The following is a 72,089-nucleotide window of genomic DNA, read 5'->3' as shown; positions in this document are numbered from 1 at the left end:
GCGGGAAAGAGAGCCTCCAGGAGGAGTTGCTTGGGGTCGTTGAGGGGACAGGACCCGGAGTCCCGGTAGCTGGTGAAGCTGGACCCGGGTCCAGAACCGGAAGGACAGGAGCAAGAGGTGCCAAGGACAGACCCCTGTGGCTAGCGCTGGGATCTGTGCCTCAGGAGCAGGCGTTGTTCGCTTGGGGATCCGCGGGATAGCATTCCCCCCAGACCCGGCCCTCTTCAGGGCCAAGCGTGTCCCCAAAAAGGGGTGAGCTGCCAGCGTTGGTCGTCAGGAGGCAGCCTCAGGCACCGGTGAGGCAGCAGTCGGCAGGTGGGTTCTGGGCCCGGGTGAGACAACGAGCAGGGGCGGAGCCGGAACCTCAGACTGGGGCAGATGGAGCCGGAGCCAGGATGACAGGCGCTGTCTCAGTCAACACCTGTAGGGGCAAGCTTGAGACAGGCGAAGGCACCGAAGCCTCGGGCGTAGCAGGATGCAGTGTCACTGCAGGAATCCCGGGCAACGATGCCACCGGGACCTCGGAGGGCGGTGGCGTGGTGGCCGGGACTTTGTCGAGCAACGGCGACTGCTGGGACGCTCCCGGAGGCGATGTATTCATGGCCGGGACTGGGGTCCCACTGAGTAACGGTGCCATAGCCGGGACAGAACCCACTGCGATCCAGACATCAGCCACCGGGTCCAGCACGTCGGGCCGAATGGGAAGATGTAGACGAGGCACCGGGTCATGACCGTGGGACGTCAGCGAGGGGTCGGGAACTTCAGACCGGCGGCGGGACAAGCACAGACAGGACAGGAGGAGGTGCATGTGAAGCCCTAGGTGGAGCCGGGACAGCGGGCGGAGCCGGGGCCTCGGGCGAAGCAGCAGGTGGAGCTGGGGCCTCAGGCAAAGAAGCGGGCGGAGGCCTAGGCAGAGGTGGCGCAGCTACTTCGGGCATGGCGGCAGCCTGGCGGGCATCAGGCACAGTGGCAGCAGGCTGGTGGGCGGAGCAAGCAGAGGCGCCAGGACCTTAGGCACAGGCGGAGCAGGAGCCAGGGCCTCGGGCAGAGCCATAGCAGGGGCCGCAGGCATAGCAGCAGGTGGTGCCGTAGCCGGGACCTCAGGCAGAGCGGCAGGTGGAGCCAGGAGTGGAGCGTCAGGCGCGGGCGGAGCCAGAGCAGGGGCCAGAGCAGCTGCAGGCGGAGCCGGAACCTCAGGCGCCGCAGCAGGAACCTTGGGCGCATGGCCAGCAGGGGGCGACGCAGCAGTCGGGGCCTCACTGGGCAGTACGACGGCTGCTGGAACAAGCAGGACGGGCAGGACAGGTGGCGCTGGCGAGTCAGGCAGGATGGGCAGGAGAGGTGGCGCCAGCGAGTCAGGCGGGACAGGCAGATCAGGCGCATCAATAACTGCCGCCAGGGTTGGTGCCGCAGGCGTTGCCCCTTTAAAAGTTATTTGGACCAGCGGGATGGCGTCCCAAACCGACCTGGCCCCTTTAAAATCCAGGCGTGCTTCCCAGAAGGGGTAGGCTGCTAGCGGTGGCAGCACAGTGGTTGTAATGTGGGCTTTGGGTAACTGGGGTGGCGATGCGGCGGTGACATCCTGGGCGAGCCCCGCTGGTATCCGGTTCGGGAGGTCATCTTCCCGAAATCCAGCAGAGAGAGCGGCGATGGAGAGAAAACATGCCCTCAGGAAGATCGCCGGTTCCTCTTCCTGTCTTCGCTCTCTTCTCTTTTTCTTTTTCCTCCGGCTTTGGCAGGTCGCTTGAGGTGGGGTGGCCTTGTAGTAAGCGAGTGGCTGGAGCCGCCTCTCGGTTACCCTCTCGACCAGCTTCCTTGCGGAAATGCGCGTCTGTGAGCGGTGCCATCTCTTGGAGGAGGGTTCCGCTCCGGCTGGCTAGGTCCAGTGTTCCGTGGTCCTCCTGAACCTCCGGCTGGTGAAGCCAGTAAACCACCTCCTGCAGCAGACTGAGACGCAGGTCCTCGGTCTGCTGCGGTGATTCATTGTCGAGGTCCGTCATTCTGTAATGACCGGCGGAAATTTTTGGATTCTATAGTGACACTATTGAGAAACAAGATATCATAACACAGATTTAATAACAAGATATATTTGGTATTGGTTATTTTGGGTAAATTTTCAACTCCTTTTTAATTCCATAGATATCGTAATATTTCTCACAAAAAAATCAAAAGTTTTTCCAGTTTCATTCAGCCCTACTTAATTCATTTATATTTGCCAAACATTTACCAAAAATTATACACAGCTGTGAGATTATATACACACCATAACATTAAATCCACTGATAAGTGAAGTGAATAACATTGATTGTCTCTTCACAATGGCACCTGTTAAGGGTGCCACTATATACTAGAAATGTGAACAGTCAGTTCTTGAAGCTGATGTGTTGGAAGCATGAAAAATGGGCAAGCGTAAGGATCTGAGCGACATTGATAAGGGTAAAATTGTGATGGCTACAACTCGGTCAGAGCATCTCCGAAACAGCAGGTCCTGTGAGGTGTTCCCCATATGCAGTGGTCAGTATACCTGCCAAAAGTGGTCCAAGGAAGGTTAACCGGTGAACTGGTGAGGGGGTCATGGGACCCCAAGGCTCATTGATGCATATAGGAAGCAAAGACTAGCCTGTTTGGTCCAGTCCCACAGTAGAGCTACTGTAGTGCAAACTGCTGAAAAAGTTAATGCTGGCTATGATAGAAAGGTGTCAGAACACACAGGGCATCACAGTTTGCAGGGTAATGGGCTGCGTAACCACAGACTGGTCAGAGTGCCCATGCCCACCACCGAAAGCAGCTACAATGGGGATGTAAGAGTCAGAACTAGACCATGGTACAAAGGAAGAAGGTGGCCTGGTTGAATGAGTCTTGTTTTCTGTTAAATTATGTGTATGGTCGGGTGCATTTGCATTGTTTACCTGGGGCAGAGATGGCACCAGGATGCACTATGGGAAGATGGCAAGCTGGCAGAGACATTATGATGCTCTGAGTAATGTTCTAATGGGAAAATTTGGGTCCTGGCATTCATATGGATGTTACTCTGACATCCACCTATCACCTACCTAGGCATTCTTGTAGACCAAGTACACCCCTTCATGGCGACGGTATTCCTCAATGGTAGTGGCCTCTTTCCACAGGAAAATGTGCCCTGCCACATTGAAAAAAATGTTCAAGAATGTTTTGAGGAACATGAAAAAAGTTCAAGGTCTTCACTTGGCCTCCAAATTCCCCAAATCTCAATCCAATCGGCATCTGTGGGATGTGCTGGACAAACAAGTCAGACCCATGGAGGCCCCACCTTGCAACTTACAGGACTTAAAAGATCTGCTGCTACCATCTTGGCGCCAGATACCACAGGACAGTAGCTGTACACAAGTGCACATTTTGAGTCCATCATCAAGCAGTGACACTACTTGATGTTGTCAGCAAATGTAACCACATTGTCTCATAAATACATTTTTTTCTTTTTTTGCTTTTCTTTAATTAACAGAACATTCCTGGAGCTACAACACTGAACATAAGAACTATACAAAACGAGAGGAGGCCATTCGGCCCATCGAGCTCGCTTGGAGAGAACTTAACTAATAGCTCAGAGTTGTTAAAATCTTATCTAGCTCTGATTTAAAGGAACCCAAGGATTCAGCTTGCAGTACGTTATCAGGAAGACTATTCCATACTCTGACTACACGCTGTGTAAAGAAGTGCTTCCTTAAATCCAGTTTGAAATGTTCTCCCGCTAATTTCCACCTATGGCCACGAGTTCTTGTATTTGAACTAATGCTGAAGTAACTATTCGGTTGAACAGCATCCAAACCTGTTAGAATCTTATAGACCTGGATCATGTCCCCCCTCAGTCTCCTTTGCTTGAGGCTGAACAGATTTAGCTCAAATAACCTTTCCTCGTATGACATTCCTCTAAGACCAGGAATCATTCTTGTGGCCCTACGCTGAACCTTTTCTAAGGCCGCTATGTCCTTTTTAAGATATGGTGACCAAACCTGCACACAATATTCTAGGTGAGGTCTCACCAAAACTCCTTGGTAGGATCACCTGACACAGTCCCAATGAAAAGTTCTAATTGCATCATGGCCTACATATGCATACATAAAAGTGGCCACCAATGTTTATCAATAAAAACAAATAACATCAATCAGTAGCTTGACTAGACAGATTTTTCTGTAACTACATGAAAATACATTCTGATACACAAGCCAAAAATGTGCCAAAAAAAATAAAAAATAAATTTCCTCTACATATTCATAACAGCCTTATTATGACAGGACATTTGGGAAACTTCGTTATTAAATTTGAAAAAAAATCACAAGTCATTTTTATATCTGTTTGTGGTTAATCCTAATTAACTCCCCCCCCCCCCCCCGTTCACAAATCCAGTGCAGTTTTGCAGAGCAAGATTTGTCATTCCAGTTCTTCACTGTGTCATGTTCTGTGTATACCTCAGCACAGTCCTCCTCTTTCCCAGTATCATTTGGTTCCCCTGGTGCCCAGTAACTGTAAAACAAGAGAGAGAGAGAGAGAGCATTTAAAATCCACCAACATACATGTGCACGTGAGTTACTGAACAGGCAGTATTCCCCAAAGGATTTTGACAAGTTTGTTTACATACATGGACGAACGGACTGAATAGAATGCAACATTTTATATTGAAGTTTTTATTCCTATGTCATCTTGTGTCATTGAAATGGTTTAGCACAGGAGTACTGAGTTTCATAAAGCCAAGGTTCATTGCACCCACTAAAATATTCTGGGGGGGGGGGGGGGAGATGACATGGATTAAACTGTGTTTTGGTCCGGACGCAATTGAGTACCTTGGGTTTAGCATAAGTTGGGTTAATTACATATTTCAGATACACAAGGGATCTTCAAGACAATTTTTTTAAATGCTCCAATTTTTGTGTGATTGGGTATTCAGATTACAAAAATGCTACTGTTGTTGGATTCAGCCTCCTGAGATCCAGACTAATTGACTTCAAAGTCCGCCTTTAGGTGAAGCCATCATAGTTCTTCATACCTACTTGCTTGGGCTTACATGGTACAATGAATCAGACATGTTCCTGTAAATGGGATCATCTGCTCATCAATGGACAGACATTCTGGTTGAAACTGAAGCAAACAGTTATTGTCACTGTGGAAATATACATTACAGTGCCTCCTTTTTGCACAACGTTGTTTTTTATGGGAATCCCATACCACTGTCCTCATTGAATTCATTGGATTCTGTACTACAGAATTAAAAATGCATTGCCACTAATACAACTTATGCATTTTAAATTGCAACAGCAGATTAAACCATCCCAGTTGCGGCGGCGGCGGCAGCAATAATCATCAAACTACAACGAACCACTGGGGAACTGACCAGAAGCAGGACCTAATATACTAAGGGGTAATGAGATTAACACAGGACAGGTGAGGCTAATTAACAAAGACCAGGAAAACAGGGCACAGGTGAAACTAATAAACGCAAAGGAACTAAAAATAATCTGAAATAATCTGAACATGTAATTTTTAAATACATTTTGCAATCGGCAATTCAATGTGCAAAGTGCTTATGCAATCCTTAATTCATTTCAAAATATTTTTAATAATAAATAGAATAACAATTCACTGAATTGCATGTCATATTGCCATGGGCTTTTTGCCTCTTTATTCAAATGGCAATTCATTTTGCAATTGGCAATACAATATTCAATCAGAGCATGCATTTGTCATTTCAATATTTAATCTGAACCGGGGCCGGTGTTCTGACAAAACGTCCTACTTTATCAAAACATCCTACCGTAGTGCTAATCGATAGCCCTAACCCTAACTCTTACCCTAACCCCCCAAAAACCCCTAAAACTCTTACCTTAACCCTAACCCTAACCCCTAAAACCTAACCCTAATCCCAAGACGGTGGAACTGCACATGCACAGAAAGGCTCGATAGCACGTCTCGATAGGTAGGATGTTTTGTCAGAACACCCGCTCTACGCTGGGGCAAGAGGGGGCAACGCCCCCTTAAACAAACGTCCTGCCCCCTTAAATCAAACTTTTACATGTTGAGGAAGAAAATAATAGATTACCCACAAACTGAATATAGACAAGATTTACTACAGTAGCTGAAAAAGGCACAAACGAGATGATAAGTTTCACTTCTTGTTCGCTCTTTCCCTCCGCGTTCTGTTTGTGCGCGGGCTCACACAGCACTCTGCAGAGATCCCCCACTCACCCTCCCCCCAGCTAAACATCCAATCACTGTTGAGCCAGTTTCTCAGTAGGCAGGCAAATGAGCTGCGCGATTGCGGGAGGTTTAGAGGAAGCAGCAATCTCTCTCGTCAAAATCATAACGACTCGTGAGATCATGGTTCGAATTACGTGGGGTACTGGGGGTACAGTACCTCCCGATCAAGACCAAGACCCCCCCAAATAGACAAAAATAGCAGTTGGGGGGGGGGGAGGGGCTCTTAAGATGTTTCTTTTGTTTTGTTTTTTTTTTTTTTAAAAGAAAGATAACCTCACCTTTTAGGAAAATTTTATGTAAAAGGATTTCAGACACCCCAAGTCTGGACCGTACCATTTTAACCACCTCGGCGCTAGAAGCAGCTTAGCCAGTCGGTTGCGTCATTCATTCTCATTGAGCGATTTGTTCGTTGTGATTTCAAGATTCTTTATTCGTCACATACATCGTTATAACAAGTACAATATGTAGTGAAATGAACCCTGACCAATCCTATTTTTCAGTTTTATATTTCAAGACTTGGTGAATTGATTTTTTGTTTTTCATAACTTAGCCTACCCTTTTTAGTTTTGTTAATATCGGCAATAGTGAAAAGTGTTTTCTTGGGTTCAAATATGTTTGATATAGGCCATCCAATTAAGGTAAATGTCATGTTTTTAGTTGTTTTAATCTGATGAGGAATATTTTATTTTATTTTTCAGTTTTCCCCCTGAGGGATTGCCACCTTACTGTAGTCAGGGGCTTTGCGTGCCTCAGTGACCCTAAGAGCTACACCAGCAGAAGCTTAGCCTTCAGGTGGGACCCCCAAGTTGGATAGGTCTTAGGGTAGAGGCCTGACAAAGTGCAATCCAATTACATGACAAAAACAGTTATCCAGACCTCCCTCTCCCCAGCTACCTCTACCAGCTCCTCGGGGAGGACACCGAGGCGTTCCCAGGCCAGCCGAGAGATATAATCCCTCCAGCAAGTCCTGGGCCTGCCCCGGGGCCTCCTCCCTGTAGGACATGCACGGAAAACCTCCATGTTTGGACCTCCATGTCCAAACCACCTCAACTGGCTCCTTTCGATGTGAAGAAGCAGCGGTTCTACTCTGGGGCCCTCCCGGATATCCGAACTTCTCACAATATCCCTAAGGGAGAGCCCAGACACCCTGCGGATAAACCTCATTTCGGCCGCCTGTATTCACGATCTCATTCTTTCGGTCATTACCCATAGCTCATGACCATAAGTGAGGGTAGGGACGAAGCACAAATATCAGCCCATAGAGGTAGCCCTCAATGGCGGGTCTCCCCACTCTGCGCCTCACTGACTGCTTAGATTAGTTTGCACCCTTCCCGTGTCAAGTCCGGTTAAGATGGAAAGTTCCTCTACCCTCTGTGAGAGCAAAAGCAACCTATCAAACACATCTATTGCTGATACCCGATTGTTTTCCATGTCATCTGCTAAGGCAGAAATATTTGCTACAGGCTCTTCTGTCGCCATTACTCTCTAAACGCCAGTGTGTGCAAGATGGCGCCAATGTGTGTGGCCTGCCGTCAGCTGTTCTCAGCTTTGTCTGTGTTAAGCGGGTTTCAGACCGAACGCGGCATGCGCTGCGCTTTGCTCTGAATCTTATTATTCTCTATGGCTTGTGCGCGCACCGCGGTCAAAGTTGAAATTTGTTGAACTTTGACCGTTGCGCGCCGTGACGCATTTTCGCGCGATCAATAGAATCAAAGCATCGAAGCGGGGTAGCGTTCGGTCTGCCCCCTCGAAACACACACTCACACAAAGCGGGTATGGAGGAAATGATCCTTTGCAGGTTGGGATGTCTTAAAACATATTTTATCTTTAAACGACATATTTTCTCCACTTTAATAGATGACGAATGTAAAAAGACCTGGAAAAATCTCAAGGACAGGTATATTAAGGGGGAAGGAAGTCAGAGAAAAGAGGAGTGGTGCAGGGGCAGAGCAGAAAATACTTTGGAAGTACTTAACAATCATGAGCTTCCTGGAGCCTTATGTCAGGGAGAGGGCCACCTCCTACAATATGTCCCCATCCTCACAGAATAGACCCTCCAGTCCCCAGGCTACCTCAGCTCCTTTACCAGCCTGAATTCCCCAAGCTGCTCTCTGGATATGAGGGTCTCATGCACCCATAGCCTATTCTTTCTTGGTGCTAACAGACCTAGTGCTTTTCTTTTATACATTGTCATGACTGACCGCGGGACGGGACTACAACAAAACAGGAGAGTTTAGAAAACCACGCCTACTTCTTGCGCTGAGCCCCTGCGGCAAGCGCGGCGCGTTAAGCGCACTCGCTGTTTTTTCGGAGGAAGCGCAAACCCCGCGGCGAGCGCTTAAGTCCTCTTTGTGTCACTCGTCCTGGGTTTTGCCGATTGTCTACTTACCTATGATCGCCAGACCTTTTTCTCTATTGGACTTACTACTGAGAGTTTGGTAAGGCACAATTCGAGACTCCACCACTCTTCGCATGCTGTCCTGTCGGGAGTACCTGCATACTTGTACCGCGTGCCTATCTATCTACTTCGGAGGAAGCGTCCTACCCGCCACCACCGGGGTAAACGAAGCGGTTTACTGAAATCTGCCCTGTCATCATTTCCTCTGAATTTTTTCGATCGACTGCTGACTGTACCTGAAGCGGATTGCCGCCACTTCACCACCAGCAGATTCTTTTTGATACCTGTCGTCAGCCTGGGTGAAGAGCTTCCAGCTCCCCGCGTTCGAATGCTGTATCCCCGACAAGGCGGGGTAAATCCCAGAAGCCTTCGACCTAATGCCCGGGCTCCCCAAATTGCCAACAATTTGGTATCGACTAAGACGGCCCTGGTGAATGCCAGGTCTTTGAGTAACAAAACTTTTATTCTCAATGACTTTTTTACTTCCCAAGTTTTGGACTTACTCTGCGTAACTGAAACCTGGGCATGCGCCGGTGAGTCAAGTTAATTTACTGAACTCGTACCAGCTGACTGCACTTATTTTAATACACCGCGGACATCGGGACGAGGTGGAGGAGTCACTGCCGTTTTAAAGAAAACTCTTTATTTTAAACAACTGGCTCCAGCGTATGGAAGCCCGTTTCCGCCACAAAAAGAAAAAAAAATGTCATAATAACGAGAAACTTTCTCATTATTACGACTTAGTATCTCATAATAACAAGAAAGTTTCTCATTATTATGACTTACTATCTCATAATAACGAGAAACGTTCTCATTATTACGACTTAGTATCTCATAATAACGAGAAACTTTCTCATTATTACGACTTACTACAGTATCTCATAATAACGAGAAACTTTCTCATTATTACGACTTACTACAGTATCTCATAATAACGAGAAACTTTCTCATTATTACGACTTAGTATCTCATAATAACGAGAAACTTTCTCATTATTACGACTTACTATCTCATAATAACGAGAAACTTTTTTTATAATGAAAAAAAAAAATTCGTTTTTTTTTTTTTTTTTTAACAACGGGAAAAAAAAATTCTCACGACTTCGACTAAAATGACCTTCTGAGGGTTCTTCTGGTTCCGGAGTCAGCTCCAAAGCTTCGACTACGTTTTTGGCGGGTATGTTTTTTGCGCATCATATTTGATCTGTTCTTCACACCACTGTGCTATGTTATCGGTGTGATTTTACTGCACCACCAGGCAATGATCCTAAAGAATTGTAACATATATGTTCACAGAAATGGATGCTTTGATACAGTTTTTAAGACAAAGAAATGTTCCGGAAGAAACAATTGAAAAATTGGAACGGGAAAAGGTAAGATTTAACTAAAACTAAATTACAGTAATATTTACTATTATCACACTGAGGGAAGGAGATGCTGGGAGTCGGAATTGGAATTAAGGGGTTTAACGAGGGGAAAACCAACAAAGGGGGAGAAGTAAGGACTGGCACAGGAACAACTACGTTAATGACAGAACTGAAACTAAACGTAAGACTTAAATACACAGAACTTAATGAGTTAACACGAAACAGGTGAAACTGATTGGAGATTCCACACGAGGTTGAGTGGGGTGTGGCACACAGGAGGATCGGGGAAGCTGAACGTGACAACTATAATCCTCCTTTTAGGAGTCAGATTGTCTCAAATTAACCACAGAGGAATTTAACATTTTAATGTTGAAATGGCCACCTTATATTTATTTAAGTTTATTTACTGCATGTGAAGTAATATTTATGAGAAGGTAACCTAACACTTTGACCACTTAGTTAATGTGCTGGATGCATAAAAAAAAGGAAATGTAAAGACTCAAAGACTGCAAATCTTTAGGTTCAGAAGGCAAATTCATCATTGATAATGGTCTGAGGCGGGTCTACCACGAACAAGTGACAGGAGGTTGAATGGCCACAACTTTAGTTAATTCCATTTGATATGAAGTAACACAGGTTTTTGCATCAAAATGAGTGGTAGTCGTAGGCATACACACACACTTGGCACTCTACTAATACTTGGTAACTTCCGCTTTGGTCTCTAAATCTGTGACAGTACTTAAATACTTTTTTGCATTAAAATTGGCTTTCATTTATGTATGTTTAAACAGACTTGCAATATGGATAATGGGAAAGAACAAAATGTCTGTAATACTGTGTGTATTTAAATAGATGATTGTATTGAACTATTTGTTTTCTTTAGATTGATGTCAATGTCATTCTACTGATGACAGATGAGCAACTGAAGACATACTTGCCATCCTATGGAGATCGTCTGGCCGTGCTTGGATTTTGTAGGCGACATGAAGATTGTCCCCAAACTCGCAAATCAAAGCTTTTTGATCGCCTAAAATCCAAATTATCCAAAAAACAAAAAACTGAGGATTATGGAAATGGCTCAACTCAAAAATTGGTCAAAAAAAATGCAGAGAAAAGTGAAAGGAAGATAGAATTGGGGTGGATGCATTATGATGAGGAAGAAAAGGTTTTAAAACAGGTGAGAACAAGAAAAGGTGGGGGCACACGGAAAATTGATGTCTCAAAGGATTCAAGCAAAGCAGATTTGATAAAAGAAGCGACGTCTCTTTTTTCCAAATGGAAAGAATGTGAAAGGGAACACCACAGAATTTGAGTTTGACTTGAAAGACTATCAGGAAATGTCAATGGATGAAAGTGTAACAGTGGGGAAATTGTACGAAGACTCTAAATTGCTACTTCTTAGGTTCTACTTGGCAACGAAAACAAAAAATAGAACACAAAATTGGGGGGGTGCAAATGTAGAAGGTTCTGAAGGAAATTTAAGTTTTCAGGATTGTGAGAGTTCCACCGCTATTATAGAACAGTCATCTCATAGATCCCAAAATGCAGATGTACCAGATGTTATCTACATTGGGAATGAGAGAGACACTTCCAGCACCCAAAGCATATCTTTTCTTCATTCCACAGAGGTAGTGAGCACTGAACCATTTACTTTGGAACTTTTGGAAGACAGTAACATATAGTTACATTCGTCACAGATAATCATGGAGGCATTACTGAGCAAAGCATGGATGACACACTGCCTATGTCTCCTGAAAGTCAGAAAACACCTAGAATTCTAGTTGTTCACCGTGGAAATGTACTTCCTGAACTTATTTTAATTTTTTCTGATGAAAGTATTCTAGGCAAAAATGTGAAAATCCAGCTTGTACTGCCAGATGGAAATTTTGTACAGGATCTGATTTATTTCTTGGGAAAACCATTAGTGTAACACCACGACTCTCAGGTAGAGCTTGACAGTCTTTATTCGGGCCAGTCCCCAGGGGAGATAGAAAGACAAGCAGGGTCAAAACCGAAATCAGTCCAACACAAAATACCAAAGTAGGGGGAATATCCGTAGGAGTAGTAAGGTCGAGCGCAGGGTGGTCATGGAGCCGGGGAGTCAGTCCGAAGACGTAGACGGGAGACACTGGGAGAGAACACGAGGGAAACTCAGGGCTGGGTCGGATCGGAGTGGGACGGAGCAGGCAATGCGAGTCGGGCGGATCGGAGCTGGAACACAGACATAGGAGAGAATTGCTCGGAAGTTGCATAATACAATACCTCGCACTGAGCGACGGTCGTGCGGGGTTTATATATCGAAGGGAGGTGTGGCTTAGCTACGGGGGGCGTGGTCGCTCGCTGTCGCTGGTGCGACAGAACCCCTCCTCTGACGACCGACTCCCGGCGGTCGATCGACACGTCGGGGCCACCCCACGCGATCGAGGACCAGGTTTGAAGGGGTGATCATCGTGGAATTTCGCAATCAGTGTCGGATCCAGGATATTCGAGGCCGGAACCCAGCAGCGTTCCTCGGGGCCATACCCCTCCCAGTCAACCAAGTACTGCAAACCCCTTCCACAGCGGCGGGAATCCAGCAGGGTGTTCACCACAAAGGCTTCTCCATCTGACAAGGGAATCGGCGAGGGGGGGTCTCGAGCGTCCGCTGGGGAATGAGCGAGACTGTAACGAACGGGCTTTAGAAGAGAAACATGAAAAACAGGATGAATGCGGTACACTCTGGGTAGAAGTAAACGATATGTCACGGGACCGATTCGCGCCGCAACTTTGAAGGGTCCGATATATCTCGGAGCAAGTTTACGGCCCCGGGGAAGTCGGAGATGTCGGGTCGAAAGCCACACCCAGTCCCCCGGGCTGAAGGTCGGTGACGGACGCCGGCGCCGATCTGCTTGCGCCTTCGTTCGAGCTGCTTTTTTACACAATTGCTGACGTGTGGCGGTCCATACTTGGTTGCATTTCCGATACCAATGGTCCACTGCAGGTACCCCAGTGTGAGAGGGGGTCCAGGGGAACAGCGGAGGTTGTAGACCCAGCACGCACTGGAAGGGTGTCAACCCCATGGCCGGGTTCTCGAGCGAATTCCGGGAGTATTCTGCCCAAGGAAGATAGCGAGCCCACTCCTGGGGGTGAGTGGAGCAGAAGGATCGTAAGATCTTACCGATATCTTGGTTAACCCCCTGGGACCGGCGATCCCGCTGGCGGGATCTGACAGAATTCTCGCGAGACCGTTTAAATAACTCAGCGAGTTTTTGTCATATACACATTTTAAAAATACCCTCAGAAACTTTGGACGGTCTACTTTTCAAATATATATAGGTAGAAACTAAATATATTTTTACAGCTTCGTGATACGAATAGAAAGAACAAGAGTGACTGACTTAAGCGTCTGCGTCTCGAAGCGGCTCTGATCACCCACCCACTTGCAAATCGCGCTATTCGCATGATAATAACATGATAATCCGACAGTTAGTATTGGGTGAAGAAATATGTGAATACGCCCATTGTGACCAAAATAAACAAGAGCACATGTCTGGGTAGTATTTACACTGATCGGCTACAATATAGCACACGGATACGTCTCTGCCGTTGAAGCTTTGCGCCAGTGTTGCCACTTTCAGCAGCGAAGCTCATACCTGTGTTCATAGCTCAGTGGGCTAAGCCTGTGTGCCTGCAATCACGTGATCGCCGATTCAAACGCAGCGTATTTAGAACGTGAATAGCGATCTTCCGCTGAGAGCGGTCCTACACGCTCCCGACGCAAGTAAAACAAAGAAAGGTGACACGATTTGCTTTTTTGCCTATTTAACCTAATTTTAAAAACTTTAATACTTCTGACAATGGAAGTTTTGAAAAGAAGACAGATAACGGATTTAGTCAGTGTTTTTTTCATGATTCGAGATATAAACTGAAATACACGAGAAAGATACGCGGTCGATGATGCCCTCGTCCCCAGAGCGTCAATAATAGTCACTGCATCATATTTATCGCTTTCTATATTTATATAGTCACAGTTTTTCATTTTTCATTCCATCTATCAATAAACTGTGAAAGGGATTTTATTGTTGCTACTTTTCTTGCGTTTCAAACTGCCTTTCCAAAGTGATGGGTGTGGGGTGCAGTGACATTCCAGACTGATGGGCCATTGACAGTATGCAAACTACTACAGGTGTGAGGACACCTATCTCATCAATATTCATTGTGAAGACCACTGACTTTGAGAAAAAGAGTGTCACTCCAAAGTTCTAACACTTTAGTAATCAAACCATATAAAATTTCTGAATGTCACTTTCACCTATGTGTAGCCAACCCCTGTGTCTATAAGCTTCAGAGCTCAAAAGTCTTACCTAGAAATGTCTATAATGTGATTTTTTACAATTTCTCAGCATGTCTGAAAATAGGTTTTTGAAAAGTATATGTTTAAAGTTGATTTTAACAAAAAATTGAATAATAACATTCTAAGAGGTCTCAGATTATTGGTGCTGAGTTTGTGCTGAATAAAAGCAAATGTATCACTTTGGGATAAATGTTTTTTAGATAGGTGAAATATTTTAAAATGTCAAGGCATGTCAGACTACCTCGAAAGTGGAAAAAAGGCCTCAGGCCCCAGGGGGTTAAGACACTCTACCTGCCCGATGGCCTGAGGATGATACGCCGTGGTAAGGCTCAGCTGGATATTTAATTTAGTACAGATAGCTCGGAAGACTCGGGAGGTGAACTGGGGTCCGCGGTCTGACACTATGTCCTCTGGTATTCCGTAATACCTAAACACCCACTGGATAAGTATTTCTCCGAGCTCCAGAGAGGACGGTAACTTTGGCAGAGGAATGAGCCGACACATCTTCGAAAACCTGTTGATTACTGTTAGGATGGTCGTATATCCCCGCGAAGAGGGGAGGTCGGTCATGAAATCTACTGCCACATGAGACCATGGGCGCGTGGGAATAGGAAGAGGGTGCAACAATCCCGTAGGGAGTTGAGTGGGTGATTTGTTTTGGGCACGCACAGGACAAGATAATACGTACAGTGACGTCTCACGTCTCCAGCCGGGCCACCAGTAATGCTTCGAAACCAGGCGGGTGGTAGCATCCACCCCGGGGTGACCAGAGCCTAAGGATGTGTGAACCCACTGGAGAATGGAGTTTCTTAGCTGAGAAGGGACATACATAAGGCCGGGCGGACACTCCGCCGGCGGAGGATGTCCCTCGTTGTATTGCTGGAGCTGACGCTCCAGATCCCACTGGATGGGACAGACGAAACAGGTGGGAGGCAGGATCGGGGTAGGGTCCATGGACATCTTGCGACTGGGAAAACAGCGGGACAGCGCATCCGCCTTAACATTCTTCGTTCCGGGGATAAAAGAAACCTGGAAGTCAAAGCGGGTAAAGAAGAGAGCCCACCTTGCCTGACGGGGATTAAGACGTTTCGCAGATTGCAAATACTGCAGATTTCGGTGATCCGTGAATACTTGGAAGGGGTGTTTAGCTCCCTCAAGCCAGTGCCTCCACTCCTCTAATGCAATCTTTATGGCTAGTAATTCGCGATTCCCCACGTCGTAGTGGCATTTGGCGGGTGACAGTTTCCTGGAGAGAAATGCACAGGGGTGTACTTTACCTGACTCTTCATCTCTTTGTGAGAGCACAGCTCCAACACCGATCTCGGATACATCCACCTCTACAAGGAAGGGTTTCTCCGGATCGGGTTGTCGCAACACCGGGGCTGTGCAGAATTTCTCTTTCAATTCTGTAAAGGCTAGGAAGGAGACTTGGGACCATGTTAGCTTGTTTCCGTTGTTTCTCAAAAGATTGGTTAGGGGAGCTGCCACGGTACTGAAGCCACGGATAAAACGACGATAAAAATTGGAGAACCCGAGAAATCTTTGTAATTCTTTAACCCTATGGAGTGCACCAGGGGCCCCTTGCATGGGGGGGCATTTCTTCCCTCTTTGGAATAATTACCTTATAACTTCAGATATAAAAGTCACAGACACATGCCTGATACCTAAAATCAAAGTTGACCCCTTTACAATTGATTGTAGGAAGTTCAATAACGAAATGAATAACCTGTGTATAATTTATGGACATGCGAATATAACAAAAACAGCTGGAAAAATACAAAATCTGTCTTTGTGTCTTGGATTTTTGTAAATATTTCAAAAACTACATGATGGAATAGGTCCAATTTTAAAAATCTGGTTCCCAAACTTGTTTTCTACATGTGTGCCCAATTTCATATCATTTGATGCAGCCCAACAGGTTTTACGGAGGAAAGAGCAAATGGTGCAACTGGGAGCCTTTCTTATCCAAAACCTAACCTAAACTAATCTGAAACCTATCCAAAATGGCAATAGTGTAACTAGCAGTGTTTTTTGGGGTAGCAACTTTCTTTCTAAATGCATTACCACTTATAGGTCATAAGTAACAATTTGTCACACATCATCACCACACATTTGTAGGAAAATCTATATTTTATTCACACGACTTGTGCCAAACTTATCCAAAACCTATCCAAACTGGCCACAGTGTAACTAGCAGTGTTTTTTGGGGTAGCAACTTTCTTTCTAAATGCATTACCACTTATAGGTCATAAGTAACAATTTGTCACACATCATCACCACACATTTATAGGAAAATCTATATTTTATTCACACGACTTGTGCCAAACTTATCCAAAACCTATCCAAACTGGCCACAGTGTAACTAGCAGTGTTTTTTGGGGTAGCAACTTTCTTTCTAAATGCATTACCACTTATAGGTCATAAGTAACAATTTGTCACACATCATCACCACACATTTGTAGGAAAATCTATATTTTATTCACACGACTTGTGCCAATCTTATCCAAAACCTATCCAAAACCTATCCAAACTGGCCACAGTGTAACTAGCAGTGTTTTTTGGGGTAGCGTCTTTCTTTCTAAATGCATTACCACTTATGGGTCATAAGAAACATTTTGTTTCTAACCCTAACCCTGCATAACTGTACCCAAACAAAGCCCGACAAGTGCCCCGCATAACTGTGCCCAAACAAAGCCCGACAAGTGCCCCGCATAACTTTGCCCAAACAAAGCCTAGGGTATCCTGGTGCTAAGTGCACATATGGACACCCTTATGCTTAACCCTATGGAGTGCACCAGGGGCCCCTTGCATGGGGGGACTCTTTCACTGTCGCCGCCTAGTGGTTCGGACGCATACGTCCGAATTTTCAATAACAGAAAAAAATGACGTTCAATAAAAGAAACAAATGTATCAAATCAACCAAAAACGGCTTGTTACACTACAAAAAACCTTTCAGATAATATCTGTAGAAAGTTGCGCAATTTTTGTGCCATGGTTTTTTTGTAACAAGTAAAAATAAAATGACCATGGTAGCCATCTTTAAACGGGTCGAGTGTCAGGAAGTAAAATATAAGTGTTAATAAAATGAAAACTAAGCACTTCAAACTATTTCTTTCACGGCCAATACTTCATAAACCATCACAGTATTAAGACAAAACACGCATTTTTCCATAAATATGACTGTAATGCTCTCAAATAGCTTGCTTACTCATCGTGGAAAAATGTCAGTCGGCATTCTGTACATTCGTGCAATGTTTTTTATCTTCGGAGTTTTAGAAGAAAACCAATGAATAAAATGACAAAGTTACCCTCGTTTGAAAGCTTGATCTCTTATGTACATAAATCAATCACTGTAATCCTTCATTGTCAAGTATTTTTTCAGATATATGCTCTGCTTCCCTGCTAGCACATTTTTTTTTACGCACTGAACCTTTGCCCATGGTTGTTTCACCATAATAAACTTTTTACATGAACATCAAATTACAGTGTCATTTGCTTCATCCAATAGAGGTGTGTCTAAGGTTTGCAAAATGGTATGGGATGTGCTGATTAGGCATTGTTTTTCGCGCTGGGGACATGAATGCGCAACAGGTGCAGTATTTGTGGGAGTGTCTCGAGTACGCATTGCGCACGTAGTCTCCGTGAGTTTACCCAGTTATTTTCGGACAACAACTTTTTTGACTGAAGAAAAATGGCTCGGATGACTTTCACTGTTGAGAAAGCACAGAAGATGATTTTGAAGAGTGGTTCGGGGGAAGAAAGTGTCACTTTTATCCATTGATTCGATGGAGGAGGACGCTTTTTTGCGCGGAGAGGATGCAACGCAAGTACATTTATTTACAGTTTACATTTTACTCTTTTATTCTATAGATTTTTATAATTCCGTGATTCAGCAAATTACAATTAACATTTGCTTTGGTAACACTTGTATTGTGGTACATTGGGAAAAGTTCCGCATCGCCTTTGTCAAGCTTTGAAGTGTGCAAAGTAATGCAGCGCTTTTGGCTTTCACTTGGGCAAAGTTACGCGGGGCTTTGTTTGGGCAAAGTTATGCGGGGCACTTGTCGGGCTTTGTTTGGGCACAGTTATGCAGGGTTATGGTTAGAAACAAAATGTTTCTTATGACCCATAAGTGGTAATGCATTTAGAAAGAAAGACGCTATCCCAAAACACTGCTAGTTACACTGCGGCCATTTTGGATAGGTTTTGGATAAGTCGTGTGAATAAAATATAGATTTTCCTACAAATGTGTGGTGATTTTGTGTGACAAAATGTTACTTATGACCTATAAGTGGTAATGCATTTAGAAAGAAAGTTGCTACCCCAAAAAACACTGCTAGTTACACTATTGCCATTTTGGATAAGTTTCAGATTAGTTTTGGTTAGGTTTTGGATAGGAAAGGCTCCCAGTTGCACCATTTGCTCTTTCCTCCGTAAAACCTGTTGGGCTGCATCAAATGATATGAAATTGGGCACACATGTAGAAAACAAGTTTGGGAACCAGATTTTTTAAAATTGGACCTATTCCATCATGTAGTTTTTGAAATATTTACAAAAATCCAAGACACAAAGACAGGTTTTTGTATTTTCCAGCTGTTTTTGTTATATTCGCATGTCCATAAATTATACACAGGTTATTCATTTCGTTATTGAACTTCCTACAATCAATTGTAAAGGGGTCAACTTTGCTTTTAGGTATCAGGCATGTGTCTGTGACTTTTATATCTGAAGTTATAAGGTAATTATTCCAAAGAGGGAAGAAATGCCCCCCCATGCAAGGGGCCCCTGGTTCACTCCATAGGGTTAAACATGGTGTTCATTATGGACAATCCGTGACAAGCACAGAAGTCCAACAATAAAACACCACTCAGGTTCAGATCGGGGGGGCCGTTCTTCCCAATCACACTCCTCCAGGTCTCACTGTCATTGCCCACGTGAGCATTGTTCCCCAGCAGAACAAGAGAGTTCCCAGGAGTAACACTACCTACAAAGTGAAACCAGTAATGCAGCACAGCAAACATCACCAACAGAAACATTCTAACATATTGACCAACTAAGGAACTGAACTAAGGCAGGAACATAAATACACAAACCAAACCAGGTAATGAAGCAGGAGGAGTGAGACATGAAACAATTAACCAATCAGAGAGGATGTAGGACAATGAGCAATCAGGTAGAATAATCATGATGCACAGAGAATCAGGTGGGTCAAATAAACACAATCAAGGAACCAAGAGACCAACAGGGAAACTGAGAAACAAAAGAATATAACAAAGACAAGTAATACATAATCCATTGGGGAACAAAATCCAATAATTACATATAAAGAGAAAGCTGGTCTCAAACTCATGACCACAGGGTTTTTAGACATATGCTCAGCCCATGGAGCTTTGCAGCAGTCTGGGAAGCTGGGCTTGAAGGACACAGGGAGGAGGACAGGCTGACCAACATCACCTGTTGGCCAAAAGGGCGGAAGATACGAAAGGTTGAGGAGGATGGGTGCTGACCCTGACAAGTTTCAGTAGTAGTATGTGTGTACTTTATCAGAAAATGAGCCAGACTTTGTGTTACAATCTCAGTATCCAGCACTTTCTTGATGTCTTAAATGGGGATGGGATTGTCACTTAATTGGGGTCATCAGGTGGGCACCTTGCTTCATCACTGTTTCTTTAATATTGTGTTATGCTATGTAAATATACATCCAGCACCATTGGTTTACCAGAAGCTGCACAGAAAAGGGTATCAGAACTGTCCTAATACCTTTCCACGTATGCTAATCATCCAAGAACAGGACTAGCAGTCAAACATACCCCCACAGCATTAAAATATATACCACTCTGGAGACATGTCCTGTACATCTCCAAGACATTTTCCCTCTGATTCAACAACAACATGCTATAAGACCAATCTTCAAGATCAGTCAGAATCAAGCTGGCAAAGCTTTAACATAAAACAAGCAAAATCTGTATGGTCCTGTTTGGTCAGAGTCTTTCTCATGATGGTGGGTAAATCTGGGATGGCTCTTATGATTCTCATGACGTCTTCTGTGCATATTAAAATGGGGCAGATATGTGGAGGTGGAGACTCTTTGACAACACTCTAGGTTGTAAATTGAACACTATTGGCCAGTTTCCCAATCAAGGATTAAGCCTAAGCCTAGACTAGCTTTGAATTACAATGGTGAATCTCCATTGAAACGGCAATTTAGTCCAAGACTAGTCTTAATCCTTGTTTGGGAAACCGGCCCTATAAGAGTTAAAAATTATTAACACTGGAAAAACAACACTCACTGCACACTGAAAAGTGTTAAAGGTAACACTGAATGGTGTGGACACATACACTCACCTAAAGGATTATTAGGAACATCATACTAATACGGTGTTTGACCCCCTTTCGCCTTCAGAACTGCCTTAATTCTACATGGCATTGCATTTGTGGGATGCACATCCAGGGCACGAAGCTCCCGTACCACCACATCCCAAAGATGCTCTATTGGGTTGAGATCTGGTGACTGTGGGGGCCATTTTAGTACAGTGAACTCATTGTCATGTTCAAGAAACCAATTTGAAATGATTCGAGCTTTGTGACATGGTGCATTATCCTGCTGGAAGTAGCCATCAGAGGATGGGTACATGGTGGTCATAAAGGGATGGACATGGTCAGAAACAATGCTCAGGTAGGCCGTGGCATTTAAACGATACCCAATTGGCACTAAGGGGCCTAAAGTGTGCCAAGAAAACATCCCCCACACCATTACACCACCACCACCAGCCTGCACAGTGGTAACAAGGCATGATGGATCCATGTTCTCATTCTGTTTACGCCAAATTCTGACTCTACCATTTGAATGTCTCAACATAAATCGAGACTCATCAGACCAGGCAACATTTTCCAGTCTTCAACTGTCCAATTTTGGTGAGCTCGTGCAAATTGTAGCCTCTTTTTCCTATTTGTAGTGGAGATGAGTGGTACCCGGTGGGGTCTTCTGCTGTTGTAGCACATCTGCCTCAAGGTTGTGCTTGTTGTGGCTTCACAAATGCTTTGCTGCATACCTCGGTTGTGACGAGTGGTTATTTCAGTCAAAGTTGCTCTTCTATCAGCTTGAATCAGTCGGCCCATTCTCCTCTGACCTCTAGCATCAACAAGGCATTTTCGCCCACAGGACTGCCACATACTGGATGTTTTTCCCTTTGCACACCATTCTTTGTAAACCCTAGAAATGGTTGTGTGTGAAAATCCCAGTAACTGAGCAGATTGTGAAATACTCAGACCGGCCCGTCTGGCACCAACAACCATGCCACGGTCAAAATTGCTTAAATCACCTTTCTTTCCCATTCTGACATTCAGTTTGGAGTTCAGGAGATTGTCTTGACCAGGACCACACCCCTAAATGCATTGAAGCAACTGCCAGGTGATTGGTTGATTAGATAATTGCATTAATGAGAAATTGAACAAGTGTTCCTAATAATCCTTTAGGTGAGTGTATAGACACCATGCAGTGTTAATTTAACACTGGCACATTTGCTGTGCATAATTCCTAATTCCCAATAAGGACTCCTAAGTCCTGATTGGTCACAAAACACCAACAAACCAAGCTCAAATGATAAAAAACACAATTTTCTATTGGTTCACCTTGGTAGCAAGGTAAAATCCACCCATTTTGCCAATTGTACTGGAATCTGTCTCGGCTTCTAGACTCTACTTGAGATATGTATATAGATATTGATTATATGACATTGCATCACTGTTAATGTTTGGGTGTTCCATTGATTAACGATTAATACATTGGCACTTAAGCCATTACGGTGCAAACGTACACCAACGTCAAGCACAAAGGCATCAATAAATCATGCAAACAAGGATGCATCTGCAGGACTCAAAAAGGAGAATCAAAACGAAGATCGAGCAAGGACGCCAGACGGCATACTGCAAGACGCTGATGCTGCTGTGCAGTTCGTTCCGTCTCCTTAGAAAGGGAAATCTCATCAATCTGCACCAACGGAGTGACCTGTAACACAAAGAGCAATCCAAAACCACACATGCAGACCAGACAACAGCGACACGTAACACGCCCGATGTTGGAACCAATGGGTACATGAGGGTACCCACACACATGGTGAAGGATCTGGTCGCCCAAGATAGACCACACCAAGGGAGGACCGTCGTATTTTGCACCATGCATTACAGAACCCCATGACATCTGTGCCTGCCATCCAGATAGAGATATTGGACTCTCTACACCATGAGTCACCAACATGGTGCCCTCAAGGACCACATAAGTTGCCCGCGGACCTGTTCTAAAAATAGCACAACTCACCAGTGAGCAGCGTTTAAAATTAAATTTTATCCTGTTGCCTTTCTTCTTTAATCACATTTGCATTTATATAGCTTTGAAAATGACAGTATTTTAAAAAAGCATTTAAAACATGTTTATTATACATGATTTAAGAAGAATGTATCAAACTGGTAGCCCTTCGTATGTCTCAGTACCCATGAAGTACCTCTCAGTTTCAAAAAGGTTGGTGGCCCCTGCTCTACACCCCATGTCGTCCTGTACTGTGTCTCGATGACTAGCATCAGCCGAACTACGAGTTCACCGTCCCATGTGTAGGCTGCCGTTAACACCAGCACTGGCTGCGTTGGGAGTGGTGCCGTAACCAGGAGGCATGGACTGATGACGAATGGAGTTGTACCATGTTCAGTGATGAATCTCGGCTCTGTATTACCATAGATGATCACCGTGTGTGCATATGGTGGCGTCGAAGGGAGAGGACCAATCCTATCAATGTTGTGGAGAGACATACCGTTACTCCCAGCATCATGGTGTGGAGAACCATAGGTTATGCCTTCAGGTCATCTCTGGTAGTGACTCTGGGGACCCTGATGGCACAGTGCTTCGTCAGTGACATCCTGAGACAGCACCCTGGTACAGTCTTTCAACAAGACAACACCCGTCCACACATATCACATGTGTCTTTGGACTGCCTGTGTCATGTTGAGGTCCTCCCATGACCAACCAGGTCCCCTAATCTTTCCCCAATCCAACAATTGTGGGATCAGCTTGGACATCACCTCAGACCCAGTGCCAATCTGCAGGATCTCGAGGGCCAGTTACAACAGCTGTGGGCCGACTTGCAGCAGGAGAGGATACAACAGCTGTACGACTCCCTTCCACACCGCATCGCCGCATGAATCCAGGACCAGGGGGGCACACCCTACTGACATGGGACTAGCAGTGTGCCCATACTGCCAACTCTGTTGTCCGTTTGATCAGATGTTATAATGAATTGTGATACAGTCACATGACCTTTCACCACATGCAGATTTATTTAGTTTCCACCACTCTGTCTAGGTGTTTAACTTTTTTTGTCACTGATTGTATATGGTGCACTGTAATCCCAGCTAATTCACATTTGCCTAACTGTCTGCGTAGTCTCAGGGAAGTTACACATAAATGTCATCCATTACCAACAGAAGTGGGAAGTTCAGGTCCAGAAAGTACAAATCCAGTCCAAGGTTTTGTTTCAACCAACCACACTGAAAAAAGTTACTTTGAATGAACTCAGTTGAATCATGTACAGTGGTTCCACCCAAATTGAATGAGTATTTTTAAAATGAGACACTCTTTTATAATTTATGCATTGACTTTGTGTTCTGAGAACAGAATATAGCTGAATTTATCTCACTAAAATTTGACTAAATCTTTTTCATGTCTAATGAATTAAAAAGAATCACTTCCACTCAATTAAATTAGGTATATAATGTAACAGTAGCCATGATAAAGGGTAACTGAAAGGCAATATAAAATACTGTGAAGGACTGCTTTTGCAAAAATGTCTGTTCTGTGAAACCGAGTTAAACAAAGCACAAAACCATTTGCTTTTGTGAGGGAAAAAATTGGGATTGGCTTTGTATTACCAAATGACACACAATGGTATTCTATGCTTCTTGTTATGCAGGAACTGTCCCTCAGATTGTAAAGAAGGTGGGTCCAAACAACTAAAGAAAGTGAGACCAACCAGTCAGAAGTACAATCTTATCTTGCTGAATCAATCACTTTCATTCTGCCTACTAAATTTTAAAAGTGATGTATGCTGAAATGAAAACAATCCGAAAGATATGTTTCCCCTTTAAGTAGGAGGGGAAAACACACAGATGACAGGTTGCCAGATTGTGTGAATCTTCCTGTTCTTGTTCCAGAGCGGCTGGTGGTGACGGGTGTAGATGACCCTGTCTATGCACATGCTGGGGAGGATGTGACTCTCAGCTGCTCTGTGGACACCCATGTTAATGTGACAGAGCTTCAAGTGGAATGGAAAAAGACAGACGATGACGGTGACATCTTGGTGCTTCTGTATGATGATGGAGAGAACAGACCAGAGTCACAGGATGGGAGATACTCTGGAAGAGCTGAATTCTTCACTGAGGAAAATCCCAAAGGAAACTTCACAATGAAACTGAGGAAAGTCAGGACTGAAGACAAAGGAAAGTTCAGGTGTGAAGTCCACTCAGATACTGATTCTGCCAGTACCACTGCCAGGATAGCAGCACTGGGTGAGTCACTAGAAGGACTGGTTTTATCATCTCAACAGTTTTGTGTGATTAAATCACATTTTAATTCCACTGAGCCTCAGTGGTTTTACTGCAGACTGATCTTTATGGAAATGCCATAGGGCTTAATCTGCTCGGTGTAACAGTAGAAATGGTGAAATTTTGTATGCCAAACATAAAATGCAGTAAAAGAAAGAATTAATATTTGTCTCAGGTTTCAGCTTTAGTGCAGTTTTCAGCTCTATCATAACAGGTATTTTATTTAGAGTGATGCAGTGTAATGTGTAATTATGCTTTTATTATTAATTATTAATTAATTATTCATTTAGGAACTACAGTGACCCTGAGAGTGTCGCTGGGAAAAATTCATAACATAGTATTTTTATTCATTCTACATAAAATTGTGCAACTGGGTAATACAGTTAAACAGCACCTTGTGAGATGTTGCATAAATATATCCAAATCGTAATTGGGAATATGAAAAATCTCATATATTAAATCTGTATGTTTTCAGGCTGGAGAACAGGGCCGGTATGCATAAAACTTCCTACACTTGGACTTAAGAGTTAAAAAAATCTTAGGATTCCTCTCCAGCTCTCTTAAATCATTAAAGAGCTGAGACCAAGTCTTAACACTTAAGAATGTTTATGCATGCCACTCATTCTTAAGTCTGGGAGTAGGAGCAAAATCATGTTACCCTGAGAATTGTCACGCATTTAAGAGTGAAATTTTACTCTGAGAAGTTTTATGCATACCGGCCCAGGACTTTAATCATAAATTTCTGCTCCTCTTTGTGAGACTAAATGGTGTAGACATAGGGTTGCCAACTTTCTCAACCCCAAATGAGGGACACTTTTGTAGGAATTGAACAGCTCAAATGGGGATGGTTTCCCACCAATGTTCAGGGGAATTGATTATGAATTAATTAATTATTAATTCATACACAATTAAATAGGGAATATTAGGTTTGAGTTGTTGTTCCGATATCACAGTCTTTATATTAGTCCCACTTGGTAAAGATCTGGATGATTTAAGTCCAGAATGTGAATGGAATTCATTCGTTGGTATCACTACTCAGTCTAAGATAGCTGCCCGTCCACCGGGTTAGCTTCTTTCTGTAACCTAGCGACTCAGCTCTTGGCCAAAGAGAGAGTCTCGCGATACTTGAGGACGCGAGTGGGACTTCAAAGCTCAGTAACGGGATTCAGACCAATAAAGTGACTTATTGTAAGCACAGAGAGGGAGATTTAAAATGTGAACAGCATGCGTTTATTCTAATACTACACTAAAACAGGACAAACATTACACATAACCTAATACATACAAACACAATAACGGAATTACGGAAAATGGATTTACAGTAGGAAACAGTGATAAGCTTTGATTAAATACTGTTCTGCAACGGCAAGCCTAGGATCTAAACAGGCAACCCAGATTTCGGCGTAGATCAGCCGGTACTAGTTGCCTATTAGAGAGTTGTCGGTGAGTTTACGTGATTGCAGCGGGGATCAGCTTTGTCTTTTGTTGAAACTCGCGCCGAAGAGGCTTCGTAGTTTCGATGGTAGATTTAATCTTCTCCGCGCGTAGTTTCTCCCGCAGTCTTGGATTGGAGGCTTTACGTTTTCTTCTCCTTTTTCGATGACGTTTTTCGATGATGATTTTTTCCTCCTCCTCCTCCTGATTCTCTGGGTGTGAGGTTTTTATGCCCCATGGGTCCCATGAATATTCATGACCCAGGGTCCAACTCATACCCAATGAGAATTGGTACCTGGATCCGAGGGGCCGGTTGCAGGCTCCCCGAATGTCCCCATAGATTTATGGTGGTCTTTGGCCAACTTTTGTGCTGATTTTAATTAAGTAATTTAGCTTTGGATAGGTTCAATTGTGTAATAATCCGTCCCCGGATTCACATTCGGACATAATTTAGGATGACATTGATACCAAACATGATATTCCACCTTTGATCCAAACCTTTGCTAATTTTCATTGATTAATTTATAATTCCTCTTATGAGGTGCATGCTTATTATTGCCATCAATGTACAGAATACATGGCTAGGTGGCATACCTCACAGCTGTGACAAGTTCAGGTATATTTTACTGAAGCTGTACCCCATTGCATACAGTGTGTCCTAATTAAGGATGGCTTGGGTAACTTTCTTTACTTCAGTAAAAGAACAGTGTTGATTATACATTGCAAAATTATAAAATGTAGCAAATTGGGCTATTAAAAGGGGTTCAGTACACAAGTTTTAACATACATTGCATAGTCTCTTTCAGACAAAGGGAGGCAGGAAAAGAGCGCGAATCTCTGATTTACGACTGTAAGGCAAAGATAAGCAACCGCATTTCTACCCCTTCCCCCCCCCTTTTGGTGAGGGGTGGGGGCCTTCCTTAGTTCTATTAACTAAATAACTATGTGCTCAAACATTTCTACCTACTTGGTTACACCACTTAAACTCATTTCCCCTATTCTCTGAGAGAGGTGTGAGCACGTGGTTGGATAACCCCAGTGTTTACCTATCTGTGCATATTAATATATATATATATATGTATATAATTGTCCAAGTGGCAAAGATACAATGGGACATTCATAAGAAAAATAAAAGACAATTGTGACTGACACATACACATCCACCAAGTTTACAGTAATGATGCCAAATAATAGTGAGGATAACACACAATCAAATACACAATAGATGGCATATGATTTTAGCTTTGTCCCACTCCAGAGAGATGCAGGATCTCCCCCCCTTTCCACTATCTGGGTCCTCCGTTTGAGGGCCATAAACATTGGAATGCGGGCTTCGGCTTCCTGGAGAGGGGCCCTGGGTCAAAGAGGTACGGAGGGAGATCTTGGCATGGCCGACTCACTCCCTCAGCGGCCATAAAATACTGGCTGTGGGGCCTGCGTGATCCTACATATCCCCCCTTTCGGCTGATTATGGCACTGCCATCATTCAGGCGACAAAGAGCTAAAAGGGATCACCATCACAAGACACGACACAGAAACTTCCCATCCTTTTGACAGCCTGGGTAGTATGGTAGAAGGGAGTCGACCGTTGGCATCAGGCTTTGGAGACATGAGTGAGTGGGGACAACACCGGTTTATGGCGGTCAGGGATTGCGGCTCTCGAGCGTTGCCTAAGGGTCCCCGCTATTGGTAGTATCCCTGCGGGGGGGCAGAGGAGTTACCTCGATGAGATCTCCAACCTGTTCAGTTGGAGGTTCGGTTTGCCGTTTCCTGTTCCTGAACAATCTGGGATAAGCGGTGGCGCATTTGTCAAACTGAATTTTTACCTCACGGTAACGGCGGAACAGGATGACTGCCAGGAGGAGGGTCAGCCCTTGGCCGAGGACCAGAGCAATGCATAATACAGTGTCTGCAGGAGTCCAAGTTTGGCCAAGGGTCGGGGCTGATCCGACCGGTTGTCGAGTCAGAGCCTGCAGGGCATCGTTGAGGGGCTTCAGGTCTATGGTTTGGGTCCCCTCGTACTGGATGCGTTGCTCTAAGGCAGGGTCCAGCTCAAAGGAGTATTCTTTGAAGAATGGGGACACTTCTAACGTTGTTTCATAGGTGTCGGTGGGCAGGTGGTATAGGGCTAAGTCGTCCACATGGAGGATTGCCCCTTTAGGTACATTAGCCCAGAGCGTTTGATTTGGTAGTGTAATGCGGGTGGCAGTGTCATGTTGGTCATATGTAAGCATGGCTGTCTTGGAGGGAGTGTTAATGAGCCACTGACTTCCCACGATTTCAGCCTGGGTTCCAAACACTTGAGATCGTGGTGTAACCTCGGCCGCGCAACTGGAGTCAGTCCTCATCGGCTCGAGTCCACAAATACCTTCCGTGTTATCTCGGACAAAAGGTTTGCTGGGGCACAAGTAGTGGATATCCTTGGTTTGGGTACACATGCGGAGATTTGGGGCCAGATAGAGTTCAGGGTTGCTGTCATGATAAGCTACCACGTCTGGGGTATGGAGCCGGACATAAGTGTCTCCTCGCCAGAAACCCACATTGATGACGTCCTTTAGACGGTAGATGCTGTTTGGGTCTATAATGGGCAGGTTCACGAGGAATGCTACTTCCCGGAGAATGGGATCAACGTATAATGGTATAGCGCTTCCCAGTGAATAAGCTAAATGGGCTTGTATGGACTGTACAGCTCCCCGTGTGGCCCCGGCCAGGATATCTTGCACTAGGCTCAAGGGCACCAGGTACGGTGGTATTCTACCCATGGCCAAGCTATCCAAAGAGGAACTTATCTCGCGAAGCATGTCCCCCATCAACAACGAAACGACTTGCGTGTGCGCATAGTCGTTCTGAAGAACGTGAAAAAGTTGGTTTACGGCCTTCACTGTCTGGTTGAGGATGACACTATGAGTGTTTACCACAACGATGGTGCCCTGCACGGTTTTACCGATAGCTTGGGACGCCTCCTTCTGGGCGCGAATCTGTTCTTGGAGTTTGGGAATTTCGTCCTGCAATTCGCTGACGTGACGCCGTACGGTGGCTAAATTTATGGCATTGACTGTGGTAAACCCAATATTAAAAAGGGTGCCTACAGCTGCGGCAGCCCCTAGCAGCGCCCCCAGGAACCTCTTTGGGCGGGGATTGGAACCGCTTAATTCGGCTTGGGTCACAGTCATCTTTTGTAACTGCTGCAACATATAGGTAGTGTCCGCAGCAGCGTGGTGAAGGGCGTCCTGAGTCCACTTGATACCCGCCCAACTAGCCTGGGGCTTTTCATTGGGGTAATGGGTTCGGTAGACCTCGTAGGGGTCGAGACGGACGAATACCCTCTGCGTGTGGGTACGGCAGTTGGTAATCAATAGGCCCGGTTGTTCCCTCAAAACGATGCCTGATGGAGGCCCAGGAACAACCGTCTCAGACTGGGTCCTTGCTCTTCCCATCCAGAGTAACGTCAGGAGCAGGGTCAGCATCCTCCTAGTGGCAGGGGGTAGACAATGAAAGGTCGTGTTATGAGGGGCACTGAGCTAGGTCAGAGCCTCGGGTGGTTGAGCTTGTGGAGTAGGGTTAAGGAGTAGTGAAAGAGGGTAGGATAGTGAGAGGATTGTGCACACCGGTGCAGAGGGGACAGAGAGAGTTTGAAAACCCTAACACTCAGCCAGGGAACGACCGAAATCAAATAAACGGGACAAATAAAAATGCATAACCGTATCCTCTTCAGTAATTTCCCGGGCACGCGTGAGCCACCCCAGGTCCTTACCAAAAACAACAACCAAATGAAATAAATAGTTAAAAAGAAAACTTAATGTCACTCAGATACCAGTAGTCAGGCTCACCACCTTAGTCTACCCATCTGAGTTTCCTTGTCCTTTTTTTTGTTTTGTTTTGAGCTTGGGGACATATTTAAGGTTGAAGGTTGGCTGTGGTTTATTTGGAACGGCTGGCTTGATCCTGACCACGGTCCACTGGGGAATGATCAGTGGGTCTTCCCAGCCTTCCTTGGGTTCGGTGTTGCCTGATTTGGTTGCGGTGAACCCACTTGAGGCATGTTTCTGGAGTGCCCCGGCTCATTTTAATACGGTAAGCTACAGGGGACAGTTTGTCCACGATTTCATGCGGTCCTGACCAGCGTGGCAGGAGTTTCCTGGAGAGTCGTTGTGTGGAATTCCGACTGCTCGGCTGCACGAAGTTGTAGTACCAGACTTTGTCCCCCACTTGGAGTTCTTCCTGTGAGGTTTTCTGGTCATAGTAGGCTTTCCTGCCTTCTGCTGCCTTCTGCAACTCCTGCTGGGCGAATGCGAAGGAAGCTCTTAGGTGCTTGTGCAGACTGTCCAGATACTGCTGCGTGGTGTAGGCTGTGACAAGGCTGTGGTCACCTGTTTGGTAGAGGAGGTGGAGAGGGAGTGTCATTTGTCGTCCTGTCATTAGTTCGAAGGGTGACACTCCCGTGGACTTGTGGGGTGTGGCCCTGATGGCCATGAGTACCAGCGGTAGCTTTACATCCCAGTCCTTCTGATTTGATGCCACGTATTTCTTGAGCATACCGACTACGGTTCTGTTGGTCCGTTCTACTTGGCCGGATGCCATAGGGTGGTGGCTGATATGGAACTGTGCTTTGATGCCCAGAAGTTTCCAGATGTCCTTCATCACTTCGGCAGTGAAATGGGTGCCTCGGTCTGAGTTGACCTTCAGCGGGAGGCCAAATCTGGAGAACACATGGTTCATGAGCAGGTATGCCGTTGTCTGGGCTGTGTCATTGGGTGCTGGTAGGCATTCTACCCACTTGGTGAACTGGCAGGTGACAGTCAGGAAATACTTGTTTCCCCGGGTCGATCTCGTCAGGGGTCCTACCCAGTCGATCTGCAGATCTGACCACGGGAAGTTGATTCCTCGGCGCTGTAGAGGGGCCTTGTGGTTTGGGTTTGCTGGCTGAAATTGGCAGCAAACCAGACACCCTTTCACGTATTCTGTCACGTCCTGCCGCATGTTAGGCCAGTAAGCTACCTGATTGAGGGCTTGATAGGTTGCTTTGGCATTGCGGTGTCCCGCGCAGGGTGCGTCATGGGCGTAGAGTAGCATCACCCCCCTTTGGTCCCGAGGGACCACGAGCCTTGGCGAAGTGTGATCCTCGGGGACGTAGAGAAGTACGCCCTTGACCAGACGCAGAAAGGCGAGGAGTTGGATGAGGACGCGGAGATCTGCGGAGGCGTCGAGATCCGTGGCCGAAATCGGGTTGGTGGCGGGGTCGCGGAGGTGATCGGAGATCTTGCTGAGCACAGCATCAGCAGACTGGAGGGAGACAACGTCTGAGTCAGTAAGCTGAGGGCCGAGGTCCAGGAAGGAAGATGCTGGAGCCAAGGCCAGCTCAGGAGCTTGGCGGCGAGTGATGGCATGCACAGCAGGGTTGGGTGGGGGGGCTTGAAACTCCCACGGGTCTCCGTTCAACGCTCCAGCTTTGGCGAGCGCATCTGTTTGGTCATTGTAGGTCTTGTCCAGGCCTGGGAGTCTGGAGTGACCACGGACCTTTTTCCAATAAATGTGCATGTCGTGCGACGTTATCAGTGCGTCACACGTCTGCAGCAGTTCCTGGTGTTTGACTGGCTTGTTACCTGATGTCTTGAAGCCATTCTGCTGCCAGTGAGGGAGATGGCATAGGAAGCTGAGTCGTGCATAGTTGGAGTCCGTGCAGATCAGCAAATCCTTTATGCCCTGTTTGGCAGCCAATTCCAAGGCAATCAAAATCGCTGCTAGTTCCGCATACTGTGACGTGCAGGGGCCCAGCTTGAACTGCTGTGGTGGGAGTGGATCGTCTCGGAGCCATGTCAGACCTGCCCCGGCTTTCAGGTTTCCTTGATGGTTGAAAGCACACCCGTCCACATAAACGGTGGCCATGTCCTTACAGACGTTCTCATCAAAGTAGTGATGGTGAGATGGCTCCATCACCGTCTGTGGGTCAGGGACACTGATTGCTAATGGTTCATCCTGAGAGCAGTTTTGGCAGCTAGCTAGTCCTGTCCCAAGGGGTAGCTTTTGGGTTTGGGCATACCGGATGTCGATGTCATGGCCCTGGAGTGTCATCAGCCAGGTGGCTATGCGTGAATTAGTGACCACCCCATCTCTGATGCGCTGGCTGTTGAGGAACGTGACAGGTTGATGGTTAGTTTCAATGATGGTCTTCTGTCCCCCAATGTAGTTGGAGAAATGCGTCATTGCCCAAACGGTGCAGAGTAGTGCCTTTTCACAATCGGAATACTTGCGTTCTGGTGCCAGAAGGGTTTTGCTGGCATAGGCACACGCCTGTCTTGGTCATAGACTTGATACAACCCTGCGCTCAGACAGTCCTTCGAGAAGCCTGCTTCCAAGTGGAACTCCTTGTCCGGGTTTGGGTAAGCCAGGCAGGGTGCTGAGCACAAAAGCCGTTTCAGTTCTGTCATGGCCTCTTCTTGTTCTGTGGTCCACTGAAATGGGATATCCTTCTTCAGAAGGGTGGTCAGTGGTCTGGCAACGTCCACGTAGTTTTCGATAAACTGTCTGGAGTAGTTGCACACCCCTAGGAAACTGCGCAATTCTGACAGGTTAGAGGGCGCCTTGATGTTCTGGATGGCCTGGGTGCGGCTGGACTGGGGCTCAACACCGTTTGGGCCCACCAACAGGCCAACATAATTGACCTTGGTTTTGCACCACTGGCCTTTGTGGAGGGCAATTTTAGCACCTGCTGTAGCCAGTTGTCCTAAAACATGGTCAAGTTCAAGCAGATGAGCGTCCATTGTGGTGCTTCGGACCAGAATGTCATCCACATAGACAAGGTTTCCTCGAGCTCTTGTGTCAGGCAGTGCCTTGTTCAGGAAAATGTTGAACTCAGCCGGCGAGTTGGCATAACCAAAGGGGCACCTGGTGAAGGTGTATTGTCTGTTGGCAAAGGTGAATGCCAGCTTATGTTGGTCTTCAGGGTGCACTGGGATGGTCCAGAATCCTGAGGCCACATCCATAGTGGAGAAGATTCTGGCACCACCGACTCTGGGGAGGTCTTGTTCCAGCTGTGTCATGGGCCAACGGGACAGAGGCACTTGCTGGTTCAGTTTCCTGTAGTCGATGGTGGGGCGCCATTTCCCATTCGGTTTGAGAACTGGCCAGATGGGGGCTGAGTATGTGCTGTTGCATGGTCGGATGACCCCCTTTTCCAACATGGCATCGACGATGTCCTGCACAGGCTCGTATGAAGCGATGGGTATCTTGTACTGCTTCACGAATGTTGGCGGGGCTCCTGGTCGAGTGGGGATGCGGACCATGTGAATGTCCGTGAGTCCACAGTCCAGAGAATCTTTGGCGAAGAAGTCCTTATACTTATAGATGACTTGACGAAGCTTTTGGCGATCTTCATCACAGTCAATAGCGTCGGCGTCTTTGAGGATTTGCCGTACTTCCGCCTCAAATCCAGTGTAGGGTTCACTGATTTCCTCTGTGGACTTCGGCATCGACTGATTTGGGGGTTTGACCGCTTCTGAGTCTGTGGTTATGGCACAAATTGTGAGATGTTGCTCATCTGTGAGTTCAACTCTACATACCGCCTCCTTCGTCACCGGTACGGTGGAAGTAATGGCAATGGCGCCGGTCGGTGCTGTGAACAGCCGATCTCTGTCCAGCTGGGCTGTCAGCAAGTTAGTGGGGATCTGACCAATCACCGGAAGTGCTAGGTCAAAATCATGGAACTGTTGGCTGATGAGCCATCCTACCCTGGTTGCCCTGGGTACAGTGATGTCGGCTGCCGTGCAGTTATTGACGAGCACATACACTGTCCGACCTGTTACCTCCAGGAGCGGCATGGCCTCCAGGGTGAGTCCCAATTCCGTTGCTTGGGCGGACGGCTGGAAAAAGGCCATGGAGTGGTCTAGCGTTTGGCCTTTCTGCATGTTCAGGCGCATCGAGATGCCTTTCCTGTATGCGGGGAGTGTCACAGTTCGTTCGGTGACCATTGCGCATGCTTCCGGAATGGTCTGTCCTGAACAGAGGTTGTCAAGGTTCACCTCGGATTGGTGCATTTGTCCCCGTAGGGAGGTCCAAAGGACGTTGTTGATTGTGTCCACTTGGATGGCCATTCTGACCAGTAGATCCGCACCAATGTGGACCGAGTGTGGAAGACTTGGGATGACCGTGAAGTAATGCCTCAGAGATCGCTGGTTCCAGACGAGGTCCAGGGCACAGATGCCTGTGGCTGAGACAGTGGACTCCGGGTCCGTGCTCAGCGGGAACCTCGAGGCTTTACTGGCATGTGGCACGGGAACGTCTCTTTGCCTTAGTTCCTCGTACAGTTTCTGGCTAATAGCGGATTTTTCCACCCCCAAAGTCATCACCACGTCCATGACTTCCATGCCTTGGAGCCGAATGCCGTCCCTGACCTTGGGACGATAGGGTCCCGGCGTAGGATCCAGGCTGCACAGGAAGGAGTCATGTCGCTGGTATGGGTCTCCTGCGTTGAGACGCTGATCTGGAGGGGAGTCTTTTCCTTGGTGCGGAGTGAAGTCTGGGGAGACAGCCAGGGTTTGGCATTCTCCCATGACGGTGTTGGATGCCGGTAAGGGCAGTGGTTCTCGGACCTGAGCCCAGATTTTTAAGCGCTGCAGGTCCAGCAGTGGCTCAAACCGGTTCAGGAGGTCTTTTCCAATGAGAAGAGGGATGGATTCGAGTTGGGAAATGTATATGGGGTGCATCACGTTCATTGGACCAATGGACAAGTTGAGTGGCATCACGTGTTCGATCCTGGTGCCTATTGGTGAATAAGCCTGCACATCCAGGGAGCACTTCTTGGGCTGGAGGGTTTTGTTCTCCCAAGCCGCTAGGTGTTGCACCTGTAGGAAGAGGCTGGTAGACATGAGCGTGATGTCTGCTGCCGTGTCGATGAGGGCCTCCAAGGTGATCACATCCTCTAGGGTGAGGGATAGATACAGCTTCTTGGCAACCCCCCTTTCCACCAAGTCCCCCAGGAATCGTGGTGCAGGGGCCTGGACGGAGATTGGCGAGGTGTTGCCATCGTCGGGTTGGTGTTCCGAATCACGACACACCACAAGAACAACGCTGTCAGGCACAGGCGAGGGCTCATCTCCCTGGTCGGGTTCTGTGGTGGGGGCAGCAACATCAATTGTGACAACGAGGTGTGAGTCCGCAGGTTTTTCTATTGGAGCCAGGGCTTCTTCCCTGGTTATGATAGGAATGACCGGTGGGGTTCGAACGTTGCCTGGGGTTGAAGGCCAGGGCAATTCACGGGTATGGTCAGGTGCGGGTTCAGCTGACGGCTGGCCCTCTCGTCCTAGTCACTTGGGATCTTTCTCTCGAAAATTCCTGGGACTCTTGGGAGGATTCCGTTCGAAGAAGTCGCGCAGCATTTGAAGCAGGGCGGACTCCTCCTCTTTCTTGGATGGTTCCGGCTTTGCATCCCGTTCCAAATCCCTTGTTCCATCGGACTGGTTCCGTGGTAGGGTTCTTCGCGGTCTCGGGGGAGAGCCGGAGTTAGGACGCCGGTCTTCCGTCTTGTTCCATGAATCCCGTGCTTGTGGCTTGCCCTTGTTATGGTGGCGCTGTTTCTCCCACTGACCTGGCTGGGTCTTTGCCTGCTGAGGGCGTGAGCTGGGGTATCGCTCTCTGGGGCCCGTGACCTTCCAACCATGGTTACGGGTTGGAGCAGGGGGTTGAGAGTGGCCACCTTCTAAGGGTAGGCTGGGGTCTTGCGTCACCAGGTTCAGCACTGTGGTAGCCTTGGGTGGTTTCTCTGTTGTTGCTGCTCGTTGCTTGTTATAGGCCTTGATTGCCAAGTCTCGCAGCCGCTGGCTGGTCATGGTGTGGGGGCACGCCATGAGCCCGATGTGATGATTCACGGTGGGATGGAGATTCCGGAGGAAGAGAATCTTGAAGTTTACATCTTCTTCCATGCCTGGCTCATTTTTGGACCCGAAGTAGGCTCGCCGTAAGCGGTTGTAGTAGACTTGGGACGTTTCCTGTCTACTCTGTCTGACGTCGAGTGCCGTAGTAAGACCTTGTTCTGACTCTGGATCAGAGAATTCTCGAATCAGTGCTTCATGTAGCAGCTTGGGGTCCATCTTGACTTGATCTGGCTGTCGATCCAAGAAGCTGCGGACCTCTAGGCTGGAGGTGATCCTGATGAGGTAGAGTCTATCTTCATGGGTCACATTGTCCAGCCTTTGGAGGTGGAAGTCAACATCTTGTAAGTAGGCATGTATGTCGTGGCCGCCCGTAGGGTCAGGGGTGAACTTGTTCACGTTCCGGGCTACCTTATCCAGCTCTTTGGTGGTGAGTCTGTGGTAGTGAGGGACTGGTCTTGGTAGGCTCGTGCCGTCTGGGGAGTCTCCCTTGAAATGGGCCCTCCAGGCGCTTGGTTCCTTGAAGTTGCTGGATAGGTGGGGTGGAGATTCCCCCCTGTGAGTAGTTACGGGAGCCGGATACAACTGCCTTGGGGGCGGTAGTGTGGCAGGAGGGGACCCTGGTGCTCTTGCTGGGTTGTACGGCGTTTCATATTCTGCCTTCGTTGCGCGCGCCCATTCGAGTTCTTGGCTCAACTGGTCAAGTTCCGTAGCATCAGCCTGGTGCTTCCTCTTAGCGTCACTGAGCTGTTCTAGGAGGTCCGTCACCTGGTGCCTGAGCTCGCGGACTTGCCTTTGGGCTTCTCCCCGATGGTCCTCCAGGGATTGGATTCGGTTGTTCCTTTCCTGGAGCTCTTTGTGGGCTCTATCCAACAGGGTTTCAACCTGGTTGAGTTTGGCCGTGAGGTCCTCTCGGGTGGCTCTGGCTTTCTGTTCTCGTTGATCAGCCTGAACTCGGAGCTCTTCCAGGGCCTGTTGAAGCTCTTCAGTGAGTTTATGTGTGTCATCTTCTATGGTCTCCTCCCCCTCTGGGGATGGGGTCCTCTTTTGCTGGAGTTCTTGCTCCAACTTCTCGATGCGATCTTGTGCTTGGATAGCATCTTGATGACTCTCGGCCAGTAGTCTTCGGGTGTCTCCATCCCGTTGCTCGAGGATTTGCACCTGTTCCTGGAGGCGGGATGTTTCTTCTTCACCCATCATCAGCCTGGCTAGAAGCTTGTGTGCTAGGGAGCCGAGTACTTTGGTTAGCTCTTTGCTCCCGGGCTTCTGAGTAGGGGGCGTGGCCATGAGTTCAGCAATGTCCTCATCAATCTGGTCCATGCCTTTTTCCTGTATGAGCTCCGTGTGACCGGGCAGGAAATCACCAGTCATGACGTCCAGCCAGGTGCCTAAGGCTTTCCACTGGTCCAGGGGGCTTTCTCTGTGGGCCATAGTGACTTGATTAACTGAAGGGTGACACTAGAGGTCTGTTGCTCTCAGACGGGTATGGGCTAGGCGGGTGGCCTGCTACCTGAAACTGAGGCGACAAATCAAAGAAAGTAAAAAAAACAAATAGGACTAGGGCCGGTCAATGGGTAACAGGGCGGGTGTATTGAACCACGAAACTGGTTACCCAGACAAAATAAATAAAGAAAAGTTGTTCCCTGTGAGCGTCTGTGGTAGGAAGAAGAAACGACAGCTAAGTCTGGAGGGAGTCCACCGGCCGTGTGTGTGACTACTGATGGGCTGTCAAGAGAAAGAAGGGAAGTTGGGGGAACAAGGAGAATTTCCAGCAGCAATAGCAGTGGGACCGCGTTCAAAACCTGGCTTGCTGTTGCAGATCAGATTTAACCAGAAGAGGGAAAATTGGCAGGTTCTGTTCTGCTTGCCTTTATGCGGTGTGTCGCGGTGTTAAGCTATTTACTGGAGTGGAGGGGTTTGAATGCTGTCAGGTGTCTCTCCCGGACCAGGCACGTCCCACAGCTCAATCTTAGCCAAGCAGGCCCGAGCCCGGCTCCCACTCCCCCGATCCCCAGCAATGTCAACTTGGAAAGGGCGTGTTCTGTACGCACAACTGAGACAACCCAGGTGGGGCTCAGCTTATTGGGCGCACTGCCTGGCCCTGACTCGAACAAGAGACGGCGCAACGGCACTCGGGTGTCACCCAACCGATTGAGAGTCCAAGCTAGGGCTGTTCTCCTGAACTTTGCCCTAGACGAGGTCCTGCTCAAACTTGTAATGACCTCCCGAGATACCTGCCAACCTTGCCCTTAATGAGTCAGTGGGTGCAGCCCAGCTGGCGCGCTTTTGGGCATCCAATTGCTGAGAACTTCCCTTTCAGTTCTGACAAACTGTAAGATCGCAAGCAGTGACAGCAGCAACTCGGACAAGCTCCACCAATTAGAGCGGATGGTAAACACCCAGTACCGGAAAAGCTTGACTGATCACACTCAGAACCCCAACCGCTGCCTGATTTGGTTGGGCAAGTAACTGATTTATTATTATTGATTTTATGTAGTTAATTCAAACCCTTGCATAAGTCCTTGTGTTGGGGAAGGGAGTAATTAAAATCATAAAATGTCAAAAGCCCAAATTAAAATGAAACAGGGAAAGGAAAAGTCAAATTAAATCAAATGAGATTCTAATTAATTTATCATAAACACAAGTTGATTGTGTAACAATTAACTAATTAGATGCTACAAAGTTACATAAAAGTAGTCCTATGGTTGACCTCTGCTCAGAGTACAATGCCGTTGGATCCAATTCAGTGTTTTCGGAGCTGACCACTAGAGGCGCAATTTAAATGGCGTAGCACTCCTATGGTTGACCCCTAGAGGCGCGATCCAAAATGGCGTTGTACTTCTATGGTTGACGCCTAGAGGCGCAATCCAAAATGGCGTGGTACTTCCAGGCCGGCCCACTAGAGGCTCTATGGGGTTTTACTCCCTCGGTGGGAGGCGTTTGTGACCCCTGCAGTGGCGTCGGGGCAGGCCTGCGGCCTTATCCGACCCAGATGTGATTACGGTGGCGTTCGTGGACGGCACTCGTAATCGAGGCGATCGCTAGACAATGCTGGTTTGCCAATGCTAGAAAATCGACCTTTAATGCAAGCACACTATGGTCTGCGCGGTGCGCGGCTTAAGACCTCTGAACCTTACTACGACAGCAAGGCGGCGCTTGCCTTTTGGCGACGGATCCAAGCAGCGAGTGTGCTGTCGCGTCACGTCGCGAATGGTGCTTATACCACGGCGGGTTTTCTGCACCAGACTCCCGTTAAATAACACACACACCCTCCGGCTATTTGCCCGTGGTGGCGTTAAGCTTGCTCTTCTCTAAAGCAGGCACAAACGTGTGAGTAAGAGGATAGTTAGCTACGCTATCGGTCTTAACTCAGGGAGTCTTAGCACAACAGAATTCAGGTTAGAAACTCGTAACGGGAATTCCTGTTGGCTAATTTAGAGATCTCTGGCAGGATGTTAGAGACGGAGAACCTCGTCCGAATCTATCCTGGAAACAACGCACTATACCTGAGAATCTCGTCAGATATAGGATAAGCGTTTACTGCAGTTAAGAAAACGAAACCTAAAATAAAATGCTTAAATAAAACGCAAAATTTAAACAATCTATTACTAGTGAGGCACAGTAGGGAACCCGCGTAGTTCCGTTCTGATGCCTTTGACTGCGGTTCGCTCAATCGTCAACCAATGCAATCCGTTAACCCCCTGGGCCCTGAGGCCTTTTTTCCACTTTCGAGGTAGTCTGACATGCCTTGACATTTTAAAATATTTCACCTATCTAAAAAACATTTATCCCAAAGTGATACATTTGCTTTTATTCAGCACAAACTCAGCACCAATAATCTGAGACCTCTTAGAATGTTATTATTCTATTTTTTGTTAAAATCAACTTTAAACATATACTTTTCAAAAACCTATTTTCAGACATGCTGAGAAATTGTAAAAAATCACATTATAGACATTTCTAGGTAAGACTTTTGAGCTCTGAAGCTTATAGACACAGGGGTTGGCTACACATAGGTGAAAGTGACATTCAGAAATTTTATATGGTTTGATTACTAAAGTGTTAGAACTTTGGAGTGACACTCTTTTTCTCAAAGTCAGTGGTCTTCACAATGAATATTGATGAGATAGGTGTCCTCACACCTGTAGTAGTTTGCATACTGTCAATGGCCCATCAGTCTGGAATGTCACTGCACCCCACACCCATCACTTTGGAAAGGCAGTTTGAAACGCAAGAAAAGTAGCAACAATAAAATCCCTTTCACAGTTTATTGATAGATGGAATGAAAAATGAAAAACTGTGACTATATAAATATAGAAAGCGATAAATATGATGCAGTGACTATTATTGACGCTCTGGGGACGAGGGCATCATCGACCGCGTATCTTTCTCGTGTATTTCAGTTTATATCTCGCTGAAATCATTATGTAAAATCATGAAAAAAACACTGACTAAATCCGTTATCTGTCTTCTTTTCAAAACTTCCATTGTCAGAAGTATTAAAGTTTTTAAAATTAGGTTAAATAGGCAAAAAAGCAAATCGTGTCACCTTTCTTGGTTTTACTTGCGTCGGGAGCGTTTGGGAGCGCTCTCAGCGGAAGATCGCTATTCACGTTCTAAATACGCTGCGTTTGAATCGGCGACCACGTGATTTCAGGCACACAGGCTTAGCCCACTGAGCTATGAACACAGGTATGAGCTTCGCTGCTGAAAGTGGCAACACTGGCGCAAAGCTTCAGCGGCAGAGACGTATCCGTGTGCTATATTGTAGCCGATCAGTGTAAACACTACCCAGACATGTGCTCTTGTTTATTTCGGTCACAATGGGCGTATTCACATATTTCTTTACCCAATACTAACTGTCGGATTATCATGTTATTATCATGCGAATAGCGCGATTTGCAAGTGGGTGGGCGATCAGAGCCGCTTCGAGACGCAGACGCTTAAGTCAGTCACTCTTGTTCTTTCAATTCGTATCACGAAGCTGTAAAAATATATTTAGTTTCTACCTATATATATTTGAAAAGTAGACCGTCTAAGGTTTCTGAGAGTATTTTTTAAATGTGTATATGACAAAAACTCGCGGAGTTATTTAAATGGTTTTGCGAAATTTCTGTCAGATCCCGCCGGCGGGATCGCCGGTCCCAAGGGGTTAACAGTAATGCCTATTCGACTGTTTGCTTGTAAAAAGTTTAAATTTTGTGCTCACAATAAGTTTAAATCGGTGCCCGCATTCTCCACCAATTATGTAGGAATTGAACAGCTCAAATGGGGATGGTTTCCCACCAATGTTCAGGGGAATTGATTATGAATTAATTAATTATTAATTCATACACAATTAAATAGGGAATATTAGGTTTGAGTTGTTGTTCCGATATCACAGTCTTTATATTAGTCCCACTTGGTAAAGATCTGGATGATTTAAGTCCAGAATGTGAATGGAATTCATTCGTTGGTATCACTACTCAGTCTAAGATAGCTGCCCGTCCACCGGGTTAGCTTCTTTCTGTAACCTAGCGACTCAGCTCTTGGCCAAAGAGAGAGTCTCGCGATACTTGAGGACGCGAGTGGGACTTCAAAGCTCAGTAACGGGATTCAGACCAATAAAGTGACTTATTGTAAGCACAGAGAGGGAGATTTAAAATGTGAACAGCATGCGTTTATTCTAATACTACACTAAAACAGGACAAACATTACACATAACCTAATACATACAAACACAATAACGGAATTACGGAAAATGGATTTACAGTAGGAAACAGTGATAAGCTTTGATTAAATACTGTTCTGCAACGGCAAGCCTAGGATCTAAACAGGCAACCCAGATTTCGGCGTAGATCAGCCGGTACTAGTTGCCTATTAGAGAGTTGTCGGTGAGTTTACGTGATTGCAGCGGGGATCAGCTTTGTCTTTTGTTGAAACTCGCGGCGAAGAGGCTTCGTAGTTTCGATGGTAGATTTAATCTTCTCCGCGCGTAGTTTCTCCCGCAGTCTTGGATTGGAGGCTTTACGTTTTCTTCTCCTTTTTCGATGACGTTTTTCGATGATGATTTTTTCCTCCTCCTCCTCCTGATTCTCTGGGTGTGAGGTTTTTATGCCCCATGGGTCCCATGAATATTCATGACCCAGGGTCCAACTCATACCCAATGAGAATTGGTACCTGGATCCGAGGGGCCGGTTGCAGGCTCCCCGAATGTCCCCATAGATTTATGGTGGTCTTTGGCCAACTTTTGTGCTGATTTTAATTAAGTAATTTAGCTTTGGATAGGTTCAATTGTGTAATAATCCGTCCCCGGATTCACATTCGGACATAATTTAGGATGACATTGATACCAAACATGATATTCCACCTTTGATCCAAACCTTTGCTAATTTTCATTGATTAATTTATAATTCCTCTTATGAGGTGCATGCTTATTATTGCCATCAATGTACAGAATACATGGCTAGGTGGCATACCTCACAGCTGTGACAAGTTCAGGTATATTTTACTGAAGCTGTACCCCATTGCATACAGTGTGTCCTAATTAAGGATGGCTTGGGTAACTTTCTTTACTTCAGTAAAAGAACAGTGTTGATTATACATTGCAAAATTATAAAATGTAGCAAATTGGGCTATTAAAAGGGGTTCAGTACACAAGTTTTAACATACATTGCATAGTCTCTTTCAGACAAAGGGAGGCAGGAAAAGAGCGCGAATCTCTGATTTACGACTGTAAGGCAAAGATAAGCAACCGCATTTCTACCCCTTCCCCCCCCCTTTTGGTGAGGGGTGGGGGCCTTCCTTAGTTCTATTAACTAAATAACTATGTGCTCAAACATTTCTACCTACTTGGTTACACCACTTAAACTCATTTCCCCTATTCTCTGAGAGAGGTGTGAGCACGTGGTTGGATAACCCCAGTGTTTACCTATCTGTGCATATTAATATATATATATATATGTATATAATTGTCCAAGTGGCAAAGATACAATGGGACATTCATAAGAAAAATAAAAGACAATTGTGACTGACACATACACATCCACCAAGTTTACAGTAATGATGCCAAATAATAGTGAGGATAACACACAATCAAATACACAATAGATGGCATATGATTTTAGCTTTGTCCCACTCCAGAGAGATGCAGGATCTCCCCCCCTTTCCACTATCTGGGTCCTCCGTTTGAGGGCCATAAACATTGGAATGCGGGCTTCGGCTTCCTGGAGAGGGGCCCTGGGTCAAAGAGGTACGGAGGGAGATCTTGGCATGGCCGACTCACTCCCTCAGCGGCCATAAAATACTGGCTGTGGGGCCTGCGTGATCCTACACTTTCTTGCAGGTGCGCACGCAGAGCAGCTGACCAACAATAATGGAAATCGCAAGGTTTCATACTATAATTCTACACATTTCACAGTGCAACGTTTGCATGAGTTTTGCTATGCTTACAGTAGTCTATTATTGGCTGACGAGGCTGTGATTGGAATATGGGACTGGAGCTGCCCCTGAAGGGACAAATCAAAATCACCCATATTTCAGGATGTCCCGGACAATTCGGGATGGTTGGCAACCCTATGTGGACGTGTTGATTATGCTGCAGCATTACAAACAGCCTATTTTAGAAAATGACTAATGGAATGTAATTCTGAATATTTTAGGTTATTCATCCCTGCATTGGCTGATTCTGGGGCTGTGCATCGCTGTCACACCTGTAGTCTTACTTACTGGTGCTTTATCTGTCAGCCATTTAATAAGGGGAGGTAAGTGTAGCATCTGCTCTGTCATTTCTAGTAATTTTGATGACTTCAGTGGATCCATGTATGAATCCACTTATCCTGTAGAGGGCATCTCAGCAGACATGGGGCATCAGGCAGGACTGTATCTACACAGGGTGCCTGTCCATTGCAGGGCTTAACTGTGATGTAGTTAACATACTTTGATCCTGTGTCTCTGGTAACAAACACATACAGTATGTGTGAATATGATGTATTTCAGAAAATTTTATCACTGTAAACCCCTGCAAACTAAAACAACGAACCAAAGCTGATGTCCTCATTGAAATTATACTAAAATAATGCAGGAGCTGCATCTAGTGAGACTGACAGTCTGTACTGAGTGTCTCTAGGTGAACATGCAGCAGAATGACCATCTGAGGATGGCTGTAGATCATTAAACTTTGCATGAATCATCAACTAATGTTACAGAGCATGTGGTTAAATTTGGTTCTACTTTCTGTCTATAGATAAAAGCAAACAGGCTCTGTTGAGTCACTGGTCACATGTCACAGTTCCACCAATCATGGTTTCCGCAGCATTCATCCTGTGGGGTGTAACTGAAGGTGAGCCCTTTGAATATAGTTTAAAGAAGCTTTACAAAGAGATAGTTTTTGTTGTGCAGGCAGTAAGAAATAAACAGCAGCAGCATAAACAGCAACCTGCTGGGGATTAATTATATGAATTAGTGACTGTAATTTGAGGCTGATACTTAGTATTTGCAATGTATACTGTGGTGATTCACTTTGAAAGTGAATAAGTTTCCTTCATAAATTAACTCATTTCTAGTTTGATATGTATTCCCTAAAAGATTATTTTATTGACAATTATTTTGTGTTTGCTCAGAATGAGCACCTCATGGAATACCCCCCAGGCAGGTCATGAAATAAAGATATATTTTAAAACAGCAGAGGCAGTACCCTCTGATGACTAATTATAGAATTTTAGATGTTAGCAGTCAGTAATGAAGTGACAGGTAACATGAAATCCAATGTAAAGTTCACCAGAGTAAAAGGAAGGAAGTTATGAGAAGCTAAGAAATTTTAAACAGGAAAAATGGGGATCCTAGTGCTGCAGTCAGAACTGAGGAACAATTCTATGGCTGCTCACATAAATACTGTAAGAGGAAAGGATTCCTACAGTTTTATCAGTGACATTTCGGGGGGGTTCATTTCCCTTGTGTTTGGAGGGTCGCTGGTTCAAATCTCTGACTCAACAGAGTGATTTTATACATGGGGCTCTCAGCAAGGACCTTAACCGCCAATTGCTCCCGGTATTTTCTGACCCAGCTTGCCTCTGCTAAATAAATAAAACTTAATGTTAACTGTTTCCCAGGATCCACAGAAGAGGCTGTTACTTGTCCTGTCATCAGTCTGCTGTATATCCTGGTGCTCTTTAATATGGCTCCATATCGGAAATTATTCACAGGTATGTTTACATATTTCCATGTTTCCTATCCTGTTTCCTACACTTCATATTAAAGGAGGTTGTCACTGTTTGAGAAAAATATGTAGATAAAGACAGTGATCATTGTCAGCATTGTGTCAGAGCGGTTTGGAGAGGAGCATCCGGGAGCTTCCAAAGGATCATATGTGAAGAACCAAAGAGCAGTGAAGATCCATAGTATCAGGGAGGAGATGGAAACCCTCAGGTCCCAATACAAACAGACAAAAGAAGAGGAGCGCAGTGGCTTGGCTCAGCTGATGTACATCCTACATAAGAAGATCAGGGTCCTCCATGGGGCAGAGTGGCATTGGAGACGGCGCCGTGAAAGAGCCAGAGAGCACTGCATTCATCACCAAGCTCTTCATGAAGGAACTGTTAGGGCAGAAGCATAGCAGCAAGCTGGCCTGTTCACTGGAGGAGATGGACCAGCACCTGAAGCAGATGTATAGCAACCCAGCAAGAGATCAGGACTTGGGGGAGTGCAGCACACTGATACAGCCAACCGAGGCAGCTGTGCAGTTTGACATGTCAGACCTGCAGCTGAAAGAGGTTTCGAAGGTAATCACGAGAGAATGAACAAGCTCAGCTCCAGGCCCGAGTGGCATCCATGCAAAGTGAACAGGAAGTGCCCTAAAGTCTTTCTGCACTTGTCGAAGCTCCTCCGAGTTGTCTGGAGAAGGCCCAGTATTCCAGACCAGTGGAGAGTTGCCAAAAGGTTTTGGATGTCAAAGGAGAAGAACTCGAGGTGAATAGACCAGTTCCACCTAATCTCTCTGTTGAGTGTTGAAGCAAAGATCATCTTCAGTGCTGTTTGTAAGCAGCTGTGCACCTTTCTTGTGAAGTTCAGTTACATTGATACATCAGTCCAGAAAGGGGGCACCGCGGTAGGGGGGGGGGGGGCACCGCGGTAGGCAGATTCATAAAAATTACTGTTCTGATTAATAGCAGAAGGTCTGCACATGGGTGATATATATCATAAATGAGGAAAATATTCATTACATTCTCTTAAATGTGAATGTATTTTAAGCTTCATTTTACGTCAGGTATGAATTAGCAGACTAGACTCTCATTGTGGGTCCATTTGTCTTAAACAGCAATGGAGGGAAAAAAGATCAGAGTGAAAATCAAATAAGGAGAATTAAAAACAAATAAAAAGGAACTTATGTGTGGGAGTGATTTAGTGAAATAGTTACCATGATGAGTCAAGTGTTGGGAATGTCATATGCAACATGGTATTAGTATTCTTAATGGTCTGTATTTGGGAAGATACAGTGACATGCAGAATTATAGTCTGACGGGAGTAAAGATGTTAGTCTGTGTTGAAGCTGTTGTGGAAATACCTGTTGCCATTTTTATTTTACCACAAAAGAAGAACTTTTACGTTAAGCTAATGTTTATTTATTGTTCATCACGCTTACATGTAACCCACTGAGAAATACTGGTAATGTGTGATCGGATGCTGGTCTATAAATCGGGGAAAATACTTCATTTGGGTGCGTGGTCGGTGGATGAGTCGATCTGCGCATCATTAACAGTGACACAGCTGATCAGGGAGGCAGGGAGAACAAAGGGAATCTGTCAGTCCTGTGGCTCAACCTGGAAAATGCTTATGGCTCAATTCCAGGCAAGTTGGTGAGCTACTTTTTTTCTTCTCAATTTTTTTATTGATTTTAAACAGGGATATAACAGGGTAAGTATGTAATGTTTCAATATGGGTTTTATAACCCCCTTGTAAACCCAATGGCACCCACCCCACCCTTCCCTGACTCCAAGCCAGTGTTAACATGCATAGGAAAGACTAGACGCCAGGCATCTAAAGAAAAACAAAAAAAAGAAGGAAGAATACGGAGCTGGAAGTATTTGGTTCTGCATGCAAAAAAAAGAGAGAAAAAAAAAAGGGAAAAAGGGGAAGGAAGACAATCAGACAAAGCAATCATATAAGAAGGGAATCAAACTATAAATGTATATTAAAAAAACGAAGGAAGGGCCCCCACACCTGTTGAAATTTCAAGTCTGAATAACGGGTAGAGTAATGAATCTTCTCCAGGGACAGACAGGACATAATATCTCTGAGCCACTGGGCGTGAGTGGGTGACGAGGCATCCTTCCACTTGAATAAAAGAGAACGCCTGGCCAGGAGTGTCGCAAAGGATAGTAAACGCTGTTTAGCTGGAGTTCGACGCTTATCTCCCTCTCCAGTGATACCAAAAAGAGCGATCAGAGGGTCTGGTTCAAGGTTGCATTTCAATACGGAGGACAAGGTTTTGAAAATATCCCTCCAGAATTTTTCCAAACTCGGACAAGTCCAGTACATATGAATAAGAGACGCCTCCCCGCTTTTACATTTATCACAGTAAGGATCAATGTCTGGGTAGAAACGGGAGAGTTTAAGTTTAGAGAGATGAGCCCTGTGTACAACCTTAAACTGTAACAAGGAGGGGCGGGCACATAGGGAGGTAGAGTTAAGTTTAAGAATTGAATTCCAAGTATCATCCGACAGTGACAAATTTAAATCCTCCTCCCAAGCAGTTTTAATTTTACACAAAGGGGTGTAACTCGAACCCATCAGTCCACCATAAATAGTGGATATTAGGCCTTTACGCAACGGGGACAGACAGAGGAGATTATCTAGAATATTTGCAGCAGGAACCTCAGGGAAATTTGGTATTAAAGAGCCAATGAAGTGTCTTACTTGCAGGTATCTGAAAGTGTGAGAACTGGGCAGGTTAAACCTTTCAGAAAGCTGTTCAAACGATGCAAACCTATGATCGACAAACAGATCTTTGCAGAGGTTGATGCCCTTATTGTACCATTCCTGAAACACTGAATCATGTAAAGAACGTTGGAAGAGATGGTTAGAGATGATAGGACTGGAAAGAGAAAAGCCCAGAAGACCACTGTGCTTTCTGAACTGAGCCCAAACTCTCAAGGTATGCCTAATAACTGAATTGTTGATTGATTCATTTGAGGAGATGGGGAGTGCAGATCCAAGGAGTGCAGAGATAGAGAGATTTTTTTACAGACTTTATCTCCATTTCCACCCTGGCAGGCCGTTTAGGTTGGTTATGAAAATATGACCAGAAAATGACAGATCGTATGTTTGCTGCCCAGTAGTAAAAACGAGGATTAGGCAGAGCCATGCCACCATCTCTCTTAGATCTTTGAAGTAGGTACTTATTCAATCGTGGATACTTACCTTTACAAATATAAGAAGATATAATTGAATCTAAAGCACCAAAGTAAGATTTGGGAATAAAAACAGGTACAGACTGGAAAAGATATAAAAATTTAGGAAGGATACTCATTTTAATGGCATTAATGCGGCCCACCAGGGACATGGACAGTGGTGACCATTGTCCCAAGTCCTTTTTTGTTTGGTTCAACAAATCTAATAAAATGTTCTTTAAAAAGGTGTTCATGCTTCTTTGTAATCGTAATACCAAGGATATGTAAACTGATTTTCCACATGTTGAAAGGAAAGTTGTGCATACCGGTTGTTAGTGCTGTAATATTTAGCAGAAAAAGTTCACTTTTGTGCAAATTCAACTTATGTCCTGAAAAATAAGTAAATTCACTAAGCAATGACAGCACAGGTGGCAGGGAGGAGATTGGATTTGATATAAAAAGTAAAAGGTTGGCTGCGGCTTCCCCTGGGCAGGGCTCGGACAGAGCGGCGGCGGCTTCCCCTGGGCAGGGCTCGGACAGTGGACACAAGAGACCCTTGGCCCAATCCATCAGCCGGTGACTGAGGGTCTCCAGCCCATCCTCCCCCTCAACAGGCGTCGTAACCAGAACACCTGGAGGCAGGCGGGGGAGAACTGGAACCTCTAAAGGCAGAGGCTCCACTGCTTCAACTGCAGGGGTTTTCCTCCCCTTTCTAGGCAACTTGTGGACTCGTGGGATGGCATCCACAGGAGACCTGGAACATTTAAAAGCCAGGCGGGTGCCAAAGTAGGCACTCTGGGAACAGACGTTGCCAAGCCAGGGTGCGTCAGGAACAGGAACAGGCCCAGGGGGTGAGTGCTCCAACTGGAGCACTGCAGGGCCAGTAGCTGGTGCTAGGGAGACATATCCCAGCATGAGGGGTGTTGTGGAGCCTGGGGATCATCCTTTGGAGTGGTTCATTCTCTCATGAATGCAGGCGGCTCGGGCACGGGAGCGCGGCATGGTGCAGGCACGGAAAGGATGGCGGACGACCCACTTGCAGCTCAAGACAGAAGGGGTTTATTATTAACTAAAACAGAAGACACTACAAAACCAAAGAAACCAAAAGGACCACAGGGGGTCAAACTCTAAAGGGAATAAACTTAGACTAAAACACAAAACCAAATACACATCAAAACACTGAAAATAGCGGAACCATCAAAGAACAGCACACACAACAACACAATCAATCAACACCAGAACACATCATAGACAATGAACCACTAGAGAACAGAACAGAAGCAGGGACTTAAATACAGAAACCAAAACTGGGTAATAAGACTAACACAGGACAGGTGAGACTAATTAACAGAGACCAGGAAAACAAGGCACAGGTGAAACTAAAACTCAAAGGAACAAAAACAGGGAAACTAAGAATTAATCAAGGAAACAGAAACCAACACTAGGGAATTTAACAGGTAAAGACACAAGCAGGGGCACAAGGAACAAAACCAAAACCAACTACAAAATCAGACACAAGAACTAAAGAAACTCAAATGAAACACTAGGGAGCAAAATACAAAAACAGGAGGTGGGATCCAAACATAGGACAGAAGGGTACCTGACAACTATGTCAGGGATCCGGGCGGCTCGGGCACGGGAACGAGGCATCGTGCGCAAAAAAGGGCGGACGACCCACTTGCGGCTCCAAGAACAAAAAGGGTTTATTACAAAAGACAGAAAAAACTACAAACACAAAGAAACCAAAAGGACCACGAGGGGTCAAAAACTAAAAAGGGATTAATTAGCAAAATTAAATAACAAAACCTAACTACACAACTAATACGGGGAATCTCAGAAACAAACCATGAAACACAAACAATACAAATTAACTAACACACAATCACAAACAACCTAGACATAGACAATGAACCACTAGTGAACTAAACACAGGCAGGAACTTAAATAGGAACACTGAACAGAGAAACGAGGCAGCAGGAGTGAGACAAGCAATTAACCAATTGAGGAAGGTGCAGGACAACGAGCAATAAGGAAAACACACAAGGGCAGGCACAAGAACAGGAAACAGGTGGAACTAATTAACTCAGGGAACTGGGATGGGAAAACTAAGACTGACAAAGAAGGAAACAGCATCTACACTAGGGGAATAACAGACAGGTAGAAACACAAGCAGGGGCACATAGAACTGAACCAAATACAAATCACAGGAACTAGAAAAACTTATACCAAGAAACACTAGGGAATTAAACAGGTAAAAAGACAGGCAAGGGCACAAGGAACAAAACCAAAATACAAAAACAGGAGGTGGCGGGATTCAAACACAGGACAGAAGGGTACTCAGGCAATCGCATGCTCAACACATTGAGCCACGTAGCTAGACAGGTAACAGGGGAGAACAAAGACTAACACAGAGAATGGGATGACCAGCAATACGGGGAAGGGACACGGAAGGACCACAGCAGGGGCTGACCCTGACACATACTGTAAAGGGAAACTTTATGTTCTTCTCCCTGCCTCCAAATCCCAGATATATCCCTACAACTGCGGAATGCAATTGCTAGTGGCTCAATGGCAAGGTTAAAGAGTAATGGGCTAAGAGGGCACCCCTGACGAGTACCCCGCTGAAGGCTGAATGGTTGGGACTGCTGAGCATTGGTCTGAACTGAGGCAATAGGGCTTGAATACAATAATTTAACCCAAGTGATGAAACTTGGACCAAAATTGAATTTTTCTAAAGCCCTAAATAAGTACTCCCATTCCACACGATCAAAAGCCTTTTCAGCATCCAAAGAAAGGACACACTCAGGTACCCTCTGATGGTGTGTACAAGACATCCATAAGGCGTCGAATGTTAAAATAAGAATAGCGATTTTTGATAAAACCGGTCTGGTCCTCAGATATAATTGAGGGTAGAACATTCTCTAATCTACGAGCCAAGACTTTAGCAAGGATTTTAACATCCACATTAAGAAGAGAGATTGGTCTATATGAAGAGCACTCTATTGGGTCCTTATCCTTCTTTGCTATGAGGGTAATGCGAGCCTCATTGAATGACGCGGGCAACTTACCTTGCTTAAAAGATTCAGATAGAACCAAAGCTAGTTGTGGTGCAAGGTATGAGGAGAATGATTTAAAAAACTCTACAGAGAACCCGTCAGGACCCGGGGATTTACCAGGTTGTAATGATGAGATAGCTGAAATTATTTCCTCTTGTGATATGGGCCCTTCTAATCTTAATCTAGAATCAGGGGACAGTGTTGGGATATCTAGTTGAGTCAAGAAATTCTCAACTGAACTATGGTCCTTGGGGAACTCAGAAATATATAATCGAGAATAAAAATTCCTGAATGCACCATTAATATCAGAATGGTCGGTAGTGATGTTACCATCCTCCATCTGAATTTTTGTAATGTGTTGCTGTGCTCTAAATCCTCTTAACTGATTAGCTAAAAGTTTCCCAGATTTGTCACCATGAATGTAAAATTGGCTCCTACTCTTCAATAATTGACGTTCAATTACATGTGTTGAAATAAGTTCAAACTTACTTTGCAATTCTACGCGCTTTTTATACATATCGGGATTTTTAAATAGAGCATACTGCTGATCAATTTCTTTAATTGGGTTGGTCAAATCTTTTCGCTCTTTATATGCCTTCCTTTTCATATTTGCAGTGTATGAAATTATCTGTCCCCTGAGGTAGGCTTTCATAGCATCCCAAACAATTAAACGTGACACCTCAGGTGTTACATTTGTGTTTAAGAAAAAAACTATCTGGTCTTCCATAAATTTAACAAAATCGTCCTCTATCAGTAACGATGAATTAAAGCGCCAATGTTTATTAATCTGAGGGAGACTGGGGAGCTTTATAGACATAACAACCGGAGCATGATCCGATATCACAATGCTCTGATAAGCACAAGAATTAACCATTGGGATCAGTTGATTATCTATAAAGAAATAGTCAATTCTGGAGAAAGTATGATGAACATGTGAGAAAAAGGAGTATTCTCTCTTTTTTGGATTAATGTAACCGAACATGAAACAACAAGCCAGCAGCCTACAACCAAACATCTATACGTTCTGATCAAACACTTAAACTTGTAAAATAAGAAGAAAAATAAGAGAAGTTATTAAATATATTTACTGAAAATATCACAAAACTTGCCTGTAACTGCAGAGAAACTGACCCAGTATGAAGTTGCTGTACATTCAGGTAATAAGCTGCTGATAAAGAGTAAAGATCAGCATATTTACAATCGTTTAATATCAGTACATGTAAAACATACCAAACTACAGAGGAAGCTGTCAGGGGTGAGAGCACTGTGTTCCCAGGATAGTCCCGTCTCCTCCCAGCCAACACATCCATGTGGGCCCCACATGGATGTGTTGGCTGGGCTGCTCTGCCCATCTAATCCTTAGAACTTTCCCAACTTCTACAATTTATAGAATTGCTGGATTGATCAACTGGAAATCTAAATGCCAATGAATATGTTTTTGTTGTGACATGTAACTCCACAACTATACCTGTTCATGTGGTACAAATTCCACTTACAGGCCAACATGCACACTTATGCCCAGCCATTTAGGTGGTTAACAGTATTTCTTTTTATGACTTAATATTTATGTCTTAAAATGTAATTTATTTTATATTATTTATATGTCTATATCTTTGTATGTTTATAGTCTTTATATGTATATATCTCAAAATATTGACTTAGTATCTCAAAATAATGACTTAGTATCTCAATACAACGACCTATTAGAACATAAGAACATAAGAACTGTACAAACGATGAGGAGGCCATTCGGCCCATCAAGCTCGCTTGGGGAGAACTTAACCATTAGGAGTCTGAAGGTGTTTTGGAGCCCTGAAGAGATTCTGACATGTCCTGACATTTGTGCATTTTTCAGTTACTTATAAACATATAAATGTCTAAAGTCTGATAACATTGTATTCAGCAGAAACTGGGTTACAATAATATATGAGCAGTATGTATGTACAAGTCTTTATATTGGAGAAAAAAACAGTTATACGTGATTATTGAAAACAACAAAAAAATAAGTCACTGAAATTAGACCACAAAACACATTCATGACATTTGTGTACAAGACTTTTGTGACCTGGATCTTGTAGAGTAAAGGTTTTACTTCAAAATGATGTGACAATCATCTCACTCACTCATTTACAGAAAACAATATATTAATTTAAATTTTCTAAGACACTTTTTGTTTAGAAAGGCCATATGCGAGGAGGTGGGAATGCTCATGAATAATGCTGTAGTTCACACCAGAGAAGACAAAGACCTGCATAATGAGCTGTATAATTACCCCTTTCAGTCAGGTATGGGACAGAGGAAAGTGCTACAAGAAAATAATTTGAGGACAGAAACATATTTCTTGGTTTGTGGTTTATTTAGCATGCATGTCCCGATGTGAGGTGCTGGTGAAGGCAAGGGTGATGCAGACACATTCCTAAAAACAAATAAATAAAAAAATGTTAGCATCTCAAACATTTACACCCGAAATGTTTGTGCTAAATAACATTATTATAATAGCAGTATTATAGGCTAATCAAAACGGAGCCAAATATATATTAGCAACCATAATCTAAAGCTATCCAAAACGAGGTGAAATACATTAGAACATTTACAAACATCTGTAAACTCCATAAGGCATTATCTTAGCCACCAGGAAACAACATGTTTGCTACATAAGGCAGCATGTTAGCAGAGTTATCTACATGCTACACTAACCTAAATGGCATTGAAAGCCAATGTTTCACATAAGCTGACAAAAGCTAGCTGAAGTGAGGAAAATATTTACTAATATTAGTGTAATATTATCAAAATAAGAGTTATATACGACTTAACTTACCGCAGGGCTGTCAAGTTTTGACATTCCACCGGATGCCTTCTCATTGGTTGTTGTGTTGTATTTTACCCAGATACAATAGTACTATTTTCTGATTGGCTATTGTGTACACCCTTTCTTTTTTTTTGATTGGCTGACAGGCTCTTGGGGCAAATCTTGTCCGACTTCAACGTCATAAAAGAGGCTTGTTTCCGACGGGAAGCGACGTTTTTCTTGACGTTTCGTGACGTTTTCATCCGAGTTCCGACTTGGAGAGAAATAGTCGAACGCGCCATAATGTCACTCAACTCAGAATTTCCGAGATCCGAGAGAAAAACGAACGCACCATTAGACTGTATGTGTTTTTAAGCCGGGGTGCGTGGCCTTGTACGCATGCTGCCCGGACTGTTTTCCGTGTGAATGGCTGTGGGCGTGCCCTGGCTCGGGTCATTAGCAGATAATGAAGTGCGACAGAAATTCTGTGCCTCTCCTTGGTTTCACATGAATTACATAAACTGAAAATATTTATTTTTAATTTAAATTGCTTTATTTAAAAGTAGACACTTTAAGCTTTCTATGGATATATTTCTCAAGTCTGTCTGTGCAGTATTCACGGAGTTTCAGTTCATTTTAGTGACATGTTTCAAAAAGATTTTCGCGGAGACTGAGACAGCTGAAAGCGCACCCTGTTTATTTTCTTTATTTTACAAAAGCACAATGTTTCGTGGATATTGTGAGTATACATGAATAAAAGTAGACCATTTACAGATTAAAATGATGTACTACACTTACGTGTATGATCAAACATGACGACGCATTTTAAGTTCTTTTCACGGTTACCAGAAAAAAATGCAAGTGTCCCCGCCGGCGGGTCCGCCGACTCCTAAGGGTTAACTAATAGCTCAGAGTTGTTAAAATTGTAACTATTCGGATTGAACAGCATCCAAACCTGTTAGAATCTTATAGACCTGGATCATGTCCCCCCTCAGTCTCCTTTGCTTGAGGCTGAACAGATTTAGCTCAAATAACCTTTCCTCGTATGACATTCCTCTAAGACCAGGAATCATTCTTGTGGCCCTACGCTGCACCTTTTCTAAGGCCGCTATGTCCTTTTTAAGATATGGTGACCAAACCTGCACACAATATTCTAGGTGAGGTCTCACCATGGAATTGTATAATCTTAGCATTACCTCCCTTGACTTAAACTCCACACACCTGGAGATATACCCCAACATCCTATTGGCCTTTTTTATTGCTTCCCCACACTGGCGAGAATGAGACATGGAAGCATCAACATACACACCAAGGTCTTTCTCATAATCAGCAACCTTTATTTCAGTAGGTCCCATAAAATACCATCCATCCATCCATCCATTTTCTCCCGCTTATCCGAGGTCGGGTCGCGGGGGCAGCAGTCTCAGCAGGGAAACCCAGACTTCCCTCTCCCCGGCCACTTCATCCAGCTCCTCTGGGGGAATCCCGAGGCGTTCCCAGGCCAGCCGAGAGACATAGTCCCTCCAGCGTGGCCTCCTCCCGGTGGGACATGCCCGGAATACCTCACCAGGGAGGCGTCCAGGAGGCATCCTAATCAGATGCCCGAGCCACCTCATCTGACTCCTCTCAATGTGGAGGAGCAGCGGCTCTACTCTGAGTCCCTCCCGAATGACCGAGCTCCTCACCCTATCTCTAAGGGAGAGCCCAGCCACCCTGCGGAGGAAACTCATTTCGGCCGCTTGCACTCGCGATCTCGTTCTTTCGGTCACTACCCATAGCTCATGACCATAGGTGAGGGTAGGAACGTAGATCGACTGGTAAATCGAGAGCTTCGCCTTTTGGCTCAGCTCCTTCTTCACCATGACAGACCGATGCAGCGCCCGCATCACTGCGGACGCCGCACCAATCCACCTGTCGACCTCCCGCTCCATCGTCCCCCCACTCGTGAACAAGACCCCGAGATACTTAAACTCCTCCACTTGCGGAAGGATCCCATCCCCGACCCGGAGAGAGCATTCTACCCTGAGGACCATGGTCTCGGATTTGGAGGTGCTGATTCTCATCCCAGCCGCTTCACACTCGGCTGCGAACTGTCCCAGCGAGAGCCGAAGGTCACGGTCCGATGAGGCCAACAGGACCACATCATCTGCAAAAAGCAGAGACCTAATCCTGAGGTCACCAAACCGGACACCCTCAACGCCCTGGCTGCGCCTAGAAATTCTGTCCATAAAAGTTATGAACAGAATCGGTGACAAAGGACAGCCCTGACGGAGTCCAACCCTCACCGGAAACAAGTCCGACTTATTGCCGCTCATGCGGACCAGGAACGAAGCCCGGCACCCCATACTCCCGGAGCACCCCCCACAGGAATCCCCGAGGGACACGGTCGAATGCCTTCTCCAAGTCCAAAAAACACATGTAGACTGGTTGGGCAAACTCCCATGAACCCTCCAGAACCCTGCGGAGAGTATAGAGCTGGTCCACTGTTCCACGGCCGGGGCGAAAACCACACTGCTCCTCCTGAATCCGCGGTTCGACAATCCGGCGGACCCTCCTCTCCAGAACCCCCGAATAGACCTTACCAGGGAGGCTGAGGAGTGTGATCCCCCTATAGTTGGAGCACATCCTCTGGTCCCCTTTCTTGAAGAGGGGGACCACCACCCCGGTCTGCCAGTCCAGAGGCACTGCCCCCGATGTCCACGCGATGCTGCAGATGCGTGTTAGCCAAGACAGCCCCACAGCATCCAGAGCCTTCAGGAACTCTGGGCGGATCTCATCCACCCCTGGGACTCGACCACCGAGGAGCTTTTTAACCACCTCAGTGACCTCCGCCCCCGAGATAGGGGAGTCCACACCCAAGTCCCCATACTCTGCTTCCACATCGGAAGGCGTGTTGGTGGGATTGAGGAGGTCTTCGAAGTACTCCCTCCACCGACCCAAAACGTCCCAGGTTGAGGTCAGCAGCACCCCATCCCCACCATAAACAGTGTTGATGTTGCACCGCTTTCCCACCCGGAGCCGCCGGATGGTGGACCAGAATCGCCTCGAAGCCGTCCGGAAGTCGTTTTCCATGGCCTCGCCAAACTCCTCCCAAACCCGAGTTTTTGCCTCAGCGACCACCGAAGCCGCATCCCGCTTGGCCTGCCGGTACCCGTCAGCTGCCTCTGGAGTCCCACAGGCTAAATATGCCCGATAGGACTCCTTCTTCAGCTTGACGGCATCCCTCACCACTGGTGTCCACCAGCGGGTTCACGGATTGCCGCCACGACAGGCACCGACTACCTTACGGCCACAGCTCCGGTCAGCCACCTCCACAATATAGGCGCGGAACATGGCCCATTCGGACTCAATGTCCCCCGCCTCCCCCGGGACATGGGAAAAGTTCTGCCGGAGGTAGGAGTTGAAACTCCTCCTGACAGGGGATTCAGCCAGACGTTCCCAGCAGACGCTCACTATACGCTTGGGCCTGCCAGGCCTGGCCGGCTTCCTCCCCCACCAGCGGAGCCAACCCACCACCAGGTAGTGATCAGTTGACAGCTCCGCCCCTCTCTTCACCCGAGTGTCCAAGACATGCGGCCGCAAGTCTGACGACACGACTACAAAGTCGATCATCGAACTGCGGCCTTGGGTGACCTGGTGCCAAGTGCACATTTGAACACCCTTATGCCTGAACATGGTGTTCATTATGGACAATCCGTGGTGAGCACAGAAGTCCAACAACAGAACACCACTCGGGTTAAGATCGGGGGGGCCGTTCCTCCTAATCACGCCACTCCAGGTCTCACTGTCATTGCCCACGTGAGCATTGAAGTCCCCCAGCAGAACAAGAGAGTCCCCAGAAGGAATGCTCTCCAACACCCCTTCCAGAGACTCTAAAAAGGGTGGGTACTCTGAACTGCCGCTCGGCGCATATGCGCAAACAACAGTCAGAACCCGTCCCCCCACCCGAAGGCGAAGGGAGGCTACCCTCTTGTCCACCGCGGTAAACCCCAATGTGCAGGCGCCCAGCCAGGGGGCAATAAGTATGCCCACCCCCGCTCGGCGCCTCTCCCCGCAGGCAACTCCAGAGTGGAATAGGGTCCAACCACCTTCGAGGAGACTGGTTCCAGAGCCCAAGCCGTGCGTCGAGGTGAGCCCGACTATGTCTAGCCGGAATTTCTCAACCTCACGCACCAGCTCAGGCTCCTTCCCCATCAGAGAGGTGACATTCCATGTCCCAAGAGCTAGCTTCTGCAGCCGAGGATCGGACCGCCAAGGTCCCCACCTTCAGCCACTGCCCAGCACACAATGCACCCGACCCCTATGGCCCCTCCTACGGGTGGTGAGCCCATTGGAAAGGGGACCCACATGCCTTGTTCGGGCTGTGCCGACCAGGCCCCATGGGTATAAGCCTGGCCACCAGGCACTCGCCATCGAGCCCCACGCCCTGGCCTGGCTCCAGGGGGGGGCCCCGGTGACCCGCTTCCGGGCAAGGGAAAACGTGTTTCCAATATTTTTCTCATCATATGGGGTCTTTTGAGCAGAACATCGTCTGGTTCCTCACCCCGGACCTGTTTGCCTTGGGTGACCCTACCAGGGGCATAAAGCCCCGGGCAACTTAGCTCCTGGGATCACTGGAACACGCAAACCCCTCCACCACGATAAGGTGTCGGCTCCAGGAGGGGCCATAAAATACCTGTACTTTATATATATATGTAAGGTACTCCATGTAGGGAGCAGAAATATAAAGTATAAAATACATGTACTTTATATTTCTGCTCCCTACATGGAGTACCTTACATTTGTCTATGTTAAATTTCATCTGCCAGGTGTCAGCCCAGTCACTAATTAAATTAAGATCCCGCTGTAGCTGCAGAGCCGCTAGTTCAGTATCTGCTACACCACCCACCTTGCTGTCATCTGCAAATTTCACCAGTTTACTGTATATATTGGTGTCTATATCATTTATGTAAATTAGGAACAATAGTGGTCCTAAAATTGAACCCTGCGGTACCCCACTATGAACGCAGGCCCACTGTGATATTGAGCCTCTTATAACTACTCGCTGCTTCCTATCCGTTAACCAGTTATCAATCCAGGTCGCTATAGTTCCTAAAATTCCTGTCGCTTTGAGTTTAAGTGAGAGCCTCTTATGGGGGACAACATCAAAAGCCTTTTGGAAATCTAAGTAGATGACATCATAGGCCTTCTTATCATCAACTTCCTGAGTAGCTTCCTCAAAAAACTCCAACAGATTTGTTAAACAGGATCTGCCTCTCCTAAATCCATGCTGGCTATCCCTCAAAATGTTATTTGAGTCCAGGTAATCTACCATTTTCTCTTTGATTATAGCCTCCATAACTTTACCAGTTATACAAGTTAGACTGATTGGCCTATAGTTTGACAAATTACTTCTATCCCCTTTTTTGAAAATGGGCGTTATGTTGGCATGCTTCCAATCAGAAGGTACCACACCTTCAGATAAGGATTTTTGAAACAGTAAAGTTAACCCTTAGGAGTCTGAAGGTGTTTTGGAGCCCTGAAGAGATTCTGACATGTCCTGACATTTGTGCATTTTTCAGTTACTTATAAACATATAAATGTCTAAAGTCTGATAACATTGTATTCAGCAGAAACTGGGTTACAATAATATATGAGCAGTATGTATGTACAAGTCTTTATATTGGAGAAAAAAACAGTTATGCGTGATTATTGAAAACAACAAAAAAATAAGTCACTGAACTTAGACCACAAAACACATTCATGACATTTGTGTACAAGACTTTTGTGACCTGGATCTTGTAGTGTAGAGGTTTTACTTCAAAATGTTGTGACAATCATCTCACTCACTCATTTACAGAAAACAATACATTAATTAAAATTTTCTAAGACACTTTTTGTTTAGGAAGGCCATATGCGAGGAGGTGGGAATGCTCATGAATAATGCTGTAGTTCACACCAGAGAAGACAAAGACCTGCATAATGAGCTGTATAATTACCCCTTTCAGTCAGGTATGGGACAGAGGAGAGTTGAATAATTTGAGGACAGAAACATATTTCTTGGTTTGTGGTTTATTTAGCATGCATGTCCCGATGTGAGGTGCTGGTGAAGGCAAGGGTGATGCAGACACATTCCTAAAAACAAATAAATAAAAAAATGTTAGCATCTCAAACATTTACACCCGAAATGTTTGTGCTAAATAACATTACCGATAGCAGTATTATAGGCTAATCAAAACGGAGCCAAATATATGTTAGCAACCATAATCTAAAGCTATCCAAAACGAGGTGAAATACATTAGAACATTTACAAACATCTGTAAACTCCATAAGGCATTATCTTAGCCACCAGGAAACAACATGTTTGCTACATAAGGCAGCATGTTAGCAGAGTTATCTACATGCTACACTAACCTAAATGGCATTGAAAGCCAATGTTTCACATAAGCTGACAAAAGCTAACTGAAGTGTGGAAAATATTTACTAATATTAGTTTAATATTATCAAAATAAGAGTTATATAAGACTTAATAACTTACCCCAGGGCTGTCAAGTTTTGAAGACAGGCAAGAGTGACATTCCACAGGATGCCTTTTCATTGGTTGTTGTGTTGTATTTTACCCAGATACAATAGTACTATTTTCTGATTGGCTATTGTGTACACCCTTTCTTTTTTTTTGATTGGCTGACAGGCTCTTGGGGCAAATCTTGTCCGACTTCAACGTCATAAAAGAGGCTTGTTTCCGACGGGAAGCGACATTTTTCTTGACGTTTCGTGACGTTTTCATCCGAGTTCCGACTTGGAGAGAAATAGTCGAACGCACCATAATGTCACTCAACTCAGAATTTCCGAGATCCGAGAGAAAAACGAACGCAACATTAGACTGTATGTGTTTTTAAGCCGGGGGGCGTGGCCTTATACGCATGCTGCCCGGACTGTTTTCCGTGTGAATGGCTGTGGGCGTGCCCTGCCTCGGGTCATTAGCAGATAATGAAGTGCGACAGAAATTCTGTGCCTCTCCTTGGTTTCACATGAATTACATAAACTGAAAATATTTATTTTTAATTTAAATTGCTTTATTTAAAAGTAGACACTTTAAGCTTTCTATAGATATATTTCTCATGTCTGTCTGCGCAGTATTCGCGGAGTTTCAGTTCATTTTAGTGACGTGTTTGAAAAAGATTTTCGCGGAGACTGAGACAGCTGAAAGCGCACCCTGTTTATTTTCTTTATTTTACAAAAGCACAATGTTTCGTGGATATTGTGAGTATACATGAATAAAAGTAGACCATTTACAGATTAAAATGATGTACTACATTTACGTGTATGATCAAACATAACGACGCATTTTAAGTTCTTTTCACAGTTACCAGAAAAAAATGTCCCCGCCGGCGGGTCCGCCGACTCCTAAGGGTTAAGGGTCGGCAAATAATATCCCTCATCTCTTTTAACATTCTAGGTAAGATGCCATCAGGGCCCTGTGATTTATTTATTTTGAGCTTAGCTAGGCTTTGCAAAACATCAGCTTCAGTTATATATATATTAGTTATAGACGATGTTGGATTAGTAATAAGAACTGGTAAGTTACTAGTGTCCTCAACAGTGAATACCCGTGCAAAACTATCATTGAACTCATTTACTTAATAATACAATAATACAATAATAATACTCTTCTCTGTTCTGGCACCAAGTTGGTGGAATGAACTCCCCCTAGATGTCCGAACAGCTAAGTCACTGAATGTCTTCAAAAGACGACTTAAAACACACCTTTTCCAGAAATGCCTGAATTAGCACTTCTGGCATTATACTTGCATTACTTTAAAAAAAAAAAAAAAAAAAAAAGCACTTTTCCAACAGAGTATTAGATCGATGGTATTCATAGCCTTGGTTTTTTATTGAGCTAGTATCGGGAAAAATTCATTGTGGAGTCTTAAAGCACTTATGTAAGTCGCTCTGGCTAAGGGCGTCTGCCAAATGATGTAAATGTAAATGTAAATGTAAATTTACTATGTCAATGTCGTTTTCAATTATAAGACCCTTACTATCCTGCAGATTAGTAATTTCAGCTTTTAGAGCTCTTCCATCCATCCATCCATCATCTGCCGCTTGTCCGGGGTTCGGGTCGCGGGGGTAGCAGCTTCAGTAGAGGCACCCAGACCTCCCTCTCCCCAGCTAACCCCACCAGCTCCTCAGGGGGGACACCGAGGCGTTCCCAGGCCAGCCGAGAGATATAATCCCTCCAGCGAGTCCTGGGCCTGCTCCGGGGCCTCCTCCCTGTAGGACATGCACGGAAAACCTCTCCGGGTAGCCGCCCAGGAGGCATCCGCACCAGATGTCCAAACCACCTCAACTGGCTCCTTTCGACGTGAGGAAGCAGCGGTTCTACTCTGAGGCCCTCCCGGATATCCGAACTTCTCACCCTATCCTTAAGGGAGAGCCCAGACACCCTGCGGAGAAACCTCATTTCGGCCGCTTGTATTCGCGATCTCGTTTTTTCGGTCATTACCCATAGCTCATGACCATAGGTGAGGGTAGGGACAAAGATGGACCAATAGATCGAGAGCTTGGCTTTTTGGCTCAGTTCTTTCTTAGCCACGACGGACCGGTTAAGCGCCTGCAGAACTGCAGACGCCGCTCTGATCCGTCTATCCAGCTTCCGATCTCGCCTACCCTCACTCGTGAACAAGACCCCGAGATACTTAAACTCCTCCACTTGAGGCAGTACGTCTTCCCCAACCCGAAGAGGGCAAACCACCCGTTTCCGGCTGAGAACCATGGTCTCGGACTTGGAGGTGCTAATCCTCATCCCTGCCGCTTCACACTCGGCTGCGAACCACCCCAGTGCCTACTGGAGATCCCCAGCAGATGAAGCCAGCAGGACAACATCGTCTGCAAAAAGCAGCGAGGCAATCCTGAGGTCACCAAACTGGACACCCTCGACGCCTTGGCTGCGCCTAGAAATCCTGTCCATAAATATGATAAACAGGACCGATGACAAAGGGCAGCCCTGGCGGAGCCCAACACGCACCTGGAACACGTCCGACTTATTGCCGGCAATGCGGACCAAGCTTCTGCTCCGTTCGTACAGGGACCGGATCACCCACAACAGTGGACCCCGGACCCCATACTCTCGAAGCACCCCCCACAGAGCACCTCAGGGAACCCGGTCGTAAGCCTTTTCCAAATCCACAAAACACATGTAGACGGGATAGGCAAACTCCCAGGCCCCCTCCAGTACCCTTGCAAGGGTATAAAGCTGGTCCAGCGTTCCACGACCAGGACGAAAACCGCATTGTTCCTCCTGAATCCGAGATTCGACTATCGATCTTACCCTCCTCTCCAGTACCCCGGAATAGACTTTCCCAGGGAGGCTGAGAAGTGTGATCCCCCTGTAGTTGGAACACACCCTCCGGTCCCCTTTCTTAAATAAGGGGACCACCACCCCGGTCTGCCAATCCAGCGGCACTGTCCCTGACCTCCACGCACTGTTGAGAAGGCGTGTCAGCCACGACAGCCCCACAACATCTAGAGCCTTCAGGTACTCCGGGCGGATCTCGTCCACCCCCGGGGCCCGGCCACCACGGAGTTGTTTAACCACCCCGGCCACCTCAGCCTCAGTGATGGGCAAGCCCCCCCCAGCACCCTCGGGCTCTGTGCCCTCAGATGTCTCAAAGGCAGTATGCGTAGATGTATCGGAGGCAGGGTTGAGGAGGTCCTCAAAGTATTCCTTCCACCTCCGGATGATGTCCCCTGGTGAGGTCAACAGCCCCCCCCCCCCCCCCCACTATAAATAGTAGGAACCAGGAGCTGCTTCCCCCTCCTGATACTCCGTATGGTTTGCCAGAACCTTTTTGAGGCCGACCGAAAGTCACTTTCCATGGCCTCACCGAACTCCTCCCATGCCCGGGTTTTTGCTTCTGCGACCGCCCGAGCTGCGTTCCGCCTGGTCCGCCGGTACCCGTCAGCTGCCTCCGGAGACCCCCGGGCTAATAATTCCCGGTAAGCCTCCTTCTTCAGCTTCACGGCCCCCCTCACCTCTGGTGTCCACCATCGGGTACGGGGGTTACCGCCACGACAGGCACCGACCACCCTGCAGCCACAGCTCCGTACGGCCGCTTCCACAATGGAGGTCCGGAACAGTGTCCATTCAGACTCGATGTCCCCTACCTCCCCCGGCATGCAGTCGGAATTCTGCCGGAGGCACGAGTTAAAGCTCCAGCGAACAGGAGCCTCTGCCAGACGTTCCCAGCAGACCCTCACTATGCGCTTAGGCCTACCAGGTCTGACCGGCTTCCTCCCCCGCCACCTGAGCCAACTCATCACCAGGTGGTGATCAGTTGACAGCTCTGCCCCTCTCTTTACCCGAGTGTCCAAGACGGAGGGCCGCAGATCAGTTGATACGATTATAAAATCGATCATCGACCTGTAGCCCCGGGCATGTTCGTACCGTCCACTTATGGACACCCTTATGCTCGAACATGTTGTTCGTTATGGACAAACCATGCATTGCACAGAAGTCCAATAACAGAACACCACTCGGATTCAGATCAGGGAGGCCGTTCCTCCCAATCACCCCCTTCCAGGTCACACTGTCATTGCCCACGTGAGCGTTGAAGTCCCCCAGCAAAACGATGGAATCCCCCCGCGGCACGCCAAATAGCATACCGCTAAGGGAATACAAGAAGGCCGGGTACTCCGAACTGACATTCGGCGCATAAGCACAGATGACAGTCAGAGACCTATCCCCGACCCGAAGGCGCAGGGAAACAGCCCTCTCGTTCACCGGGGTAAACTCCGGTGTTAATGCACCGAGCTGTGGGGCCACCAATAGCCCCACCCCAGCCCGGCGTCGCTCACCCGCCGCAACTCCAGAGTAAAAGAGCGTCCAGCCCCTCTCCAGGAGATTGGTTCCAGAACCCAAGCTATGCGTTGAGGTGAGCCTGACTATATCTAGTCGATACCTCTCAACCTCACGCACAAGCTCAGGCTCCTTCCCCACCAGAGAGGTGACATTCCATGTCCCGAAAGCCAGTTTTGTCAGCCGGGGATCGGACCGCCAGGGCCTCCCTTGGCCGCCACCCGATCCACAATGCACCGAACCCCTGACATTCCCCTTGTGGGTGGTGGGCCCACCTGGGGACAGTCCCGCGTGCCTCTTTCGGGCTGTGCCCGGCCGGGCCCCACGGGCCAAGGCCCGGCCACCAGGCGCTCGCCAACGGGCCCCTCCCCCAGGCCTGGCTCCAGGGTGGGGCCCCGGTGACCCTAGTCCGGGCGAGGGAAACGGGACTTTGTTTTTATACTTTATACTTTTATGGTTCTTTTTATATTTTAGAGCTCTTTTAGAGTTAAAATACTGGAAGAAACTTTTAACATCATCCTTAGCCTCCAATGCGATCTTCCTTTCGACATTCCTTTTAGCTCGTCTAATGTCATTTTTTAATTCAGCCTGTAGATTTAGATACTCTTGCTTTATTCTGTCATCATCAGTTATTTTCCATTTCTGGAACAAAGCCCTTTTCCTCCTTACTTTATAGTTTATTTCCCTAGTAAACCACCTAGGTTGCAATTTCCTAGATTTCCTAGATATTATAAGGACTTGTGTTTCGTCTCCCAAAGCTGGTTCTTTTGTAGCTTTCTCTCTAGTGTTCGGAGGCTTAGGGTGATATCATGTGATTCCTTCAAAACCACTACGATTTCATGATTTGTGAAGCCACGTATGAAGTAGTCTTCAATTAGGGCATCCATTTGTGTATGCTGAGCTTTCTCTCACCTGTTGTTTTTGTCGTTCACTATTTTGAGATATTAAGTCAAAATTTTGAGATAAGTTGAAATTTTGAGATATGAAGTCGAAATGTTGAGAGACTAAGTCATTATTTTTAGATAACTAAGTCATTATTTCAACTTAAATTATAAATGTTTTTTTCCATGCTGGCGGAAACAGGCTTCTATACCCTGGAGAGGCCATGGGTAGTTTATTTATTTATTTGTGGACATCCATGCACTAAATTGGGCACACAATTTAGCTCAATGATCCCATGAAATTAGGCGTTACGGAAATCTAATTCTTAATACTGCACTTGATTATCAATATTATATCGCTGGCGGGGTGCATGTCCCAGCATCCATGTGTTGGCTGGGTTCTGTTACCTTTGGGAACAGACAATAAAGTTTTCTGTAGTTCTGTAATCTCTCGATTATCTCATCCTCACCATACAAACTTCCAAAGACTCTGCAACCACGCAAACTCTCTTTCATTCACTTGCTAATCCAACCTATTTTGTTCATCTGTTTTATAATTTTGGGTGGTGCTTCTAGGATCAAAGGCTTGCTGTGCAAAACAGTATTTTCTTTTAAGGTACCCATTTAAATTATTCTTTTCTGTTATTTTGTCTTTGTTTAATGTTAAGGTTAATGTCTGTCACGTGTTATAGTGTTAGGAATAAATGCAAGTCTTTTATACACTTTGAATCTCTGGCTGAATGATTGCCTCATAATTAAGTCACTTCACTGGTGCAAAATCACTGCTAAGCTTCTGAAGTCCCAAGTTTGTCCTAAACCATCACAAGACACTCTACGGCCGTGAGCAGAGTTTTGCTATAGAGCTGCTACAGACCTGGTAAGAGTTACGTTCGCAGGACGAACGTTCTAACCCAGGTTAAGTAGTTATACTGTAATTAATGAATTCCACTCATATCTTGGAACTTAATCTTCCAGTAACTGAACAATTAGGACTTCTATAATATTGTTTATTTGAGAAACAAACCATTCAAGCATAATAATCAATGAAATATTAATAATTATTTAATTAATTATTCATTTCTATACATATTGGTGGAGACAAATTATTTGAGCTAAATTTTTTTACAGGCATCTTCAAGATCATGTAATCCACTCTGCTCCTGCCCTATATCTTCCCCGAGCAAATTGTTTGCCTTTGCTTACAACCTCACTGCCTTGTGTGGTTGTGTGTGTGTGGTCCTGTTTGAACAGTGCGGGACTTATGCCTTTTCTTACACGTGATTGTTAATCCAATTATTCTTATTAAATATTGTCTTCATATACGAACCAAGACTCCAGCCTTAAATTTCTGCAACACTACCCCAGCTGTTCTCAATCCCTCTTTGCCTATTTATTGTTATGGCCACACGTGCCCCACATGGCAGAACTGCGGAGGACCCTCAGTCCACCCCAAACCAACGCATCTCCCAAGGCAGTCTGCACATCCTGGATTCAGACTATTTTTCCCTCCTCAAAATCCACCAGGAGCTGTCACCAGATTCGACCATCCAGGCATCTCCATGGGCATCATCTGTCCCTGACCACAGATCTCCAGGAAGTGTAGAGCTCAGCACAGAGCCTCAGCGCAGGATCAAGTCACATGGTAGATTAGGACCTCTCTGTCATTCTGATACCAGCCTGAATGTAACCAGAAAAGCGTATGGGGTTTTAAGCACCAACGGCACTGAATGATAATGGCTCAGAGAGAAGCTTTAGCCTTTAAAACATTCACCTTCATTATTAGCTGCAGGGAGCAAGTGAGACCAGACAAGCCAATCAAATTTGGGCTGGATTATAGGTTGGGGGGAATTTACACTCACTCTGGTATAGCCTGAGATTCCCCCCACATGGTGCAGATCAATAACAGTGAAGATCCCTCATTCATGCTGTAAGTATATGTTATGTTGGTCCTTCTCTTCAAAACTGATTACAAAAGAGATGCATTGTGGGAATTCACAGGAAGTGAGGCAAAGGCTGACATTTACTCAGTGTGAACACACACAGCGGTTTCAGTGACACCTCCATCCTCTGACCCGTCTGATGGTTCTACTGAGCCCAGATTCTCACACAGTTTTATGGGCCCGATTCTTGCAGATGGAAAAAACACATGCAACTATGAAACAGTCAAAACACAGAGAAGGTTTATTGTGCAAATATGCATAAGTGCATTTTTCTACTGGGTAATAAGACAGTAATCAGAAATTGTCAAGCTTCTTAACATTCACATGTACGCAACAAAATATTAACAAAATCCAGTAATAAAAGTATTAAAAGGTGCTGTTAAGTAAAGATGATTTGAACATACAGTCATGTGAGAAAATTAGGACACCCTATGAAAGCCTGTATATTTTAAAATATATTTGTACATATGGATATTTAATATCAATCTTAATGATACTGAGGGATCCAAATAATATAACTAAACAATTAATAAACAATTAAATTCTGTGAAATGTAATTTTAAAAGAATGCAATTTCTGGTGAGGAATAAATTAGGACACCCCCACATATTATCCCACTTAAAATGGTTAAAATCACACACAGGTGTATCACGTCAGGTGCACATGATCAGTACATCGTTACCCAGCATTACTACATTTTCTTCAGGCTGGAGCAAATGCAGAACTGCCTGATCAGATGCTTTCAAAATCTTGAGTCAGAAGAGGGGTCATTCCATGTCAAATCATCCACACTTTCAGATCTTATTGTCACAAATACTGATTTGTCACATGAGTACCTAACCAAACTGAAATTGGGCATGTCTGGGATCAATATTGAGGAAGATTTAAGCGAACAAAGTTTTAACTTTTTTTTGGGGGGGGGATTATGACTTTGACTGGCTATATTTACCTTACAAGTTTTTCTGAATTGCTATAACACATTTCCTAAAATCTCATCTCTTTGTCTCAAAACACTAAACATACAAACTCTAAAATTCAAGCTACCTTCGACTTGACTTGCAAAACCAAACATTTGACCCAAAACTATTTTAACTTTACTCAAAATCAAGCACTACTGTCAAAAACCACACAAAACCAGTCAATGTGCAAACACAACTTAGCAACGATTACACACTACATATACACTCACCTAAAGGATTATTAGGAACACCTGTTCAATTTCTCATTAATGCAATTATCTAATCAACCAATCACATGGCAGTTGCTTCAATGCATTTAGGGGTGTGGTCCTGGTCAAGACAATCTCCTGAATTCCAAACTGAATGTCAGAATGGGAAAGAAAGGTGATTTAAGCAATTTTGAGCATGGCATGGTTGTTGGTGCCAGACGGGCCGGTCTGAGTATTTCACAATCTGCTCAGTTACTGGGATTTTCACGCACAACCATTTCTAGGGTTTACAAAGAATGGTGTGCAAAGGGAAAAACATCCAGTATGCGGCAGTACTGTGGGTGAAAATGCCTTGTTGATGCTAGAGGTCAGAGGAGAATGGGCCGACTGATTCAAGCTGATAGAAGAGCAACTTTGACTGAAATAACCACTCGTCACAACCGAGGTATGCAGCAAAGCATTTGTGAAGCCACAACATGCACAACCTTGAGGCGAATGGCCTACAACAGCAGAAGACCCCACCGGGTACCACTCATCTCCACTACAAATAGGAAAAAGAGGCTACAATTTACACGAGCTCACCAAAATTGGACAGTTGAAGACTGGAAAAATGTTGCCTGGTCTGATGAGTCTCAATTTCTGTTGAGACAATCAAATGGTAGAGTCAGAATTTGGCGTAAACAGAATGAGAACATGGATCCATCATGCCTTGTTACCACTGTGCAGGCTGGTGGTGGTGGTGTAATGGTGTGGGGGATGTTTTCTTGGCACACTTTAGGCCCCTTAGTGCCAATTGGGTATCGTTTAAATGCCACGGCCTACCTGAGCATTGTTTCTGACCATGTCCATCCCTTTATGACCACCATGTACCCATCCTCTGATGGCTACTTCCAGCAGGATAATGCACCATGTCACAAAGCTCGAATCATTTCAAATTGGTTTCTTGAACATGACAATGAGTTCACTGTACTAAAATGGCCCCCACAGTCACCAGATCTCAACCCAATAGAGCATCTTTGGGATGTGGTGGTACGGGAGCTTCGTGCCCTGGATGTGCATCCCACAAATGCAATGCCATGTAGAATTAAGGCAGTTCTGAAGGCGAAAGGGGGTCAAACACTGTATTAGTATGGTGTTCCTAATAATCCTTTAGGTGAGTGTATAAATACAAAACACTGTGGGATAGCGGGAAAATAATATTTATTTATTCATTCATTTATTCTTGTACTCACATTTACAGTTTTTCTCAAATGCTAAAACACATTTCGCAAACGTTTCCTCCATGTTCCCCAATGTCTAAACACAACACCCTTTTCTAAAGCTACATAAACACAACCACACCTTCTCACTTCAAAACTCAAACTTTCACACCAAAAGAGCAGCTCGAAGCTTTCAAAAATGTAAACACTATACACATCATTACACACTACAGCAAAACAATTGAAAACACAATGCTCAATTTGTGAGAAGGTTCTTTGTTTCATAACTGCCAATGCATATTTTTAGAAACTTTACAGTAACGGATCTTCTTAGATCTCTGCAGAGGATTAGGCATTTAGATTTGTGAGTTTCATATGAAGAGTATAAATCTATAGAAAATTCTGCATGTACACTACTGTAAAACAACTCAATGCAAAAACAGAATCTATTGCACACAACAGTACTCTTGAAAACATGATCAGGGTGTGAAGTTTTTTTATTTACTTTATTCACACCACACACACACACCACAATCACTGTGCGGCATCATGTCGCTGAGCTGCATCGGGCCACATCACCTCATCCACATCGCAGGCTATATTGTCTCTTGCAAGGCACCGCGGGAAAAACACCCTGGAATGGCAAATCCATCCTTGGAAGGCCTCCACTGGGATGTCAACACAGGCCAGCTCCATTGCCCTTAGGAGGTTCTCTCTAGTGTATGGTTGAGAAGAACTCCTCTATAGGGTTCGGGTAAGGGGAGTAGGATGGCAGGCAGACGTTTAATTAAAAAGTGGTTACTGTTGGTGGTGAACCACTCTCTGATTTGGTTTGTTCTGTGGAAGCGGACATTAAGAACATAAGAACATAAGAACATATGAAATATACAAACGAGAGGAGGCCATTCGGCCCATCGAGCTCGCTTGGGGAGAACTTAACTAATAGCTCAGAGTTGTTAAAATCTTATCTAGCTCTGATTTAAAGGAACCCAAGGATTCAGCTTGCACTACGTTATCAGGAAGACTATTCCATACTCTGACTGCACGCTGTGTAAAGAAGTGCTTCCTTAAATCCAGTTTGAAATGTTCTCCCGCTAATTTCCACCTATGGCCACGAGTTCTTGTATTTGAACTAATGCTGAAGTAACTATTCGGTTGAACAGCATCCAAACCTGTTAGAATCTTATAGACCTGGATCATGTCCCCCCTCAGTCTCCTTTGCTTGAGGCTGAACAGATTTAGCTCAAATAACCTTTCCTCGTATGACATTCCTCTAAGACCAGGAATCATTCTTGTGGCCCTACGCTGCACCTTTTCTAAGGCCGCTATGTCCTTTTTAAGATATGGTGACCAAACCTGTACACAATATTCTAGGTGAGGTCTCACCAAGGAATTGTATAATCTTAGCATTACCTCCCTTGACCTAAACTCCACAGACCTGGAGATATACCCCAACATCCTATTGGCCTTTTTTATTGCTTCCCCGCACTGGCGAGAATGAGACATGGAAGCATCAACATACACACCAAGGTCTTTCTCATAATCAGCTACCTTTAGTTCAGTAGGTCCCATAAAATACCTGTACTTTATATTTCTGCTCCCTACATGGAGTACCTTACATTTGTCTATGTTAAATTTCA

General features: G+C 45.6%; 1 long non-coding RNA gene across 1 annotated transcript; it reads left to right on the top strand.

The window, feature by feature from the left end:
* Positions 1–24,621: 24,621 nt before the first annotated feature.
* Positions 24,622–45,355, top strand: LOC111846634 (uncharacterized). Its single transcript, XR_011985510.1, has 4 exons — positions 24,622–24,879; positions 43,856–43,957; positions 44,440–44,535; positions 45,305–45,355. It is a non-coding gene; the product is annotated as an uncharacterized lncRNA (long non-coding RNA).
* The last annotated feature ends 26,734 nt before the right edge of the window (positions 45,356–72,089 follow it).

Source organism: Paramormyrops kingsleyae, chromosome 25 (assembly GCF_048594095.1).
Source record: "Paramormyrops kingsleyae isolate MSU_618 chromosome 25, PKINGS_0.4, whole genome shotgun sequence".
NCBI lineage: Eukaryota > Metazoa > Chordata > Actinopteri > Osteoglossiformes > Mormyridae > Paramormyrops > Paramormyrops kingsleyae.
The sequence above is the reverse complement of the archived record's forward strand: the minus strand, read 5'-3'. Positions and strand labels throughout refer to the sequence as shown.